This window comes from Myotis nattereri, assembly GCF_964212035.1.
Source record: "Myotis nattereri genome assembly, chromosome: 12".
NCBI lineage: Eukaryota > Metazoa > Chordata > Mammalia > Chiroptera > Vespertilionidae > Myotis > Myotis nattereri.
Genome location: NC_138087.1, coordinates 20,954,932 through 21,015,879, shown reverse-complemented (window position 1 = coordinate 21,015,879; position 60,948 = coordinate 20,954,932). Strand labels below are relative to the sequence as shown.

Here is a 60,948-nt window from a genome sequence, read left to right as displayed (position 1 = left end):
GCAGGGGTTGGGGACAGTGTGAAGGTGGGCGAATGGGGGAGGGGAAGAAATGGGTATAGCTGCAATTAAAATGATAATAAAATAATCTTTCCTTTTCCAATAAAAAATTAAAAATACAATCAAAATTATTAACAGAGGAAATGTTTAAATAGAAACTCCATATTAGACTTGAAAAGAAGTCATTAGAACTACTATGTTAGTTCAGCAAGTGTACCAGATACATGATTAATATTTTAAAAAATCTATTATCACCCTGACTGGTTTGGCTCAGTGGATAGAGCGTCGGCCTGCGGACCGAAGGGTCCCAGGATCGATTCCAGTCAAGGGCATGTACCTTGGTTGCAGGCACATCCCCAGTAGGGGGTGTGCAGGAGGCAGCTGATGGATGTTTCTCTCTTATCGATGTTTCTAACTCTCTATCCCTCTCCCTTTCTCTCTGTAAAAAAAAATCAATAAAATATATTTTTAAAAAATCGATTATCTTCCTATATGCAATCAATAAACATTTAGATATATAGTTTTGTTTTATTTTTCACTTTATTTTTTATTGTTGACACTATTATTAATGTCCCCATTTTTAAAAGATCCTATTTATGATAGCAACAAAACAAGATCTCTAGGGGAAAAGCTTAGAAAAAAATGTACAATAGATTCATGCGGGGTTGGGGAGAGATTATTGAAAGCATTAAAGAAAGCCTAAATAAATGGAGAAGTCTTCATGGAAAGAAAGACCCAATGCTATAAAATCATCAGTTTTCCGTGATGTAAACTAGCCAATTCAATTTTGATTTTTTTAAAAATTGAAAAGAGTTGAGCATTACATTTTTTGTATTATTTCACAATATTTTAAATTTAAGTGTACTAGAGTAGGAGGAAGTTCAATGAGTCTTGACAATTTAAAAGGAGACAGAGTCTTAACAGCACTTTGATTGACTACCTCAGAAATAATCATACATCAGGCACACAAAATTGACAGATTATAGAGACATGGCTACTTCCATTTTGCTGCAGCCTTTCCTATCATTATAAACTGGAAAATCCTTCAATGAGCTTTTATTAGGAGTCAGAGATGAGAGTGAGGGCCTGGAGAGACTATGTCACTTCCCTTTGCCTGGTGTGTGGAGGAAAATAAAGGGTAACCACAGCCACAAGGACAAGGGAAGAAGACCGAGACCTAGGGCCTGGCCACAAGGAAGGAACGAGAATTTGAGGAACCCATGTGGGCCCGAAAAGACCCATAGAGTTTCCTGATAGGCTGCTTAAAACCAATGGCATAACAATACAAATAAAATGAATTTAAAAAAAAAAAACAGGGGAAAAGGAACAAAGGTAAATTAGCGAATTATGCTAATTGTAAGAGCTATTCTCTGTACTATGATCCAATTCCATATTTGATTCTGAGATTTCTATCTGTAAGTGGGGAAAAAAGGAAAGTATGACAAATGTTGTAGTGCTCATTACTAGAAATTACTTAGGGATTACTATAAATCCCTAAGTAAAGTGTATAAGAAATCGCTGTCAGTCTGGATGCTCACATGCAAGAAACAGATGCCATCTGCAGTTGAGTTAGGCAAAAATGTAATTTACTAAACAGATATTGGATAGCTCACAGGATCCGCCATGATGGGTAGAGATACAGGCTCCAGGCTAAACTACTAGGAAAAATGCACTGAAGGGTGCTTTAGAATTGGCCTGGAGAGAAACTTTTCCCACTAGTGCTGCAGATACTGCCACTTCCACCTGCAGAGCTAGTGTCGTGTTGAATCCTATAGGTCCGCCTCTGATTGGTAGAGCCTAGATCACATGTCTATGCCTTAGCTGCAAAAGAGGAAACTAAGTATCTGTCATTTTTAGCTTCTGTCATACAAACCAAACATTTATATGTATAAGATTAGGGATTCAGCAAACATAAAAAATGGTTCTGCTGCCGGACAGTCAAAACAGATGACAGATGTCCTGACAGTAACCATACATCATCCACTTCTGAGTGTGTGTGTGATCAGTGACATCAATCCTGGGAAGGGCTTAAAATAAGGACACAAATTGTTACTTGTCACTAGCATATGACCGAGAAATTCCACTTCTGGGTATTTGAGAAAACACAAACACTAATTAGACAAGGTATATGTACCCCTATTTCATTGCAGCATTATTTACAATAGCTAAGATATGGAAGCAATTTTGATGTCCCATCAATAGATGAATGATAAAGATGTGATATAAAATGAAATACTATTCATTCAAAAAAAAAGAATGAAATATTGCCATTTGTGACATAGATGGACCTACACAGTATTATGCTAAATGAAATAAGCCAAGCAGAAAAACACAGATACTATTTCATTTATACGTGGAATCTAAAAAAAAAAAGAACAGATAAAACAAAACAGAAACAGAGTCATCAGAGAACAAACTGATGGTTACCAGAAGGGAGGGTGTTGGGGGAGGGGTAAGAGGGGGGAACATGAGGTACAAACCTCCAGTTATAAAAGTCATAGGATATAATGTACAGCATAAGGAAAATAGCCGATATTATAACAACTTTGTATGGATATAGATGGTTACCGACATTGTGGTGATTGCATTGTTAAAAAATATAAATGTCAAATCATTATGTACACCTGGAACTAATATATTATTGCATGCCAACTATAACTTTAATTAAAAAAAGAAATTACATTGAGTTCTAAAAATAATTGTTACTTGTGCCCATATTGACTTATTGATCAAACTATTATCAATTCAATCATCTATAATAACACTGCATTCATTTCATTTCCTGTTTTCAGTAGAAGCTCTTAATACATCCATATATGTAGCTTTCTTGTATTAATTTAACTTGATCAAAGGGTAGAATCCAGAATTCTACCCTTTGGAGTGGATAAAATAGCCAACCCTTTTTATTATCTCTAAGGGCTCTTAATAAAACAGAGTTTAAAAAGCAAATGATTATGCCAAGAACAGAAAGAGCAACACATAATTTCTAGTCGTATACCGGTAGTAGCTACCGGTGTATGACTAGAAACTGGAAATTTCACCAAAATATAAATCTCTAAAGTGACAGGTTTCTAGGAAGAAGTGAAAATTACAATAATTATTGAAAGCTACTGGGGAGAAGATCAATTCAACTACATGCATAACCATCTCAAAATGGGCTCTGTTGTCTTCTCTCTGAGTATTCTCTAAGTGCAAACGAGGAAGAAAGATTCCATGATCGCCTGGTTCTGCTGGTGGCACTGATGGAGCCTGCTCTGTTAAGTGACTGCAATTGCAGGCTATTTCAGAAAGGGGAGGCAAGGACAGTCTGATACGCACAGTATGGCTGCCGTGAGCATGCCTGGGGCACGCTTAGGCTTGCTGTGAAAAGATGATCCCTGGTTTATCTGAACAAGGTAGCTTGAAACGTATAATCTAAACCCAAAACACATCATATCCAGAGCCAACAGTATCTAAAATGTCATCTACTGATAACATAATGTGTGGAATTAGAAAGAAATTCTTCTGGAAGGAGAAGAGATTAAAAAAAAAAAATACAGAGCAGAGACGCTGGCAGAAGAAGAAAGCCCAGAGCAGCTTCTCACAGAGCTGCCATTTGTCCCAGGGCCATTCTGGGCTTCTCTGTTCTATGTTTTTGCCTCATTAACCCAGGGACGTATGAGTCACTGTTGCCAGTATGCAGACAGGTCTTCATAACTGGTAAACGGCAAGAACAAACAATCCTGACTCAAAAAAAAAATATATATATATGTTATAGATAATATATATTAAATATATATATATTAGACATCGAGCCAGCAGAGAAAAAAAGATTCAGGGCAGAAAGAAAGTTATCTAATAATACATGAGATTGTTTTGGTACTTTTTGCTGTTGATTAATAAGGGTTGATTTTTTATTTTTATTTTTGCTCTAAAGGATCATTTTATTTGAACCTATTACTTTCTTTTCACTCAACACTGCAAAGATAAAGCAACATAAAATATGAGGCAAAGGGAGACCGGTCTTTAAGAATTTGTGTCTTCAAACTTTTACTGGTATAACAATCCTTTCAAGCCTGGAGCCACTCAAAGATGAATCATGAAAATAAGAAGAAAAACTTTCTTTCCAACAGGTTTGGCGGTATGTGTGCTACAGCAAGGCTGGTGATAGCAAACAGTGTCATTCAAGCCTGCATTGATATGTAAATTAGACATTACTTGGAAATAATTCCTTTATGCTGAAATGTGAATTCAATCCAACATTATGCCAACTTTTGCAATTATGCTCCACCCTATTTTAGTACTAGAGATGAAATGTTCACCACCAAAAAATGAGAATAACAGCTACTGCTAAGGTAATAGCTGTGAAATTCATTCCCCGGTATTGCTTTGAAAATATATACCTAGGTTGTTAAGAGAAAATCTGACTTTATGAAATGTATTTTTTAACTGGAATTCTTCAGTCATCAAATTGAAATAATAAGAGGAATGATGGTTGGCCTGTCATTCTTCTTCTTATTTGACCCCAACCAATTAAACACCAGTGTTTTCTCAACTCTTCTGCGAAGGGCAAGTTTTTCTCCTACTTCTGTGCACACAGGATTAGACAAAACGATTTTGCCCAAGTCAGCCTCGACTGCACCTAGCTCTTCTTCCTGTTGACAGGAACATTATGTTCACCATGAGCACTTCACTCTTTTTCACAACTTCTGCACCTTAGCTGCTTTCTGGTCTCCTTCAGTGCATGCACCTAGGAGCCTTCTAAGCAGGAAATAGGAGGGTTCCAATTCTGTGAAAATCTCAGGTAAAGCATCAACTGCATCAAGTACCTGCTTCACCATTCTGTCAGCCCAGAACAAAGTGGGGCCAATTTTTAGTCCTACTTCAATAAGACTTCCTGGAGCACCATACTGAAGATCATCATATTACCCAAACAGTGATACAGTTTTGGAAAAGATCAAACTATACATGAATTTTCCTTCCCTATCTTTGGAAACAATACCAGGTCTGACTTCTAACTCCTGGCCCACCTTTAGCATTCCTTTTAGAATACCACCACCAGCTACACCCCCCTTAAGGTCATCGACTTCACAGCCAGGTTTGTTGATATCAAAAGACCTAATAACAATAAGTGGGGGTTCTGAAGTAAAGTCTCTTGGGGGCACTAGAATTTTCTTTACTATGTACTCACAGGCAACTTCAATGTTGTATTTCAGCTGAGCAGAAATTGGAATCATAGAATGCAAGGATCTGTTCATACTGTTCTTCGCTTGGCTTTTTTTTTTTTAACCAAAGAATTTTATTTACAAGAATTAAAATATGCTTCAGTTTCATGATGTCTATAGCAGTCAGGTGTGCAGAAGTCTGAGGCTGAGGATAAGACTCACTACCAGCTGTCAACAGAAGAGCTGCATCCATTGCTGCTACACTGTCCAGCAGAGTAGCCATCAAAACATTGTGGCCAGTGGACATATTCCTAGAAAAATACAACCTTCCAAAGCTGAATCAGGAAGAATCTGAAAATCTCAATAGCCTGATAACTATGGAAGAAATTGAAGCAGTCATCAAAAAGCTTCCAGCAAACAAAAGCCCGGGGCCAGATGGCTTCACAGGGGAGTTTTATCAAACATTCTAGGAAGAACTAAAAAAATTCAAGAGGAAAGAACACTTCCAAGCTCATTCTATGAAGCCAGCATCACCCTAATACTAAAACCAGATAAAGACAACACAATGTAAGAGAATTACAGGCCAATATCTCTCATGAACATAGATGCCAAAATCCTTAACAAAATTCTAGCAAATTGGATCCAGCAATACATCAGAAAGATCATACACCAAGACCAGGTAGGATTTATCCCGGGGATGCAAGGATGGTACAATATCTGCAAATCAATAAACGTGATACATCACATAACAAATTGAGAGAAAAAAACCACACAGTCATATCAATTGATGCAGAAAAAGCATTTGACAAAATCCAATACCCTTTCTTGATAAAAACTTTCAGCAAGGTGGGAATAGAAGGATCATACCTCAACATAATAAAAGCCATATATGACAAACCCACAGCCAACAACATACTCAATGGGCAAACAGTAAAACCATTTCCCCTAAGAACAGGAACAAGACAGGGATGCCCACTCTCACCATTCCTGTTCGACATAGTACTGGAAATACTAGACATTGTGATTAGACAAGAAGAAGAATTAAAAGGCATCCAAATTGGAAAAGAAGAAGTAAAACTGTCCTTATTCACAGATGACATGATACTGTACATAGAAAATCCTAAAGACTCCATCAAAAAATTATTAGACTTAATAAATGAATTCGGCAACGTAGCGGGATACAAAATTAACACCAAGAAATCTATGGTATTTCTATACACCAATAGTGAACTTACAGAAAGAGAGACTAAAAAAGCAATCCCATTTACTATCGCACCAAAAAAAAAAAAGATACCTGGGAATAAACTTAACTAAGGAGGTAAAAGACCTATACTCGGAAAACTACAGGACACTGAAAAAAGAGATAGAGGAAGACATAAACAATGGAAGAACATACCATGTTCACGAATTGGTAGAATCAACATCATTAAAATTTCCATATTACCCACAGCAATCTATACATTCAATGCACTCACCATTAAAATACCAATGGGGGAGAAAACCAAGATGGCGGCATAGGTAAACACCGGAGTTAGCTGCCTCGAACAACCACTTCACAAATACAACTAAAAGACGGAACGGACATCGCCCAGAACCACAGGAAGACTGGCTGAGGGGAAATTCTTCAACTAGAAGGAAAGAGAACAGCATACGAGACTCAGAGGAGGCGCAGTGCGGAAAATACAAAGGTGCGGAGGTGCGCGCAGAGCGGGCTGGCGGCGGAGGGCGCGGTTGTTGTTTCCAATTGGGAGGGAGGCTCAGATTCTGAGCTCCAGTTCTGGGCGAGTCTCTAGGGACCCAGACTCAAACGGGAGAAGCGGGACTGTCTGTCATTGGTCAGAACACAAGGGCAGCTTTCTCTCCGAGGTTTGCAGTGGTTGCTGGGCCTCTAAGAGGCAGAGCCTCTGGGGACGGGACTGAGAGCAGCCATAACTGCTCCCTCCACCTGCTCTGTTGATCCCGTGTGACCCACCCCACCCAAGCCCTGCACAGAGCCATTTGCCAGATAGCCTCAGGCAAAGGCTAGATTAGCACCTCCCTAGAGGACAGAAGTTTTCCCACTGCAGACACAGCTGATTCTCACAGCCAGTTGGCCTGGAGGTCAAATCCCCCTAGTATTAACTACAACAATCAAGGCTTAACTACAACAAGACTGCGCACAAAGACCACTAGGGGGTGCACCAAGAAAGCATAAAAAATGCGGAGTCAAAGAAACAGGACAAAACTGTCAATGGAGGATATTGAATTCAGAACCACACTTTTAAGGTCTCTCAAGAACTGTCTAGAAGCCGCTGATAAAGTTATTGAGATCCTCAAGAAATCTAATGAGACCCTCGATGTTATGATAAAGAACCAACTAGAAATTAAGCATACACGGACTGAAATAACGAATATTATACAGGCTCCCAACAGCAGACCAGAGGAGCTCAAGAATCAAGGCAAAGATTTGAAATGCAAAGAAGCAAAAAACACCCAACCAGAAAAGCAAAATGAAAAAAGAATCCGAAAATACAAAGATAGTGTAAGGAGCCTCTGGGACAGCTTCAAGCGTACCAACATCAGAATTATAGGGGTGCCAGAAGATGAGAGAGAGCAAGATATTGAAAACCTATTTGAAGAAATAATGACAGAAAAATTCCCCTACCTGGTGAAAGAAATAGACTTACAAGTCCAGGAAGCGCAGAGAACCCCAAACAAAAGGAATCCAAAGAGGATCACACCAAGACACATCATAATTAAAATGCCAAGAGCAAAAGACAAAGAGAGAATCTTAAAAGCAGCAAGAGAAAGAAACTCAGTTACCTACAAGGGAATACCCATATGACTGTCAGCTGATTTCTCAACAGAAACTTTGCAGGCCAGAAGGGAGTGGCAAGAAATATTCCAAGTGATGAATGCCAAGAACCTACAACCAAGATTACTTTATCCAGTAAAGCTATCATTCAGAATTGAAGGTCAGATAAAGAGCTTCACAGATAAGGAAAAGCTAAAGGAGTTCATCACCACCAACCCAGTATTATATGAAATGCTGAAAGGTATCCTTTAAGAAGAGGAAGAAGAAGAAAAAGGTAAAGATACTAATTATGAACAACAAATATGCATCTATCAACAAGTGAATCTAAGAATCAAGTGAATAAATAATCTGATGAACAGAATGAACTGGTGATGATAATAGAATCAGGGACATAGAAAGGGAATGGACTCACTATTCTTGGTGGGGAAAGGGGTGTGGGAGATGCAGGAAGAGACTGGACAAAAATTGTGCACCTAGGGATGAGGACAGTGGGGGGATAAGGGCAGAGGGTGGGGTGGGAACTGGGTGTAGGGGAGCTATGGGGGGAAAAAAAGAGGAACAAATGTAATAATCTGAACAATAAAGATTTACCAAAAAAATAAAAAATAAAAAAAAATAAAAATGAATTTCTTATGAGAAGAAAAAAAGAAGTTGAATCATCTCTTTTCCTGTCCATGAATACTTGGCAGTAATTCAGTAAACCTACGAATAGCCTGCGACTGAAGGCTGAACCCAGCAATTGAAACTAATGTTAAATGACAGGTATTTTCCAGTAGTTAAGGCTATGTAATTCTATGAAGGAATGTGGTTGGGTTAGGGGTCAAGTGGGGAGTTGGAAATGCTTATTAAGGAAATAGCATATGATAACTAAGTACAATGCCAGATGTCAGGCTCAGCTAATCTATATTTTGGCTATTTAGACACAATGGTAGTCAGCAGTGTTTAATTTACATTAAACTCCAATGCAATGATCTCTAAAGGCTGCCACATAATATCTTAATGCTTAATAATCCTATCTAATACAGAGGGAATATGCAAATTGACCATCATGCCATCACAAAGATGGTGGCGCCCATAGCCACAAGATGGCGGCGCCCAGTCCCCTCAGCCCCTCCGGAGTCCCACAGTCCTTTCAGCCCAGCCAGGGGGTGGGCGGCACGTGCACAGTGCGGCCAGACTTGCCCTCAGCCCCCCAGCCACCCAGGGTCGGTCCGAGGTGCAGGCAAGCCTCTAATGCAGTCTGCCCAGCCACCCAGGGCCACCTGAGGCTCAGGTAACCAGGGCCGGCCAAGGTTTGCACTGCTGATAGTGGCAGCAGCAGAGGTGTGATGGGGGCGTCACCTTCCCCTGATGGCCGGGCCACCTCCTGCCCCTGAGGGCTCCCAGACTGTGAGAGGGGGCATGCACTGGGCCTCTAGTCTATATATATATGTAAGGGTAATATGCAAAGTGTCCCCTTGGGAATTTGACCAGGAGACCGGGAGTTTGATCATTCACTATGATACGTGCTGATCACCAGGGGGTGGCACAGAACATGGCGGGTGATCAGCGGAGGTGGCAGCGAGGTTGCTGAGGGAGTGAGGAAAGGAGGAGGCGGGGAGGTGGGGAGGTAGGGAATCTGATTGTCCCTGATCACTGGTCAGGCCTAGAGACCCTGCCTGTGCACAAATTTCATACACTGGGCCTCTAGTTTGTATATAATAAAGCAGAGTTATCAATGTATTTCAAATGGTGTGATTGGATTTCAGGATTATTCTTTCTCATACATCATACTTTTTTTTTTTTTTACTACACAAGTAATTCCTGTGTAAAAATTTAAGATATATACAAATCACAAGAAAAAAACTTAACCATTGATAATCACCCAAAGAAAGCATTGATCAACTTTTTAGAATATTCAAAGTATATTTTGTTATATTATCTTTTCATTAAGCTTTTTATTTTGAGAGACTTAATAGATTCATATGTAATTCTAGGAAACAATACAGACAGACCCTGGGTACCCTTTATCCAATTTACTCCAATGGTAACATCTTGCAAAACTATAGAAAAATATCAGAGGCAAGATATTAACATTAATACAGTCAAAATATAAAACATGTCTTTCACTACAAGAATCCTACAGATTGCCCTTTTATGAAGATTGAATCTGAGAATTCCCAAGTTCCATATTGAATAGCAAAACTATAATAGAGTACCACACTATGACATGAATTTAATTCTATTGTAGATTATATTCACTCCCTTAACATCGAACATTTCCTTTATTCCTCAACTCTCTTTAATGGTCATCGTCTATGAGTTCCTGGACAGAACTAGCATCAAATACTGGCTCCACCATTCACTAGATGTGTGTGGTTGGGCTACTTACAGCACCTCCCAAAGCCTCAGCGCCCAGGTTTATAACACGAGTAGAATAATAGCAGTTATTGGGGAAACTTGTGTTGTCAATCTCTGTATCACTATTGAAGACCTGGAGGATTCTCATGCCTTCAGCAAATTGTGTGAAACCTCAGAGTCTCTATTTCTTGATTTTAAAGGTGGAATAGCAATGCCTTATGGGGGGGGGGCGGGGTTTGCAACAATTCATTGAGATATTGTTTATGAAGGTGATTGGAAAAATAAGAGGTAATGCTAATATTCTTTAATGACATTGAGCCACGATTGTGTTCTGTAACTGTGTCTAAATGCACCATAAAATGGTCCTTAAAGAAGACAGCCCCACTCTACTCTACTTTTTTCCTCTATCAGTCTGGGTTAATCTTGCACGCCAATTTACCTTCCTTAATCCACCTGGTCCCATTAAGAGATCATTCCTGTTAGTGTCCTCGCCCCAGTCTGTGGGAGAGAAATCTTGTCCAGATTTTTCCTGATGGCCACAAAAGTCAAACTCTTATTCTCTTTGGCTTGCTCTAAAAATTCATATCCAGTCATCGCTCCAATTTTATTCACTAGGGATTCTGGATGCCATAGACTGATCTTGCAAGAGTTTTTGGCTTTGGGGCTCATCTTTGAAAAATCTATCCCTGGTGTACTTTTTTCTTCTCTGGGGTCTTGGGGGGGGGGGGGGAAAGCAATGAATTAGGCAGTGTATTAAGTTGAATACTGCCTCCCAAAAAGATGTGTCCAAGTCCGAACCTCCAGCACCTATGAGTGTAAACTTATTTTAAAATAGGGTCTTTGCAGATGCAATTCAATTCAGGATCTCAGCATGGGATTATTCTGGATTTATAGTGGGATCTAAATCTAATAACCAATGTAGGTACTGGAGAAAGGAGGGAGGGATTTGACCACGGAGACCCAGAGGAGAATGCCATATGAAGATGGCGTCAGAGATTGCAGTGATGCCTCTACAAGCCAAGGAATGCCAAGGATTCTCGCCATCCCTGAGAGCTAGGAGAGAGGCCAAGCAACACATCCTTCCTCATGCTTATTACTTATTATCGCTTAACCAGATGTTTGAGACCCAGAGGAGCTGCTGCCCCCAGCCGGACCCAGGACCCTCAGCCAGTTTCCGTGCCCGGAGGTGGCAGGGCCCAGGCCGGCTCTGCTGGCCCACGGGCTCCCAGTTGACCCACTGAAGCGGATTTTTTTTTTTCTTTTTCACTTCAGGCTCAGTTTCTTCTTAGATAAGTTTATACCTTCTTGGTATAAATGCAATCCTATGGTAACGCCAAGAGGTGAATTTGCTACCGTCCTTCCCATTGTCTCTTCCCCAGCTGTTATGGATTGTGAGAAACAAAAGGTGTAATTAATTGTGAGAAACAAAAGATGGTCTGATGCTTACATCCAGAGCCGTTTACATCCTCCAGGTCTGGTTCGCCGTTAGCGTGGAAAAGCCCCGCGCCTCCCTCCCCTCCCCCTCCCCCTTATACCTTAAACTTACCGAAAACTCCTCCCTTTGTTTCCTTTCTGTTTCCCTTTTATTTTTCCCCACCTTCCGTGCGTCTTTTATTTTTAAACAGACACAGTCCGCCCAGTGCCTCAGCCAGCACTTTTGACACCCTGGCCCAGCCGCTCAGACTTCTGGGTCCCGCCCAGGAGAGGGCAGGGCGCTGCGTGCGCGCGCCTGGCGCGCTGGGCGGGCTCTGGGCGGGGCCCGCGAGCCACTCCGGGGAGGCGGGGAGGCGGGGCGGCGGGGCGGAGCGGGAGGCCTGCGGACCTGGAAATCGCACTTGCCCAGGCTCTAGCTGCCGCCTTCAGCAAGGGAGCCTGCAGGCGAGGGGTAGCGGAGAGACTGCTCCCGAGGAATCATCATCCGAAAGGGCGCGCGCGCTTGTGTGTGTGTGTGTGTGTGTGGGGGGGGGGGTTGTTGTTCTACTTAATTATGCATTCATTGGTTAATTCCTGGATGTGCCCTTTGGGTATGAAGACAACACTCTAGCTATCCGGCCAGCGCCTCAATTCAATTTTCAATAGCTTCAATAAGGCCGAAACCGGTTTGGCTCAGTGGATAGAGCGTCTGCCTGTGGACTGAAGGGTCCCGGGTTCGATTCCGGTCGGGGGCATGTGGGTCGGGGGCATGTGCCTGGGTTGCGGGCGCATCCCGAGTGGGAGATCTGCGGGAGGCAGCTGATTGATGTTTCTCTCGCGTCGATGTTTCTAACTCTCTATTCCTCTACCTTCCTCTCTGTAAAAAAATCAATAAAATATATTTTTAAAAAAATAGCTTCAATAAGAATAAAATATTTAGGAATTAATTCAACCAAGTAGTTGCAATACTTATACACTGAAAACTACAAAATATTACTGGAATTAATGTAGACCTAAATGAATGGAATGACATTCTGCGTTCATGATATTTTCAAGATGGCAATAGTACCCAAAGTGATCTGCATATCCAATGCAATCCCTATGGAAAGCTCAATGGCTTCTTTCTTTCTTTCTTTCTTTCTTTCTTTCTTTCTTTCTTTCTTTTTGGCAGAAATTTATATGGAATTGCAAGGGACAAATTTGAGACAGAGCAAAAGGAATTTTGAAAAAGAAAAACAAAGTTGGAATATTCACACCTCCCAATTTCAAAACATACTACAAAGCTACAGTAATCAAAACTGTGGAATTGACAGAAAGACAGACATATATTCTAAAAATGAAAAAGCTATAGCTAACATCATATTCAATGGTGAAAGATTGAAAGACCAGGAACAAGATAGTAAGGGAAGGCCACGCGGCTCCGAGAGCCTGGCAGTCTGAGGTCTTCCTTCACACTAAGGTTTCTACTTTTCGCCCCTTTTCATCCATCTTCAGACGTGACTTTTGACATTTTATTACCTGAGATCTGCACGTGTCTTACAATCCGCCGTGTGTACTCTTACTTTTATTTCTAAGCAATACACGAGTCTCGGAAACAATGCTGTCTTTGATTCCACGAAAGTGCGTTTACATTTCTAGTCATGTGTTTGTATCTGATATTTGATGACTGCCTTCCTCCCCCCACCTCCCCGCTCTACCCCTCGCAGGGTGCCCCATAGGTGCTTAGTGATTATTGACCAAATAAATGAGCGAATGGAAGAAACTACTTTTTTTTTTTTTAACTGAGCCCTGGCTCTGACACTTGCTGGCAGTTTGAAACAGGAAAGGCCACGCACCTCGTTCAAGCTCCGTGTTCCCGGTTCACACACCGGCTGTAATCACAGCGGGTAGCAGGCGCGAGGCTCCTCAGGGAAGCATCCGCCAAGGCCGTGCGCTCAGGGCCTGCGAACTCGCTCCTGAAAACTCCAACCCAATAAAAAGGCAGGAACAGGCATTGGGTTATTAAAACCCTTTATTACCAATGTATAAATTCAGATATAAAGGGGAGTTGAGGGGAAGGGAAAGATCTGCTAGCGAAGAAGCGGCTTACAATGTTAAAAAGCGCTATTTGATAAACTGCAGCTAACAAAGCGGGAAGAATTGGGGGTTGGGGGAGGTCAGTGGTCACGGCGTCCTGCTGTGCCTCTGGCTTTCAATGGTTCTTTCAGCCGCCGGTTTCTGCAGAGGGCAGAAAGAAAAAAAGACATTAGAAATCAGAAATCAAAAGTATGCGACCCATTCCTCTTTTTCTTGCAGGCCTGCGCCAGGTATTCAGACAGTTATGGACAAGGATAGCTTCGTCTGCATGTACACCTCCTCTCAGTATCAACCAACTCTGGGCACAGGGTCTGTCCGTGGAGTGGGGACCTTGCCAGCAGCCACCACCCCTCCCCTCCCAGCCTCCCAGATCTCGCAGCGCGTCCACCCGGCTGGCCTCTCTGGGCTCATCCCCCCCCCCCCCCCCCGCCGCGATCCGGAGCACCTGCGGGTCCGCCGCGCGAGGGGGGGTGGGGGGTGGGGAGGGTGCAAGAGGAAAGCCGGGTAAGTTACAGGCGCCCAGGGCTTGTCACACTGGACGCCAGGAGCAGAAATATCAAGACGCTGCCTCGCCCTTCGCACGTCCCCAAACAACTCTGGCGCCTGATGCTGGCGGAGAGACTCAGCAAACTCACCTAGAGGACCCCTGGGAGCCTTGGGCTCCAGTCCTATTGTCTTCCTCCACAGGTCCCCCTCCCAAACCACCTAATGGCTTCCTAAAGTTTCTAGAACAAAATCCGCCTTCTGACCAATCATCCTTTCTTTGACCTAGAGAGACCCTACGATTTATCTGGCTCCTGCCCTCCTCTCTGATCGAGTTGTGTACACGCCCCAAGCCCTCCGCCTTTCCATCCTCTTGACCCGCCATTCATTTTGCCGCATTCTTTGCACTTGAGAGTTCCTCTGTCTCTAGCGGCTATTTTTGTCCGCATCCGTCAGGTTCCCAGAGCACTCTCCGATAGCCACCCCCTCCTAGTCACACTTCATTCTGAGCCATCACATTGGTTTTACAAACTCATTCCTAGAATACATTGCTACAGGGTTTCAAGTCTGTTTCCTAGACTGTAAGCGCGATGAGGGCAGGGCTCCTGTTCTGTTTCCTTCAGTTCTGTGCCCTACCTAGAAGGGGTCCGATCACACAATAGGCTCTCAGTTAAAGGGGGAAGGAAGGGAGGGAGGGAAGTGGAGGGGAGGCGAGAAGAAAGGGCGTGTGTGCTCGGCTTACAAATCTTGGCTTTGGTTATAAAGGGTCACTCAATTTTCATTTGTCTGCGGCCCAGTTAAATCATTGAATTCTCTTCCGTTGCTCCCAACTCTTGCTCCTGGGACTGGGCCCTCGACCCCTGGACCTCTGCGGAGTCTGGGACTTAAACTTCAATTGGCGGAGCGAGAGGGTGGGCAGGTTAAAGGAGATCTCCCGCCCCCTGGTGCCCGAGGCGCTACACTCAGGCTCCCCTGAGACCCAGGGAGCCTAGTGCCCACCCAGTTCTGAGCCCATCGGGTAGATTTTAGTATTTCCAAAGCCAATGTTTCCTTTAAATATCCGTGCTCACTTTGAATATTGCTTCATATACGTGTTTTTTAAAAATATTTTTTTATTGATTTTTTTTTTTTTTTTTACAGAGAGGAAGGGGGAGGGATAGAGAGCTAGAAACATCGATCAGCTGCCTCCTGCACGCCCCCCACTGGGGATGTGCCTGTAACCAAGGTACATGCCCTTGACCGGAATCGAACCTGGGACCCTTGAGTCCGCAGGCCGAAGCTCTATCCACCAAGCCAAACTGGTTTTGGCCATATACGTGTTTTCATAAAATGGTTTCCCCTTCAGGAAAAAAGTTGGACCTGGCGCTTTAGGCGGGCAGGGGGGGAGGTCGGGGCTGGGGAAAGGCTTTGTGGGGGTAGAATGAGCGGGGAAGAACGACACATCCACCCTCCTCTCTGAGCGATCTCTCCAGTGCCAACGGAAAGCTTGAGAGAGGGAAAAGCTTCAGAAAGGGTCTCCTTCCGGGAGTGTGCGGCAAACCCCGAGGGCGGGCGACTGCGGCCCGCGGCGCGGGTTGGAGAGGTCTCTATCCCAGATGCTTCCAGAGCCCCTGGGGGAGCTCTGAAAAGCCCCATCAGCTTAGGCTTGGAGCGCAGGGGCGGACTGAGTATCATTTTGCAACCGGAGCCGGGAGCCGGGAGCCGGGAGCCAGGAAGGACAGATCTCTGCCAGAGGATGCGGATCGCAACTGCAACTGGTTTTGGAAATCCCAAGGTTGGTCCTGCGACTTGGGAAGGAAGGGAGGGCTTGGGAGCTTGACTTGCACACCTTAGGGCCCACGTAAATCATTTAATTCTCTTCCGAGGCTCCCAGTTCTGGCTCCTGTGATGGGCTCCGCGCCCTAAGCGGCGTTGTCTCCTCTGACGCAAGCTTCCCTGGGAGGAGCTCGAGGGTAACCTGCGGGGAGGAGGGCCGCTCCCTGGGTGCGCCAGAGACTCCGGTCTCCGGGAGCTGCTCCGGGTGTCGGCCTTGAGCTGCGGGGAGGCTGAGTGTTTTGGAGAGTGGGGGTTTTGACCTGCGGAAGTCCATCGATCCGGATACCGAGACCCAAGGCTCCGCTCTGCTTCGGCCAACGTTCTCTCTGATAAAGGAGAGCGCTGGGCTGCGGAAGCTCTCCCAGTTCACTTTCTTATATTTATTTTTTTAAAAATATATTTTATTGATTTCTTACAGAGAGGAAGGGAGAGGGACAGAGAGTTAGAAACATCGACCAGTTGCCTCTTGCACACTCCCCACTGGGGATGTGCCCGCAATCAAGGTACATGCCCTTGACGGGAACCGAACCTGGTACCCTTCGGTCCGCAGGTTGATGCTCTATCCACTGAGCCAAACCGGTTAGGGCTCCTAGTTCACTTTCTTACATCGGCCATCTCACCTGCAGAACCTTCTCTGCGCAGGTACCCGACGATGTGGCGGTGGCCCCGCTCCTCAGCCAGGTCCACGGGCAGGCGGCCCCAGGCATCGCGCACATCCAGCCGCGCCCCGGCTCGGTGCAGCGCCACCAGCGTGTCCAGGAAGCCCTCCCGGGCGGCGTCGTGCACGGGCCGCGTGAGGGTGGCGGGGTCCGCGCAGTTGGGGTCCGCGCCGTGGATCAGCAGCAGCTCCGCCACGCGGGTGCTGCCCATCATCATGACCTGGGGGCGAGAGAATGGTCAGGGCGAGGGCAGGCGGAGGCGGCAGAGGCAGGGTTAATTAATTTAAAAGAAAGTTGTGACAGACAACACTACAAGCCACGGATGCCTACTCTTTATTTGCCTTCAGTTATCAACTCTCTTAGCCAGTTCTCCTACCTGTTCCATTTTTCTGTACACATTGAATTCCCATTATAGTCTCCAACCTTTTACAGAATTCCAGCCACACACAGAACACTGCTGGATGCACAGACAACAGCAAAAGAGGGACAAACTTGCCTAATCTCCTGTAACTCTGCCCTCCCCCCTCCATTTTGATCTAAAATTATGTAAGACCCAGAGACTTGGTATGGTTCACTGCTGTATATACAAGCCCTTGTTAAAATGGAAAAATAGCCCTAGCTCGTTTGGTTCAGTGGATAGAACCGTTGACTTGAGGACTGAAATGTCCCGGGTTCGGGTTAGATTCTGGTCAAGGGCATGTACCTTGGTTGCGGGTGCATCCCCAGTGGGAGGTGTGCAGGAGGCAGCTGATCTATGATTCTCTCTCATCAATGTTTGAAATTCTCTATCCCTCTCCCTTCCTCTCTGTAAAAAGTCAATAAAATAGCCCTAACTGGTTTGGCTCAGTGGATAGAGGATCAGCCTGCGGATTCAAGGGTCCCAGGTTCAACTCAAGGGTCCCAGGTTCGATTCTGCTGATCGTTGTTTCTAACTCTCTATCCCTCTACCTTCCTCTATGTAAAAAATCAATAAAATATATTTTAAAAATCAATAAAATATATTTTTAAAAAAGATGTCCACTTTCTATCATTCTAAAGCTGTGAATATATTACCTCCCATGGCAAAAGGAACTTTGCGGGTGTGATAAAGATTTGGGGGGGAGATGAATCTGAATTGCCAGGATGGGCCAACTGTACACACATTTCCTGATAAGGGAATCACAGCTGAGAAAGAGTGTATAACAATGAAAGCAGAGAGAAGAGGCAGGGCTCATCCCAGAACACTGATGGTCACTGGAAGTTGGAAAACGCAAGGAAATGGATTCTCCCTTAGAGCTTTCAAACGGAATTACTTATTTTAGTTACATTCTGTATTTAACACAAATTACTTGTCCAAACCAAGATGCCATAAGTTACACTATGGTTTGTTTTTTGTCCTGGAAAAAGTGAAACTGATTTAATTTTCAAAAAGAGAGAAAATGTAAGTGAATCAAATTACAGCTCAAAAAAAAAAAAAAAGAAGAAGAAGAAGAAGAAAAACTATTGCAGTGCAATAGAACAATGCACTTTTATAAAATAAAAACTGGGAAAGCTTTCACACTATTACTATATTTACCCAATGAAGTCCTTCATCAGTTAACTGGTTTTAAATGTTTTTATTATATTAGCGTTAAAGGCTGAACAGTAGCCTAACATTTAAATCATAATAGCAATCCCATGGGGGGGGGGCAGGAAGAGAAAGAAATCCATTACAGAAACATTTCTAGGGTGCTTAAATACATTTGTAAAAACATTAAATTTAATTTAGTAGTTAAAATGTTTTTCTATCAACTAAGTATTTCTATATTCTACACACATTTGATTAGGGTCCTAAACCAAAATCATATTCCCTTTTCTCTATGTTCTCATCCTCCCCATTAAAAAAGTTAAAACTAATTATCCAATTTTCTTTCTTCTTTTTATATAATAGGTCTCTAAAATATTCCAGAGCTCCAAGGCTAAACTCCAAGTTTCCAAGCTGCTGGTGATATTTTAGAGATATTAAATTATGAATCAGGCAAGCATTATTTTGAAAGGACACATGCTTCTACAATTCTCAACCTCTTTCGATTAAAATTCTCTCCACGTGTCAAGTCCCAGATAACCCCAGGTTTCGGGCACTTTCATTTTATTTTTATATATGAATTTTAAGTATAAAATTTATCCTATTAGCAGTTTCAGCAAAGGATGATTTACTTGTGAAGTTCCAAGTAAAGTTACTTTCCTTTGTCTTGTTATGCTGGAGTTTTTGCAATATGTATTTGTTTCATATACATTTTATTTTCAGCATCAGAAATCATTGTCAACACTGGAAATTAAAACCACGATGGTGACTGTCAGGAAGAATTCGTTTTGTTTTTTGTTTTTTTGGTTTGTTTTTTTTTTTTAGCCTGAGATTTAGAAAGTTAATGAAGGCCAACAACAAAAACCTGACCCCTCCCCACCCCCACACAAACCAACAACAAGAAACTGGAGTGGGGAGAGGAGAAATGACACTTCTCAGCATTGAGGAATTGAAAACTCTACTTCCAATATTTTCATCTAAAGCAAGCAAGTTAACAATAGCAACAATAACAGGAGATACCACTAACATGATGACTAAATTGGTATTTCAGGGGCGGTTTCACTAATGTTCTTCATATATGTCTGCATTTTCTAAATTCTTATAATCATCTATTGTAAAGCAAGCCTATCCTTGTACATTAAGTCCTTGTACCTTAAGTGGTTACATCTGAGAATCTCAATTTGATATTTATTGCAACATACACAGCAGATTTCCACTGAAATCCCTGCGAGGGAGGAAAATGACCACCCGTCAGTTCCTGTTGGAGGCCTGTGAGTTCAGGGCTAAGCGATCCGAGCTAATCTTACATTTCTCTAAAACTGGACGTTTTACACACCAAACGTTTGAAAGTTTTGTACTTGATAAAGAATATATTTTTTTGAAGAATGTAGCTTGGTCTATATTAACATACACCGTTTCTCCCTCCGGATTCTGCACCCCTTCTGCTTCCTCATTCCTCCCTCGGCTCCCTGAGCGCCCGGGCACCGGGCATCACCCCGGGGAGACGCCGCACTCCAGCGGGAACGCCGGGGATGTCGCCCCTTTACCGGGATCGAAAGGCTCTACCTGGTGCCGACCCCCTTGCGAACCTAGTTTCCGAAGTCGTTCACCACCCCTCTGCCCGCGGCAGACGCGCCCACCCACCTGAATGGGGGTCCGGCCGTGACTGTTGGGGGCGTTGGGCGATGCCCCCGCTTGGAGCAGCGCCTGCACCTCCTCGGCGCGACCCCCGGCCGCCGCCGCGGACAACCTGTCGGCCGAGCGCTCCATGCGGCTCCGCGGCGCCCGCCCCTCGCTCTCCTCCTCCCGGCGCCCGCCCAGCCCCGCGGAAGCCGCCCTCCTCCCTCTCCTCCTGCGGGGGCGGAAGCGGCTTCTCCTCTCCTCTCCTCCCCTCCCCTCTCCGCTCCAAAACGTGTAGTCACTCCCACTCCCTGCAAACGTGCCACCCCCGACGGCACCCACGCGGGCAGCGCCGGAGCCCCAGCCCTAGGCAGTCCGCACCCGGCGCCCCACGAAGCCTGGGGGGGGGAGGGAGCCCGGACTGCTGCCACCTGCCCCACCCGGAGCCCCCACTCCCCTCGCCCTCCTACTCCCCACCCCCCGCCCCCGCTCCGGAAACCTCAAGGGCGCCAAACGTTGGAGCCAGTTCACTCTATTCAAGCGAAATGGCGAAATGTCCTTCTTCCGAGGGACAACCTCGCTTGTACAAAGTCATCAGGATTCCCACTGCCCGATGCGGGTGTTCAGTGTTATGAGCAAAGTACTGCCATCTCTTCTAATGAGAGGAAAAGGCTCCTTCCTCTTTGCTGGAGCCGGAGGATCTGCACCCCCCCCCCCCCCCCCCCGCCACTGCACAACAAGAGGCGACCCTCTTAGGGCACACTCTCCCTCCTCCCCTCCACCTGTGGGCTTCTCGAGATCAAACGCTCATTTTGGAGTCCGCCTGCCCGCCTGTCCCTCTTCCCCCAGCACACACGTGTAAAACAGGTGTGTGTGTGTGTGCGCGCGCGCGCGCGCGCGCGGACGGGGGGCGGGGGGTCCCCGCATTGGTGCTTGCCCCAATGAGGTCTATTTAACAGGGATGCTGGAGATTTCTGTCTAGCAGGCAGATGGGAAAGTGATCGCCTCCATTTTAAATAAATTCCTCCTAGACCAGAAAATGTCCTCAGGCCTCTATGGGAAGAGCTGCACAGTGATTCAGAGAGCAAGTCCACACGTTGTGGGGCTTATCCGGCTCCTCCCTGTCCCCCTACACCTCTCCTTCCGAACTGGAAAAACCTTACGGTTTTCTTAGCCATAAGATGGAGGGCTAAAAGTGGTCCCTGCTTCATAGGGCTGTGTTTTAAATGAATTAACGTACACATAAGCACTTAGAACAGCACCACACATTCTAAGCTAATACCTCTTAGCCTCCTCCCCCTCCTCCTCCTCCCCCTCCTCCTTCATCCTGTCTCTCTCTCTCTATCTATCTCACTCTCTCCACATCAGCAATGGGGCAGACTTTTATTTAAAAGGCTAGTGTTCAAATACTATTGCTCAAATAGCTCGGCAGATAGAAATGCAGTACTATTCAGGGTTGTATACATCAGCACAGGAGCTGAAGGCCAGCTCACACAGGGCTATTTAATCCTCTGCTGCTGGAGTAACCTCGTGGGCCTGTGTGGACCATACTCCCAACACACACACACACACACACACACACACACACACACACACACACACACTGCTCTTTGCCTGGCAACAGAACATGAAACATTCGCTTAAGTTACTGAACTTGAGCAAAATCGCTGCAGAGCACAACTGGAAGGGCTTCTTCACTATCTAGCTACCTGGCCCAGTTTAAAAGATGTTTGTAGCTCTAGTTTGTACACATTTCATAGGTATTTTGAACAATAAACCATCTATTGTCCCATTATTTTTAAAATGGCAGTTCTTGGAGTGCAAACAAGGCATTGAGATATCCTCAGATGAAGATACATTAAGGAGTACTCCTGAAAGTTAGGCAAACCTAGTTCTTTTTTACTGAAACAGTAGCATCAAGTGGAATGTCTATTGTGAAGAATAGTTTCATTTGCTTCCCCATGAGGCCAACTTTTTCTGAATTGATATAATTTTAAAACTAAGATGATAAAAAATAAAACATACACCTTAAGATACTATAAAACTTGAAATAATGTCAAGTTAAACTCCCCCCCACACACACACACACATAATTATAGAATGGAATAGTTCTGATCCGCCCCCCCCCCAAAAAAGGACACTGTAACAGGGTCTAAGGGAAAAATAAACCAGAACTCTGAATATTTATAGCACTACACAGACTTATTAGCACAGAATACCACACAAGAATGTGTCACACAGAAATATCGTGAGAGAAACTAGCTGGGGACTTACACTTTCAGCAACTGAACTCCTAGGTAAAAACAAAACAAAACATGTTAAACCTTGTAATATCAACAAGGCCCCCTTACCTCAAAAAGGAGTAAAGACTGCATGTATGGGTCTATTACAGACACGATATTCAGCAGATAAAAATAATACCCTCCACAGTCCCACAATTGGGGGCGAAACCCATTTTTCACTGCTAAACCTGTGAAAGATTAAGAGAGTGAAACAAACTCACCTGTAACTATGGCATCTCCTACATTTGAATGACAAGTATGTCCAACCTGATGCTATATGTTTGAACATTGAGAATGGAAACAAAAGGCAAAATTATGATCCTTAAAACGTGAAGAAAAAACCCCAACACATGATTTAAAGGCAAGTAGGTGTGATTCTGATTATTATTATTATTATATACGACATAATCCACAGAAAGAAAGGCCAAGAAAGTCATCTTCATTTTGTTCGGTACTAAGGCTTGATGTTGTTCTAGGTAAAAGTGATAATTCAATGAAGGTGTCACACATGCAACTGAAAGAGCTGGGTTGTCTAGGCCCTTCTGGTTTCAAATGAATTTATTTAACAACCATCGTCCTTGACTAGCTTTTCTCCTGTGTCAAACAAACCTATGTACAGGACCAGTTTAAATCCCTTCTCCCTTTCAAACACTGGATATGAGCATCCAGGAACTTCAACTACAGTGCAAAGTGCCTTAAGAAAGAGAAGGGTTCTGTAGTGTCACTGACATAACTAATCTGAGGAGGCTGAGATGCAATTGACGCTGATGGGAGCCAGGCAGTGGTAGTTTGTTTCTCCTCAAGTTTCTCCGACAACTGCATGGTCAGTTCATGGAGGGGTTTGCAGAAAATCAAACACGTGGTGGCAGGAGATGGCACCATCAGAGTGCACAAAGCCCCCATCTGTATCCAGGAGTGAACGTTGCCCAACTTTGGCAGGGAAACCTTGAGGAGTTGGTTAACCTTGGCATTTTTTTTTATTTTTATATTTTGCCTCAAAGAGTTGGGCTTCTCACCTGTAAGTAACAACCCCAATATAATGATTTTGGCCTGTGGCTGCCTAGTGTTGATAAGTTGTAGGATTCCACCTGGTACTTCTGCTATATTTTCATGGTTCCTACCCAGACAACAAAGACCAGGTTTAATATTCTCCAGTTCTCCATTCTTTAGCTCCCACAAAACATGTATCTCCTCCAATTCCAAAATTCAGTGCCTGGAGTGGGGAGGAGGGGGGAGCTCTCGCCCTGTGTCATATCGCTGCATTAACTGCAGCATGGAGTCCCCCACAAACAGCACATCAGGCTCTTTGTCTTCACAGTCCAGGACAAATCCGTTGTGCTGAGTCATCCATCTGTCATCTCCTGCCTGTGGAATGGCTGCTGGGTTTGAGTCTCCTTGACTCATCCCACACTCAGGCAGAGGGTCCGTACAGGCACAATCTGGGGGTGGCGCATCGGTCAAGCTCCCCCAGTCCAGGGATCCCCACTCCGGGGCTGGGTGCCATACCTTTTAACTCTTAACATCCATTTTGAGGATTCTCTTGCAATCTCGTGAAGCACAGAGAAGAAAGTGCTTTGAATAGAATTATCAATATTATATGAAAGGGAAGGTCAAGAAGACCTTAATCACTGAAAAGATGGTGGACACCTTCCACCTCCACCTTCACCCTCATGTTTAATGAAAAATTAACCAGAAGTAAGAGTATCACAAGCAAAAGAAAATCCAACAAAGTCTAATTTTTCCTGTGGTTATAACTTTTACGCTTTAAAAACATTTATTTTTTTTAATGGATTGCTCAGGCTTTGCTGATGCCTGAAGCAATGCTTAATCTGCCTACTAGATAACCCAGCTTTCAATCTCCTGTTGACTTCTCTTGAAGACCCAGGATACCTGACTATACTTTTCAATCAACTGCTGTTAGCTTAGGCAAATCATAAAGTGTTAAAATTATGCCAACTGACGGTGGTGGCTTGCGGGAGAGTTTATGATGACAAACGATGTCTTGGATAATTTCTTTACAAGTGCAGGAAGCCTTTGAAAGGTGAAGATGTGACACAAACTATGGGTCAGAGAAGGCAGTTCTACAGATGGTTTACACAGAAATGACTGAAGTAAGCAGCTTTCTGAAGATGGATTGTGATTTGAAAACACTTATTAATGGTAGTTCCCGAAGCTCAGATCACAGAGCGCGCAGAATCACCAAGGAGTGCTTGTTAAACCCACACATTCTCCAAGTCTACAGAGTAAGGCTCTCTGGGGGGTGCACCTGGACACTGCAGCTTTTACAAGTTTCCCAGGAAAATTTTAAACACATTGGAGCCCTAGAGCAGTGGTTTTTAGACCATTTTTTTTAAGGTCACAGGCTCTTAATCTTGGGCAGGGGTACATTGTCTTTAAGAAACTGTTGAAAGTTGTAGATCCTCTCCTCAAAAAATAAAGCATGCAATAAGTTAAAAAATTTTAATTGAATTTATTGGGGGTAACAGTGGTTCATAAAACTATATAGGTTTCAGGGGTACAATTCTATAAAACATCATCTAAGTATGCAATCATTTTTTAAGGTGTGTCTTTGTGCACATGTATTTCTAAACGTAATTTTCAGGGAATTCAGCAACTCCTCTAACATTCAAGTATGGATTCCTAAGTCAAGAACTCTTTAAGCTGTTGTGCAATATATTGGACTGTATGTAGCTCAATGAAATGTGATGCAACCATATAAAAACATCTCTTAGCTGCAGTATATACAGACATGGAGGATCCCACTGCTGGTTATGCCAGCCTCAGGCTTCTCATGTGTGAAATGGAATCATAATCTATGTCATGGATTGATAAAAAAAGATTATATATGTCAAAGAGCTTTTTAAATTCCAAAAGTGTGTTGGTTATTACTATCCCTGAGCTTTTCTTCGTCCCATGACTGAAGAAGGTCACGGCCTTATTTAAGTTTGCATTGCCTTGGCAGTTTTGAAAATGTATACTATGAAATTTCAACCTATCTCTGTTCTGATCAGTCTTTTAAGAAAAAAAGACTAACACTTGTTCATTCATTCAAAAAGCTCAAAGGCTAAGTGTAGAGCATGGGGGGAGGGATCGTTTGGGGGAAGTGTTAAATGTATGGGCTATGGAGTTGGACTACCTAGGTTCAAAACAGGACTTTTTAAAAAAGTAAGTATAGTGGGGTGACCTTGGTTAATGAAATTATATAGGTTTCAAGTGTACAATTCTATGGTACATTATCTGTATATTGCATTGTGTGTTTAGCAACCAAAGTCAAATCTTCCATCACCATATATTTGACCCACTTTACCCTTAACTACCTCCTACCCCCTTTTCCCTGTGATAACCACAATACTGTTGTCTGTGTCTATGAATTTTTCAAACCTAAACTTTTTACTTAGTCGCTTTATAACTTTGAACAAAGTTACTTAATGTATCTGGGCTTCAGTTTTCTCATCTGTATTTCAATATTATTGGGATACTAATAGTACTTGCCTCAAATGTCAAGGTAGGAATTACATGAAGCATTACCTGCATAGAAGAGCGGAGGGAAACAGAGATTGATACAAGAAAATGAAAACTCATTCTGGTGGCTTAAGTAAAGGCTATGTGGATGCTGAAAGCTGGCCCCACTCTTGAAGAAAGGTGTAGGAGTATAAAGATGTAAAAGAAGATGTTCCAGGCAGAGGTGAGAGCATGAGCAAAGGTATGGAAGTCTGGGAATGCTGAAAGGAATCCAGTAGGATGGATGCATGGTGAGAAGCTGGAAAAATAAACTTCAAGAAGGAGCCTGCAAAGAATCCTCAAAGGACTGCTCAGATTGTCAGAAGGAAAACCCAGAGTGAGTTAGATGGCAAGGACACTGTGCAGACAACTCTTTCAGAGCTTAACTGTGATAGTTCAAGGTGATGTATAGTGAAGGGGAGCATAGACCTGAACACACACAATACCCTGAAGAGAAAATGCCAGGTGAAGAGAACAGCTAGAAGAGAAAAAAAGAAATTCAGGTCACAAGCAAGATAGGGTATTTCCGAGGACCTGAGGTCCCTACAATTTCAGGAAGAAATGGATTACAAGGCACAGGGAATGGTCATAAACTTGGATTGAGGAAGTTGAAGCACTTCCTTCCATGAACGGAAGAGGCTGGTTTGCTTGAAGTGAGACAGGATGGTAGGTTAGGAAGTGAGAGTGAGTGGTGACGGTCAGAGTGGTTCTCAACTTGTGGGTCGAGACCCCTGAAAATACATCCTGCACAACGGATATTTATATGACAATTCATAACAGTAGCAAAATTACAGTTATGAAGTAGCAAAGAAAATAATTTTATGGTTGGGGGTCAACACAACATGAGGAACTGTATTAAAGGGTCGCAGCATTAGGAAGGTTGAGAACCACTGGTAATTGTTTTTAAGGAAAGAGGGACTGGTGAGCAGGACTTAGGGTAGCTTTTCCATCAGCCTGCAGAACCCAGCTGAGTGTGGAGATCATGACACTACTGGAGCACCTGAACATTTTATTTAAATGAAAGGAAACCTTGCAATGGCGCTACTCCTGAAAGCCTACAAATCAAAGAACAGAAATTCTAGATGTGACTATCAATTCAAAACATCACCAGAAAGATATTTGAGAAGGCAGTATTCTGGAATTACAATCTGGTTCTGACAAAGCATGGAAAAATTGGCAAGGAATGATATGCAGGGTATGCAAACATATTATATGATAAGCAACATTTTATTGAGGAAATAAAAGGTGTTGGAGAAATAGCTCTGTACTGGGACCAAATGACAGTCCTGAGGTACCTAATTAACTGCTTTTAGACTTTTCAGACTATTTTAAGCTTCTCTTTAAAATGAGATCTCTGCCTTGCTCTATCCTTTATACCTCAAGAAGTTAGTATAAGTGAGACACACACAAAAACTATTTTAAAAGCAGACATCTTTTTACCCTATCCAATATTAATATTGTTATATTAGACAAGTCAGAGTTGCTTTTCTGAAAACCATCCTTCATAATTTTATTTGACAAACAGTAACTGAGCACATACTCTATGTCAGGCACTTGGCTTTAAGTTGTCGATTAAAAAAAAAAAAAAAAAGAATGGTCCTTAGTCAAGAGGATGTATTGCTAACAACTATCAACATATTTGCTTCTCAGGAGGAGGGTGGCCTTGAATTGGGAAGAGCTCTTGAGGGGAGTCTGCATTAATAGTCTAGGACGAAGGAAGATGCATTCTGACACTGCAGAACTGTGTTACCAGAAAAAAACAAACATGTTGTATTTCAGGGTTTGGAGAGGATCATATAATTAAGGAAGGCTCCTTAGGAAATAGCTTATCAGAGCCCTGTAATGGATTTTCTAGACGTAGCAGGGCTAAGCCTGAATAGATGGACTCTGGGATGGAATGCTGGGTGCAGGAGAGGATTATTTGAAGACTAAGGCAAAGGAGACTGTTCTAATGACAAATGAATTTGAAGACTAATTTCATGCTCCCTTTTAATTTAGAAAGAGTTAATAAAGGAAAAGAGGACCCCAAGCCAAGCTCCGCCACCTACTTTAGCTCCTTGAGCAACAGATACTTTATTCTGGCTTCAATATCCCCATCTACAAGGTGGGCATAATAATAATTATGCCTCAGAGATTGCTGTTCAGCCAAGAGAAGTACACCTTGAAGTGTTCTGGGTAAGAATTCTAAGGGTCCTCAGGGTCCAATCTGAGTATTTTTAAAGGGAAAGAATGCCAGGTATCCCTTTAATTACTTTTCCACCCGGAGAAAGGTAGCTTTAGCATGAAAGGGAGACCTCTGAGAAAACAGAACAGACCTCCCCACAGGTTTGTGAGAAAAGGGAGTGTGTCCCTAGGGTGAGATCTATGAACAATTCAAGGTGGGGATGCTTCTTCTCCCCTTTACAATTCTCTAGTTAAATTTAACATTGCACAACTATTGAGGGTCTGCTATGAATAAGGCACTCTTGTGGGGACTCTCTGCCATCTCTGTTCACTCAGAATTATTGCAAATTTCTCTTCCTGCTCAAATAGGACTTTGGCAAGGAGTAAAAAACTCAAAATGTCTCCACTTGCTTATAAACCTGAATCATAATTATAGGTAAGTCCAACTTTTTCCATTTTAGTCTCCAAAGTATTAACTGGGTATAGACTCTGCAGTACCTATCATCATCTTCCAACATCAATTTAAGGATGACAGAAGTCATTTCTAAATTGTGTGCAAAGCATGCATAATTTTAAATCTATGTAAGGCGTTTACTATTAAAAGCAAATCTTGGGTAGACTCTTGTGAAATGAGTAATCTGTGCAGCTCACAAAAACAATCACTTCCTAACGATTATTTTTGTAGCTATCTGCTTTTGTAATTGAGAAATTTCTTATGGTGAATTACATCTATTTGTAGCTATTTGGCCAGTAGAGAAAACCAAAAGATTAGCACAGTATGTGTGCATGTATACATATAACTCTATATACATCTGTGTCTATAGTATGCATTTGTATATATAATTTGTTTACATGCACAAATATTGAGAATCAGCCTCATCCTGAGGAACAAAATAAGCAATCAGGTATATAATTAGAAGAGAGACAGACAAACAGAAATAGAGACCATAGGAAATTTATTCTAAGTTGCCAAGAAAATTGTAATGGCTATCATCTACTGAAACCCAACTTTGTGAGAAGCATGACGCAGTTTTATAAATCATTTCTCACCCCACAGCTGTCCTGTGGGATAGAGATATCGTCCTTCCTTCATAGATCAGAAAAAAGAAGCCCAGAGTACTTAAGTGACAATGCACAAGGAGGCAGAATTTAACCTCAGCGTTCCCAGCTCTTCCCACTGTTTTCCTGTGGATTGATTTGTACAGTACACGATGGCAACTCAGCAATCCTTATCTTTCTTTCAACATTGTGCCTTCAAGCAGGTTGCAAATCCTAGACCAAGGTGAAAATTCTTCACTTTTGGGAATGTGATAGAAAGTTGGATCTTGAAGGCCCCTCTAAGTCACTTAACCCAGTCCCATAATTTTAAAATGATTTTTCCTGATTATAGTTTACATATGTAAAAAGTTTAAGAAATTATCTGCAGCCCTAACTGGTTTGGTCAGGTTCAATTCCGGTCAAGAGAATGTACCGTGGTTGTGGGCACATCCCCAGTAGGGAGTGTGCAGGAGGCAGCTGAGCGATGTTTCTCTCTAACTCTCTATTCTTCTCCCTTCCTGTCTGTAAAAAAATCAATAAAATATATTTTTTTTTAAAAAGAAAGAAATTATCTGCATAGGAAAATAAAAAAAACTGCACTACACAGAAGCAATAACGGTTAAGATTTTGAAATACTTCCTGTTTTATTTCTTGTTCAGTTCTTGTGGAAATAATACATTTCGAAAGCTTTTCCTTTCGTTTATCATTAAAACATTTCCCCAACTTCTCCATACACTACTTTTAACAGCTACAACACATTCCACTAAAAATATGTTATGGTTTACTTAAAGATGTCCTTGTTGTCAGATATTTAAGTTGTTTCTAATTGCTACAATAAACAGTATTGCAATTTTTCAAAGAGTCTAAGGCTCTTGACATATATTGCAAAATTGCTTTTCAAAAACCTCCCCCCTTGATTTACAGATAAGAACATGAAGGGTGGTACACTGCCACAGTTACACTGCCATAGTTACCCAGTAAATACATAGCTACCTGCCATAGTTACCCAGTAAATACATGTTTGCTGCAGATCTTGAACTCAGCCCTTTCTCCATATTTTTCCTATGGTCACAGCTGCTTACTCTAGCTGGCACAGATGTGGCTGGTGAGAGATGTTACCTATCCTTAATAATAATCTTGGAGGAGACACCATGCAGCATGGGCAATGGGACAATCCCAGGCTTTATACTCAGATAGACCTGATCCCCATTTACCATCTCTGCAGCCTTGAATAAATAATGAAAACTTTCTGAGCCTCCATTTCCTCACCTCTCAAAGTAGAGAAAATAAAACTTACCTCGTTAGGGTTCTTATAAGGAACAAATAATGCCAGATATATTTTTAAAAAATCTAGGCATTTAGGCACACAGTAGCTCTCAATAAATAGAACTTACTTTTTGAGAATAGATAGTATGTTTACTATCATGTTATTCAATTAGGCCATCAAAGTCAATTTCCTCTTGGATATTTTTTTGTTCAGTACTGCACATTCTGGCAGGTATCTGTGGCTTGAACAAGCAAACTCCCTTCGAAAAGATGTGATTAGTTCTGTCTTCTTTGAATTCTAACCCCCTGAAAACAGAGCTTCTTTGTAATAAAATTGGCTGTTATAATGAAAGAACCAAAACCTTCATTAAATCATGGTTCGTGACAATGGAGTGGTTCAGTGTTTCCCCTGCATTTCCTGCCACCCACTACCACTCCTTGGTGTGCAGTTCAAGTAGGAGGTACAATAGGGGAAACCATAGCCAAACTGAGGAATTGTAAAGTTTCCCTTCTCTAAACCTCTATTCCCATATTCCTCTTTTCTTCCCTAATGGGGTTGATTTTCTCCTTTCAAACACGTGTTGCCCTCTTAACTGCCAAGCATGAGCACATGTAGTATTCCATTTTGCTTATGCTGCTGATATGTGTGTGCTATTAGAATGCAAATATACTGTTGGCACATACAAATAACATTGTACTCACTTTCCACTCTTGGTGGTAGGAGTTCAGTGCTCATGGTTGACTGGGTTTAATAGTGGCTTAGGGCACTCTAATTCAGCAAAATCTATATTGAAGTTTGCTCTTCAAATGGAGACCTTATCAGCTCCTCCCCACAACTCCCCTTCAAAGTAGCCTGCCTTCTTGGGCTTCCATAGTCTTACTGTTATGTTCCTTTTTCCTTTCTATCTTTTTGCCTTTCCTGGACTTCTGAGACCTCTAAAGTCCAACTCTCCTCTGATATTGTAAAAGATCATACAAAATTTCCTTGTGTTGGAACACTCTCCTTCAAGTCTAATTCTTCACCTAATATGGGATTAAACTCCTCTGGAAGAAATCAACTTCTTGATGATATATAACAACCCTGAATGAATTTTAAAAATGCTTCCTATTCATGTTTTAGCATCTTCCATTTACAGATTTAACATTTCCACTCATGCTTTCCTTTGAATCTCTGGGTTGAGGGTACAGTTTTATATTGTTCCTTCTTACAGTTAAGATATAAATTACAGCCTTCATTTTTTAAAAGGCAATATTAACAGAATATACTTTGTGTTTGCTCTCTAAGTCAATTTTGCCTTAAGGATGCATATTTAATATATGTTGTCTCCTTGATATCCCACTAAATGTGAATATTAATAGCTGAAGGTCACCTTAAATTTTTTTTATTTCATATCTCTTTTTTGTAAAAGTGCTTAAAACAAATGTATCATGAATTATTGTAAGATGTAACCACTCCCCAGTTAAAGAAAATGCCACTTTGTCAACCAATCCAGAAGCTATCATTCCAATGAAAACTCCATTTTCTCCCCAAATGTAATCACTATACTAACATTTATGGAAATGGTGTTTTTGCTTTTCTTATAGTTTTATCACCTCTGTCCAATTCTACACATTACTTTTAAAATTTTCCTCTTTTTCTCCTTTGTCTTTTCATTCTATTAATCTACAGATTCTTCCTCAATCTCCCTTTTTCCTTGCCACTAATTTGTTAAAGAAACCAGCTTTTGACCTTTTGAATTCCCAAGTCTGGATTTTTCTGATTGAATCCTTATGGTGAGGCTCTCATGCTCATTTGTCCCCTCTATTTCTTTTCTTTTCTTTTTTTAAAAAATATATTTTACTGCTATCCTACAGAGAGGAAAAGAGAGGGATAGAGTGTCAGAAGCATCGATGAGAGAGAAACATCCCAATCAGCTGCCTCCTGCACACTCCCCACTCACTGGGGATGCGCCTGAAACCAAGGTACATGCCCTTAACCAGAATCGAACCTGGGACCCTTCAGTCCGCAGGCCAACGCTCTATCCACTGAGCCAAACCGGTTAGGGCCCCTCTATTTCTTTTCAATTGGTACTTGGCTCCGTGAAGTCCACTATGGTACCTGCTGGCCACATGTATCTATTGAGCACTGTAATATGCCTCGTCCAAACTGAGTTTTGCTGTAAGTGTGAAATGCCCACTTATTTCAAAGACTTATTGCAGAGAATAATATGAAATATTTCATTAATGGTTTTTATATGATTGTGTATAGGAATGATGATATCTTTGATATATTGGGTTAAATTAAATTTATTTTAAAATAATTTCCACCTACTTCTTTTTAGTTTTTGTAATGTAGTTACTAGAAAACTTAAATACATCTGTGGCTTGCCTTGGAAGGTCACCTTGTAGGACAGACTTTTTTATTAAAAAATTATTTAATCAAAACAGGTTTACATGTTGACACTTATGGCTTAACTAGGATAATCTGTCAAAATTTTAATTGTGCTAAGGATCAAGCAGATATAATAGCAAAAGTTCCCTCAAGACACTGGGTCCTAGGTTCCATGGTGAGACCTCTCAAAATTAAAATTCCATGAAGACAGACATTTTGAAGGTTTTGAGGATCACCTTAATGTTTCTTCCCCTCTTTCCTTCAAACACACCCCCCCCACACACACACACTTTTTATACTAAATTCTTTTTAGAAAATTCTACACTAAAAGTATTGATGCAGATACTCAGCCTGCAGCAGCCATTACAAAGGAATGAAGAGTCTATTGCCTGTGTTCCCTCCAGAAATTATTATTAACAGTATGAATGCTAGGAGCGTCTAGAGTCACACTGTAAAGGCCATCCTTTAAAGAGCAAGCAAATTTACTGACACCTTAGAATGTGCCAGAGATGGAATAAATAAATAAATATATTTTTATTATGATATGTATATTCTTTAAAATGGAATTCAGGATTTCTAGCTACTCTAGATAATTAAATCCACTGAAGTAGGCATTTACTGTAAAAGTAAACTAATGTTCTTTTAATGGCATAGTTTATTTAGGTACTTTGATAATAACTGGCAAATGTATGACAACTGAACATTTAAAATGTATTTTTATATGTAGTATTTGACCTAGTTCTTCTTAGGTGAGTACTATAGGGCACATCTCAGGCTTACGGATGAGAAAATGAAAGCACTAAGAGTCTGAAGTACTTAGTCCGAAGACCACCCAGCTAGTGAGTAAAGGAAATGGACTCTAATCATACGTCATATATGCTAAGAAAGTAACTTTCTGCTTCATCCTTCGAGTGATTCCTGTGCTGGTACATAGGTTTCCCATTAATTGCTCTTAAGTCAAAGTGATGTATACTGTAAGTATTTTATATTAAATTTACAAGAAAGTTTTGAATTAGTTTCATTCTGGGCAAGAAATAAATTTCTGAAAAAAAATCAATCCCCTTGTTTTATTATGAGTTTCAGTGACTTTTAGAATTCACAGGGGTTTCAGTTACTATTTATTATATTGCCTTATTTTTCAGAACTTTTTGATTTCACTCAATCAATATATGTTTACTGGGACATACGTGGCTAATGCTGAGACAAACAGAAATCCCAAAGAGTTCAGCAACCTACAAAGAAATGTAGTCACTTGGAGAGGTAGTTGAGAGGTAGGTACTTTCCTTATAAAGTAGGAAGTGGAGGCATTTGGGGTAAGAAGCCCAAAGACGGTGCAACAAGTTATTGGAGCCTCAGTCTCCAGTCTATGACGTGATGAACAAAATCCCTAAAACATAATAAGAATGTGACCATTAAATGAGATAATGTAAGTTGATGTGCTCTATTACTGTTAAGCTCCTTGTAATAATCATTTTGAAGGGTAAAGAGAAAGGAATCTTGACCATATGCTTTTGAAAGTTTTAATAAGCTTCTTTTAAAAATCATATACAACATAAAATATATAAAACTTCAACTATTCAGCATGTAAATTGACTGGAGTAAAATTCAAAGTGTTCCATGGTGTATACACATTTAACAATTATTTTATAATTTAAAAGATACTACTTTTTCTATGGGGTGGGAAAGATTTGCAATCGGGGGAGTCATTGTTCTTTCGGTAGCTACTGTTTCTTTAAATTGGGTGAAAGAATTGTACAGTTGCTGAGTCAGATGCTCTGGCAGCCTGAGCCAAGTAGAGCGAAAAAATGGCACTCAAAAAAAGAAACCAAAACATAGGCTTTTAACCTCAGTACATCAGCAAAGTAATGGATGCAATGTTAAACAAATTGTATTTAAAAGCAAAGTAACTATGATTATAATTTTAAAGGCATACTATTTTAGTTTTTGCAAATTACTTTTTAGCTTACATTAGTCATATATATATTTCCCCTCTTGTCATACTATTTTAGTTTTTGCAAATTACTTTTTAGCTTACGTTAGTCATATATATATTTCCCCTCTCCTCAATGTGTTTTTACAGAGACACAAGGACCCATCATTTTGTCCATAAATGCTTTATTCTGTTATGGCTATACTGTACTGCAATTTTGCCATGATCTTAAGTATAATTTAAACCTGTGAAATACTTCTATGTTTTGTTTTTCCTCACTTACATAATTTTGGGTTGCCAAGTTTAACCAGCATGATTTCAGGTTTGGATAATAAAATTAAATGAAGGAAACCACTATTACTCTACCTTTCTACCTAGAAAGCACCATTCATTCTCTGTAAACAGGGGTAAATGTATATATATATAGTGTTTCAAGAAGATTAGATACGCCCTAACCGGTTTGGCTCAGTGGATAGAGCATCAGCCTGCGGACTCAAGGGTCCTGGGTTTGATTCTGGTCAGGGGGCATGTACCTTGGTTGCGGGCACATCCCCAGTGGGGAGTGTGCAGGAGGCAGCTCATTGATGTTTCTCTCTCATCGATGTTTCTAACTCTCTATCCCTCTCCCTTCCTCTATGTAAAAAATCAATAAAATATATTTTAAAAACAAGATTAGATACCATGAATGTCTTATGTGGAAATTTTCTGTCTGATGCTACAAACTTTACCACACAAGTATATCCTGCTATACCCTTCCCCCAAAATATGTTCTGATTGTAAAAACCTGTGCCCTTCCACCCCAGGTGGCAACTGGAGTGTTGAAAGGCCTTTTTGTTTCTCTGTCAGGGTTGCAAGATGGTATAGAGAATGGTCCTTATTATTAAAAGAGATAGTCTTCCAATTCAGATGAAAGATCCCATAATAATAAAGGCTCTCCTTCATCTGATAAAATAGCTCCTCCTTATGACTCAGATTCAGTGTCCTGGGATTCCAAGTGTGATCAACTGCCCTAACCGGTTTGGCTCACTGGAGGGTCCCAGGTTCAATTCGATTCCCGTCAAGGGCATGTACCTTGGTTGTTGGCACATGCCCAATAAGGGATGTGCAGGAGGGAGCTGATCGATGTTTCTCTCTCATGGATGTTTCTAACTCTCTATCCTTCTCCCTTCCTCTCTGTAAAAAATCAATAAAATATATTAAAACACACACACACACACACACACACACAAAAACACCAAAGTGTGATCGACTGATTCTGAAATTTTAAATCTTACTTAAAAGCCCGGACCTTGATTAAAACATACATAAGCAAAAATAAAGTTATTTATTTGTCAATGGTGTACCAGTAAGCCACCTGTCACAGAATCTCCTTCAAGTGCACCAAAAGCAAATATGGTGAATCCAATTTCCTGGGAGCAAACCCAGAAATATGGATCTTAAACAGCAGCCCAGGTAATGCTGCTGCTGATATTCTTTGCTACCTTTGATGTCTCACTCCTTTCCTGCTTAAATTAACAAAGTAAAGTCGTATTTATTCACACCACTCTACACGATTTTATTAGCTTCAGTTTGCTTAAGAGGTTATATATATCTTTGCTCACATATTCTGAACCTCTACAAAGTTTTCTTCTCTTAAAAAATTCCTATTGGCTTTGCATCCATTTAAATTAATTCTGAGATTTTTTTAAGGTAAAGGGGAAAACTGAAAGCTAGTATCGAAGGATTAAAAGGCCATTTGTGATAAAATGTTTATATTTTTATGAACAAAGCCATTATGTTATTTGTAATATAAAAAATAAAGATCAACTTACTCTTTTTCAAAGGACATCTGAGGTACTGGAATTTTAAATTTTGTAGCTGATGGTTTTAATTTTCTTTCCCTTTTACTACTTCTTCCTAATTATGTAGTTTCGCCCAAATGCAACAATCATTCTAGGGCTCATGAAACAAACAACTTCAACACTCCCTTCTTTAAAAAAAAAAATGCTATTAACAGCAAATTCAACAATTTGCAATACATGTCGGATTGGTGAATAATAATAATAATAATAACAACAACAACACAGAAATACCATGAATTAGGATATGGGGAATCAGTGGGGGTTCCAAATTGGTAGGCATTTTCTAAAATGAAACAGAGCCTTAAAAGGACCTCCATTTCCCTACTGAACAGTCTTTACTCCCAAGATTTTCTTATAGAAGTTGATCTTGTTATTAGACTTAGACTTTTAAATATTCTAATAAATGATCTAATTTAAATGATTAAACTGAGGGAGGGGGAATTTCTAACAAAAGAAGAAAACAGTTGAGAGACATCTCTGGAAAAGTACGAGGGGTCACACTCCGAAGACCATCTTGCAACCCTGACAAAGCAACAGAGGGTGTGGCCATCCAACCCTCCAGTGGCCACCGCAGTGTAAGGGCCCGAAATGGCCCTAAGTCTTGGAACTGCACTTCCCCCGCACTTCCCCCGGGATTTCTGGGTCTCTAGAATGTACCTACCTCTACTTCAACCCCTCCCTTCCAGAAAGAAAATAAAGCTCCGCCAGTTTCAAGCTCGGGAAGTGACCTAAAGGCGTGTCTCTGGTCATACCTGGCACTTCTGTGTCCACAAGGCCCACTCAGACTCTGCCTGCCCCCACACCCTTCTCCACCCAGTGAGCCCACCCCCCCCCCCCCCCAGTCTGGCTCTACATATAACCCCTGTTCTGCGGTTAGTTATTCTGATCAAATTTTATCTGTGGAAATAGTTGGGGTGAGGGGCGAGGCCCAGGGGAGACTAAAAGTAGAAGAAATGCATTTGTGGAGTGGGGTCATAATTATGCCAGCGGCTAAACTGCTGGAGGGCCTTACCCCAGTTGCCAATTAAAATATCGAGGACTCGGGCCTTCTCTAGGAATTGAGTCCAGGAAGTGCCTTGAGGTGTGAGAGATGGGGAGAGGAGGGGGAGAGAAAAGTCCCCGGGAGCAGCTCGAATCTCACTTCCTAGTGTGTGTTCTCTTTGGGGTCCAGGGATCCCACGTTTGGACCCTGATCCAGCTCTGAGAAGCGGGGAGCCCCAACCTGAAGTCAATGGAGAAGGGGGCAAGTGCGGAGACCAGAGGCCTAACCCAGGCCCCTTGGAAATAGGTATAGCAACGCATTTGTCCTATATTTACCCGACGTAGTGAATAGGCGCAGTCAGCGCTGGAGGGGCTGAGATTGTTACACTTCTCAAAAAGGACTAACGGTTTTAAAAGAGTAAAATCACTGGGCCAGATGTTCAGCCTTCTGTTAGGGGGGAAAAAAAGGAAGTATTTTTGAGAAGATGTGGATCAATTCACATGTTGGGAAAATGGTTAGCTTAATTTTACCATGATAGTAGTGATGAACTAATATGTAATTAGCAGACCTGTAAAATATTGTGGACATAGACAGTAATAGGCTACATCATTGTTATCTTAGAGATAATGGAAGTTTTAAAATTCAAGGATCCTCAAAGAAGTAAATTAATATTAAGTCTTGATTCCTGAAAGGGTTATTGTTCTTAGAACTAATGCGGGGGGGGGGGGGGTTATCACGTACACATTGGAAATGATGGATTATGCTAACTATATAGTGATTACCTTGAGAAAACACTAACTCTTGTCAACAAATAGATATTTAGTCTCATAAAAATATTATTTTGTAAACACACCAAGCAGAAGTAACAAATCAATTAATGTAATTCACCACACATGTGTGATAACAAACTAGTAATGTGGGATTTTATTTTATACATTTCCAATCATAAAAATAAAAAGTCATAGTAAACAGATTTGCAGAAACTAAAGATATGTTAAAATAACACCTTACATATTTGCATTAATATTAAATAATTCATACAAGTTATTTTTTGGCAATGTGGCTCTCAAAGATTGCATAAATTTCAACATAATTATCCAATATATAATTACTTATCATTTATAATTAATAATTCCAGATGTTTATTTGTGTATAATTTCACATATGAAGTTGGAGAATTGCACATATTTTCAAGACATTCTATTCTACCAAAGTCATGTGTTCTGTTTTCATATATTTGCTAAAAATTGGGCTTTTCATATGGTCAATGCATTTTAAAAAAACTTTGCACATTATTCCTGAAAATTTATTTATACCTAAATAAAAAGAAATACACTGCTTCTTTGAATGAATGTGTCATTTGTACGTTTTTAACATTTTATACAACATACTATAAAATATTTTCTATAACTTAAAGTCATCACAATATTATATTGTGTATTCCTGAACTAGAAAACACATAATTACAGTATTTACATAGATTAAAAATTTTTTGTTACTATATATTTCTAGTACAAAATAATTTAAATAAAATAGTTTTATATAGAGAGTAATATTAGCAACTCTGATACTAAAAAACATATAGTGGCTAAACGTTTGCTGCTAAGAATAAAGCACCATTAAAAAAACCAACAGGATCGCCCTAAGAAATTCTTTCTAAGCTCCTGCTACGATTCTTTAAAAATTGAACTTTCATGATAATGTGAAAAAAGAAAATGTGATTTCCCTTATAAATTGTTTGTAAACTTTTGCCAATAGAAATGGAAACATCTAATTAAACATTGATAGTTTTAACAATTTATATTTGCATGTCAAAAAGCCAATTAACATTACAATAAAACTAATTACCCCTCTGGTGGCCTTTGCATTTTTCAAAAACAGATATTCCAGAGGAAATGATGCAACAAAGATGGTCACAAAAATGAAACCTCATTAAATTGTTCGTTGATTTATTACCCAAGTATTAATAGGTTTCTGCATAGTGTAACTAGATATATATTTTCCATTATTCTGGCCATAGGAGATTACACCGACTGTATCACGATTTATCTGATATGAAGATACACTACCTAGGAGTGAGACTGTTTTTCAAGAAGTAGGCCTCACTTTTTTAAAAAGTGCTCATTGTGGCTTGAGATGGTTAAAGTAAGATTGGTTGTGACTCCCTGGATTGGTTGTGTCTTCTAAACATGCGGCCATGGTCCCGAGACATTTTAATAAACCTGCCACTCACTCGAAAGCCCATCTCGGCTGCAAAATCTCCACTTAGTAGTGACTGATCCATCCACCACTGTTACTGCTCCGGGAAGTCAGACTGCCGGCGATTACCGCCAGGAGGGAAGGTTGACCCAGCAGGAAGGCTGGGGAGAAAAAGGCGGCCTCCAGAAAACTGAGCCCCTTAGTAATACTTCCCTCCAGGACCCCATAAAGTCACCAAGTGGCCTGGAAATACACCTGGTGCCATTCCCGGTGGCGTGTGTGTGTGTGTGTGTGTGTGTGTGTGTGTGTGTGTGTGTGTTTGCACTGACGGTCCCACCCAGGGAACCCAGGGCTACTTCTGAGATGGGTGTAGGAACCCCCCCACCCCCTCCACCCCCCACCCCCAGAGTTTCACGGGACTCAGGAGGCCGAAAGGGTTCCGGGCTCAATAGCTCAAAATATTGAAAGAAGCTCACCTCAAAGTGCGTGTAACCCGCGTGGAGAGCGAGCTCGCACTGAGCCTCCACCCCCGGGAGGGGACTGCTCCGCGCGTGCAATCACACCCAGCGGGGTCACCCACCGGCCGGTTTTGCGGGGACCGAGAGGCCTTTCCTACCTGGTCTTCCAGGATGCGGCTGCCGGGCTCGGCGCTGGTTCCTCACCAGCGTCAGCACGAGGGCCACGGCGGCCCGCCAGCCCGGCGCTGCCCACTCGCCCGCGGGCCGCAGGAATTCGATCACGAACGCTCTCTCCCGCGGGGGGCCGCACGCGCGCCGAAACCGCACGGTGACCAGATAGGTGCGCACCATCTTCTGGTCGCTGCCGAGCTGCGCCGGCGCTGCGCCGCGCCGCCTTTTGGGATCGGAGCGAAGTCGCGCTGCGCCCGTCCCCCTGGGTTAAAACAGAGACCCACGCGCCGCCGAGGGGCCCATCGCCGCCCCTAAGGCGCGCGCCCGCGTCCCCGGCGCGCTTCGGCTCGGCCCCGACCTTCCCACGAGCCTGGGGCCGCTCGCACCCAGCGGGCGCGTGGAAGGCAGGCCGAGGGCGGCGCGCGCCCACGACAAGAGCCCGACGTCCCTCTCCCTCCCCCCACCGCCTCTTTCCCGCCCATCGGCGCCCCCTGCCACTCCCCCCCCCCCCGCACCCCCCCTACCCCCCGGCCTCGTCGCCCCACGCGGTGACAGCTCCAGGTCCTGAAGACTGACGCTCCTCCGGGCAGCCCCCCCGCCCTCTACGTCCGTCACCTGACAGCGACCAGGAACGGGCTGGGCGCGTCCGCGGCGCTCGTGCCGGCTCCCGGTTTCTCTTGCTGTGCTCCTGGCGCCCCTCGCCGAGGGTCTTCCACTTCTCCAAACCGGATGATTTAACAAGAGAAAAAGAAAGAAGGAAAAACAAAGCCAGATCACGTCATTGCGCTCCCCGCCATTCAGGAGGCCAGATGTCAGTTTTGAAAGAAATGGCGCTAGAATCTGAGATGCGGGGAAAGGAAACCGCTGCTTGCAGCCATCGCGACACCGCCACCCTGCGTGGTGCTGGCGGTGCCAGAAGACAGGCCGGGCGCCGGACCAGGTAGGCAGAGCGGGGTCCCTGCTAGGGGGGGGGGGCGCCCTTTCCCTCCGCTCCCCGCTTTGGCGGTCATTTCAACCCGGCAGTTTTTTTTTTTTTATTTTCGGTTTTAACCTTTAAGCATCTTCCTCTTTCCGCGGCCTCGGCGCTCCCCTCCCCCGCCAGCTGCTCCCGCGCCTCTCCCGCGGCCCCCACTCTCTACCCGGTTCCGTGTCTCGGGCCCCCGGCCCCGCGCAGCCTCCTCCGGCCCGCGCTCAGCACCTCCCGCCGCCAGACGCCGCCGCACGCTCCCGCCTCCCGGCTCCGCCGCTCGCTCCCGCCGCTTCTGCTCCCCTCCCGCGTCTTTCCTCTCTGCAGCCCCAACGCACGGGTCCCGCGGACACCCGCTCCCCCGGCCCCGGCCGGGTCCCACCGCTCCGAGCAGGGAAAGCGGGGGAAGGAAGGGAAGAAGCAGCGTAGAGGAGGGTGAGTGCAGGACCCGGAGGAGGCCCGAGGACTCCAATGAGCCCGGCTCCAGAGCGCCCATCCGGGCTCTCGGGGTGAATGCAGCTCGATTGCGAGCTCGCCGGCTCCGGGGGATGCGAGGTCCAGCCCCGACTCGCTTTCAGGGTGGCGATGCTGACCTGCGTCCCCACCTCCGGGACTAAAGTTGGTCTTCATCCGCCCGGAACCTCGCGGGCCGGAGCTAGGCCTGGTCGGTCTCCCGGGAGAGTCTAGAGAAGATGTGGGACTCGCCCCGCGCCTCGCAGTGGCTGCTGCTACTTGTGCTGGAGGTGGCCAACCTGTAGGAGCGGATCCAGGGCTTCCGAGTGGACAGATCCAGCAGCAGGCTTCCTCCACCCTATCCCTCACCCCATCGCAAGACCTAGTCGCCTAACCCCTGCTTGCATGAAGTTAGTTAGGGACCAGTTTTAAACAGCCACTCTAAACCACTTTCTAGACCAGTGGTTCTCAACCTTCCTAATGCCGCGACCCTTTAATACAGTTCCTCGTGTTGTGGTGACCCCCAACCATAAAATTATTTTCGTTGCTACTTCATAACTGTAATTTTGCTACTGTTATGAATCATAACGTAAATATCTGATATGCAGGATGTATTTTCATTGTTACAAATTGAACATAATTAAAGCATAGTGATTAATCACAAAAACAATATGTAGGGGGGTGGGGGGAGGGGAGGAAAAAACCAATATGTAATTACATATGTGTTTTCCGATGGTCTTAGGCGACCCCTGTGAAAGGGTGGTTCCACCCCCAAAGGGGTCGCGACCTACAGATTGAGAACCGCTATTCTAGACTTTGACTAACGCACCGCTCTGCTCCGCTCCCCCATAGGATTCGACTTAGGGTCCCAGAACACCGTGCTTGGTGCTGAGGCTACTTGCCGCTCCCACCCTTTCAGACACTTTTCCTCTTCCAGGTGCCATCCCATCACCGTGTTTTGCTTGTCTTTTGTATTGTACTTAGCACACAGAAATTATCTTAGGTGTTATCTTAATTGCTTATCTCGAACCGTAGTATGCAAACTCCATGGGAGCCAGAACCTGTTTTGTCTTGCACCGCATCGTTGCGCCCACCCCCCACCAAAGGAAACCTCGTACAAGAGATGGACTATGAAAGACAGTTATAAGGAGGGTATTTCGTTTTTGTGGCCAACAGATGAGGGGCCATCTAGGGAGTGCGTAGTTCAGAAAAAAGCGGCCAGCTGCAGTTTTGAATCAGCCTGGTGACGGACTTCCTTCTTCCTTGGAGAACCTCAGTCTTTTCATGTAAGGCCTTCACCTGATTGGATGAGGCCCATGCACATTATGGAGGATAATTTGCTTTATTCAGAGCCTATGGATTTAAATGCTAATTATATCTAAAAAAACAAAACAAAAACCAAACAACCCATAAAACAACTTCACAGCGACATCTAGAATGATCGTGTTTAACCAAACAATTGGATACCATAGCCCACCCAAGTTCGCAGATAAAATTAGAACATCACATCACCCAATTATGCCTGAGAGGTCTGTTGAGCTTCAGTTTCCCAGTTAAGTTTAAATTCAGGGGTGTCTCTATTGATTGGGCTTTATAGCTGTATCTATAGCCATTTCCTCTTTACTTGAATTTGCTCTGGGGAAAAGGTGAGTTGCCCGCTTGAGAGGAATGCCATTTGAGTGAGAGGGTTGAGCGAGATTGTTGTACAGGAAGCTCTGTGTTCAATGAATATAAATTTTAAAATTTAAACTTAAATTCCATCTTGGTTTTCCCCTGCTGCCCAACACCTGTGTTTTGTTAGTTGTGGTATGCAGGGGAATTCTATCTAATTTTAATATTAGACTCAGCAAAATGCAATTATGAAGATGAATCTTAGCAAAACAATGAATTTGTGGCATTCCAAAGATTTTTGGCTATGTGCTATGCAAAGATTGTATGATCAAGGACTGAGCAGTATTATGCATATGCACGTTCACATGTATTTTATCCTCACAGTGGTCTTTGGGATTTAGGAGTACTACCCCTGTTTTACAGGTGAGAACCCTGAAGCCCAGAGGGGGCTCAAATCTTGAACACTTTACGGCCAGCAGGTGCCAGGACTGGAATCATCAGCCTTTAACTATAAAACACTTGCCGTCTTTCTGTTGTACTGAAGGCCAGAGGGAGTGGGTCATTTTTCCAGACAGAGAATCACTGATGTTGGGGCTTTTCTTTGCTCTCTTCCTCTGGCCCAAAATAAACATGACTAGATTTCTCTGAGTTTTTGAGTTGAGAAAAATGATTATTTATTTTGGATCAGCAAATGCATCTCATAGGCAAAGACAGGAGGGCATTTTACTTAACTTAGTTTACCTTGTTTCCTCACCTACCCCTGAACAAGAGTGTTCTCTTAGGTGTCTCTCTCTTTTCCTTTTTTTTTTTGGGTTTTACATATATTATTCTTTCCTTTGTATGCTTTTTTCTTTCTTAATTTTTAATTTATTATTACTTTTTAATTTAAAACATTTTAAACTTTATTGTTGAAAGTATATATGTCCCCTCTTCTTCCCCATTAACTCCTTCTAGCCCACCCCACCTTCCATCCTAGGTCTTCACCATCCTATTTTTTGTGTCCATGGGTTATGCTTATATGCACACGAGTTCTTTGGTTGATCACTTCTTTCCCTCCCCTAACCCCCAACATCCCCTCCCCTTTGCCCTCTTCTACCCATCCTGGCCTCCCCCTCTTTTGACCTTCATCAAACTATTATTCGTGCCTATAGGGTATGCATATGTTCTATAGCTAATCCCTTCACATTCTTTTTTCAGTCACCCTCCCACCCCCTTCCCTTGGGCACCAGCCAGTCAGTTCCATATATCAGTGTTTCTGGTTCCACTGTTCGTCAGTTTATTTTGTCGATTAGAATCCACATATTACTGAGATCACATAGTATTTGCCTTTCTCTGACTGGCTTATTTCGCTTAGCATAATACTCTCCAGGCCTATCCATGCTGTTGAAAAGGGTAAACGTTTCTTCTTTTATACAGCCTAGCAATATTCCATTATACCATTACTTTTTTTATCTACTCATCTGCAGATGGGCACTTGGGCTATTTACAGATTATATATATATAAGCCTAAGCGACCAGTACGATCGAACTACCGGAAAGACCAGTTGACTAGTTGCTATGACACCACTGACCACCACGGGGCAGACGCTCAACCCAGGAGCTGCCTGCTGGTGGCAGGTGCACTCCCACAGCCAACCACCCTCAGCCAGCCAACCTCCCACGGTTCCTCCCCGCCCCCCACTCCTCCCCTCCCGGCCAGCCTGCCAACCTCCCGCAGTCCCTCCTTCTCTTCCTTCTCCTGGCCGGCAGGCCCCAATTGGCCTAGCCCCAATCAGGACTGAGCGAGATGGCCCTGATGGCCCTGTTCACCAGCCAGGCCTAGGGACCCCACCCGTCCACCCATGCATGAATTTTGTGCACCAGACCTCTAGTTTATTATAAATAAGTAGAGGCCCGGTTCACAAAAATTTGTGCACTCATGTGTGTGTAGGGGTGTCCCTCAGCCCAGCCTGTGCCCTCTCGCAGTCTGGGACCCCTTGGGGGATGACCACCTGCTGGCTTAGGCCCGCTCCCTGGGGGATTGGGCCTAAGCTCAGAAGACATCCCTCTGGCAGCCCAGGAACCCTCGGGGGATGTCCACTTGCCAGTGGGGAGCAGGCCTAAGCTGCAGTCAGACATCCTTAGCGCTGCTGAGGAGGTGGGAGAGGCTCCCACCACCACTGCTGTACTGGCAGCCATCAGCCTGGCTTGTGGCTGAGCAGAGCTCCCCCTGTGGGAGCACACTGACCACCAGGGGGCAGCTCCTGCATTGAGCGTCTGCCCCCTGGTGGTTAGTGTGTGTCATAGTGACTAGTCATTCCCAGTCATTCTGCTGTTAGGGTCAATTTACATATTACCCTTTTATGATATAGGATAGAGGCCTGGTGCATGGGCGGGAGCCAGCTGGTTTGCCCTTAAGGGTGTCCTGGATCAGGGTGGGGGTCCCGCTTGGGTGCCTGGCCAGCCTGGGTGAGGGGCTGATGGCTGTTTGCAGGCTGGCCCTAGCCCCTTCAGTGGAGGGTCCCCACTGGGGTGCCTGGTCACCTGGGTGAGGGGGCTGATGGCTGTTTGCAGGCTGGCCCCTTCTTCTCTCTAAAATCAATTTATAATTTTTTTTAAATGAAGTATATTTATATGTCCTAATAATGGAAGTTGTCAGACATCTATTACCAATCAAAAAAGCAAGTTGCAGAATAGTATGATCCTACTTACATTTTCTAAGTGTTGGGAGAGGAGTGTTTACAATTATATGTATCTATATTTCTGGAAGGTTAATGAAAACTTGAAAATTGTGGTTACCCTGGGAAGTGAGACTGGGGAGTAGAGAGGTTTTAGGAGATTGATTTTTATCTATTTCTGTTTATTTTCTGTACTAATTGAAAGTTTTCCATGAACAAGAATGTTAAAGTAACAATCACAGAAATTTGGGGCCCCAAACATAGGTATTCTAATTCTTAAGGCCTGAAGTTGGTCTCAAATACGTATTTAGAATACCTCCAGGGATGATTCTGATATGGAGTCAGGGTTAATAACCATTCCCCTGTATATTGGCCTGAAATGACTGGTGGGGATAGCACCATCATTGCACAAATATACATACCTGGGGACGAATGTACGATTAAATGTTATTTAATTTTTTTCCTAGAAAGGGGATACCATTAAATTATTTTGTTCATGGTAGTATTTAAAAGCTCCTGAAATCCTGGAATAGATACATCTACACTAATAAAAGACAAACATGCAAATTGACCGTGCCTTTGCTATACCTTAAGCCACGCCCACCAGCCAATCAGAGTGACTGTATGCAAATTAACACAATCAAGATGGCGGCCGGCAGCCACAGAGCTGGAGCACGCAGGAGGCTTGGTTGCCCCAATGATGGAGGAAGCCAAGCTTCCCGCCTGCCGTGCCAGCTCTGAGCTCCACTCAAAGCAACAAAGTTTCAATTATAGAAGGTAAATAAATCCCAGAATAAAAAGAAAAAAAGGAGAGGCTGGGAGCTTCCGTTGCCGGGGGGCTGGGCCAGCCTGAAAATGGCCCTCAGCTCCTCACCCAGACTGGCCAAGCACCCCAGTGGGGATCCCCACCCTGAAGGGGGTGTGACCAGCCTACAAACACCCATCAGCCCCTCACCCAGGCTGGCCAGGCACCCAAGCGGGACCCTCACCCTGATCCGGGGCACCCTTTAGGGCAAACCAGCTGGCCCCCACCCTTGCACAAGGCCTCTATCCTATATAATAAAAGGGTAATATGCAAATTGACCCTAACAGCAGAATGACTGGGAATGACTGGTCACTATGACACACACTGACCACCAGGGGGCAGACGCTCAATGCAGGAGCTGCCCCCTGGTGGTCAGTGTGCTCCCACAGGGGGAGCTCTGCTCAGCCACAAGCCAGGCTGATGGCTGCCAGTACAGCAGTGGTGGTGGGAGCCTCTCCCGCCTCCTCAGCAGCATTAAGGATGTAAGACTGCAGCTTAGGTCTGCTCCCCGCTGGCAAGTGGACATCCCCCGAGGGTTCCTGGGCTGCCAGAGGGATGTCTGACTGCCAGCTTAGGCCCAATCCCCCCAGGGAGCGGGCCTAAGCCAGCAGGTGGTCATCCCCCGAGGGGTTTCAGACTGCGAGAGGGCACAGGCCGGGCTGAGGGACCTCCCCCCCGCCCCCCAGTGCACAAATTTTTGTGCACCGGGCCTCTAGTATGTAATAATTCTAAATATTAAAGGCAGTTTAGAGATTAGAGAGTAGTAGAGGATTGAAAAATATTTTAGGCAAGGTTATAGTTTATAACTCTGGGTGGCATGTTGGGAGGAGATACAGGACACTGTACAGGGTGCTGCTGTGCCCTTGGACAGGTGGTGGAGCTCAACACTGCATAATTCACAGGTGGAATGAGGAGCCATTAGGCATTTCCAACACTTAGCCTTCGGAAGACAGCTCCATGTGTTGTCAGTATCTGTTGAGCTATCTGTGGGTTTGTCAACAGAATACTGTACCGTATTTTTCTGGGTATAAGATGCCCCATGTATAAGACACCCCCCCTCCCCCCCCACTTTTCCAACCCAAAATTAAGAAATCAATATTTTAAACATTTTTCTGGTTTTCCTCTTAAGGCCTTCTTTTTTGACATCTTAAGGAGTTGTTCTTCCTGTTTTCTCCATTGTCTGATCATACACTCAGTGGGAGGAGGTCCAAATTCTCTCTCTGCAGCTCTATTTCCATGCTCTTTTGCATAGCTGATTACATTCAGTTTGAATTTTGCAGAGTAAGACAATCACTTACCAGTAATTATCCTTTTATTTTTTGACATCTTTATGGGCTCAGAACACTCTGGTCCCTGTTGCATCTAAGCACTCTCTACCTCAGGGGTCCTCAAACTTTTTAAACAGGGGGCCAGCTCACTGTCCTTCAGACTGTTGGTGGGCTGGACTATAGTTTAAAAAAAAAACTATGAACAAATTCCTATGCACACTGCACATATCTTATTTTGAAGTAAAAAAACAAAACGGGAACAAATACAATATTTGTATTTGCATGTGGCCCGCGGGCCATAGTTTGAGGACCCCTGCTCTACCTCCACCTCCAATTACAGCATCAGCTGATGTCAGTAACAATAAGGTTCATGATTAGGGGAAGCCTGTTCGACAAGGTATAGGCAGCTATGCACCCACACCCACCTGGCTCCATCCTCAGCTGACTTCTGTGTATAAGACACCCCATGATTTTCAATCTAACGATTTTAGAAAAAATTAGTGTCTTATACGTGGAAAAATACAGTACATTGCTTACTGTTTAATGTTTAGACTAGAGGCCCAGTGCATGAATTTGTGCACCAGTGGGGTCCCTCGGCCTGGCCTGCAGGATTGGGCCAAAACCGGCTCTCTGACATCCCTTGAGGGGTCCTGGATTGCAAGAGGGCATAGGCCAGGCCAAGGGACCTCACCAGTGCACAATCGGGGCCAGGGAGAGACGTGGGAGGTTGGCCAGCTGGGGAGGAACTGCGGAGGGCTCCAGGGCATGTCCAGCCCATCTCACTCAGTCCCAATCTGCCAGACCCCAGCAGCAAGCTCATCTACTGGTCAGAGTGTTTGCCCCTTGGTGGTCTGTGTACATCATAGCGACTGGTCAACCAGTCAACTGTCTGCCCCCTGGTGGTCATTGCACGTCATAGCGAGCGGTTGAGGAGCCTTAGCATATCATTAGCATATTATGCTTTGATTGGTTGAACAGCAGACTGGTCGACTGGACACTTAGCATATTAGGCTTTTATTATATAGGATGTTATGTCTTATAGACATTATAAAATATGTAATAACATACTGAAATTATAGCTTCATCTGATAAACAAAATGCAAATATTTCACTAAGAGATTAATGAAACCTGAAGCATAATGGCTAACCCTTACATATTTGGTTTGGGACTATTGAAAGCCATCCAAACAGCCTACACTCATTACTAGTCCTGAGTCCCACTCTGTTGCTCACAGTCTAGCACTAGTATCTGGTGCAGAAGAAAGTGGAATTCTCAGGAAGACCCATTTTTAGCTATGGCAAGGCGATGGAGGAATCTGTGAAGGGTAAGAATATAGAGGGAAGTTTGTTTAAAATTAAAAGGAAATCCAGAAGTCAAATATGAAAGGGTTCAAAGGAAGTAGCACCAACCCTATCATAATGTAGAGTATTCAAATAAGAGGACAGTGAAATAAAACATTATGCATTTTGGGAGGAGGCCAAATATGAAAGGGAAATGAAGTGTAGTTTCGTTACTGTAGTTGGTCTTAAAGTTTTGTTTAACTCTGATGTAAAATATTTTCTGTGCCACCACTGACTATATCTATGGGGGGTGGAAGGGAGAGGGAGGTGTCTAAACTCGGGGAATGGGATTAGTAAGTGTTTGAGGTTTCTTTGTAAACTTTCAGCATAATATAGATGGCTGTGAGATAGCATATCATCTTCGTACATCTCTCATAGTTATTTTTTTGTACCAGCAAAATCTTTGGTTTATATTTATTTCAAACTTCAAATTACTAAATCAGAGTTGGGTCCTCAGTTTTGATGTACATGTTGATTTATATCCCTGTGCTTAATATGTAATCCATGCCAATGATAATTAGCACTGGCTTCAAAGCAAATTTTCCTTAGTACATAATTAATAAAGGGATGATGTATAAAAATTACCATTTCTATAAAGTATTTTTTCGTTATGCAAGGAATAATATTAAAGTCTTCTGAATGGGGGATTCAAGAGGCAAGAAAGGAGTCACCCCATTTCTAATAGCTGAATTTGAGAAAAGTTTTATAGACAATCAAGAGAGTAGGGAATGAGATTTCCATTATTTTAGGACTAGAAATATTTCACAAATTTCATCAGTATGTGGACCATATATAGTTTGTTTGGTTTGGTTTGATTCATTCTGTTGAACTATTGACCCATCTTTCATAAAATACTACCATGCTCTTCTTCCTTCTATTCCTTTTGTTGCTGTCTTTTCACCTCATTTTCTCCCTCCTGAAATGGCTGATGTGTACAAATTAGGTGATACAGAGCTCTTCCCCAATCAGCTCTTCCTACTATCACCCAGGCAAAATTTAAGGACCTAAAGTTTCAAGGAACCCAATGGAAACAAACCAGAAACTACATACATTTTTAAATAGGTAACAAGAGAGTTACTCATCTTCTGCAGCCTTTCTCAACCTGTGGGTCGCCACCCCTTTGGGGGTCAAACGACCCTTTAACAGGGGTTGCCTAAATACATCCTGCATATCAGATATTTACTTTATGATTCATAACAGTAGCAACATTACAGTTATGAAGTAGCAATGAAAATAATTTTATGGTTGGGCAACAAAAATAATTTTATGGTTGGGGGTCACCACAACATGAGGAACTGTATTAAAGGGTCGCGGCATTAGGAAGGTTGAGAACCACTGTTTAATGACTTCATCTAATATTTTAGCATTTTCTTGTCTTTGTACTTTCTGTTCTTTCTAATATCCCAACTTTTTCTTTTGGTTCTCACTCCCACACCAACCCAACTTAGATCAGAATCCCTTGTTATAATACACTCACTTAAAGACCCCCTTTTTTAGAGCATTTATATTAGCTTGTAAATACCTACCTCAGCTTTATTTTACAAGTCTATTTGGTCTACTTGCTTATCTCACTTTAAGAAACTAATTCTTCCCTGGCCAGTGTGACTCAGTGGTTGAGCATCAACCCATGAACCAGGAGGTCATGGTTTGATTCCCAGTCAGGGCACATGCCCAGGTTGTATGCTGGATCCCTGGTGGGGGTTCGGAGGGGTACTGGAGGCAGCTAATCTAGGATTATCTCTCATCATTGATGTTTCTATCTCTCCCTCTCTCCCTCTTTTAAATCAAAAACATATTTTAAAAAAGAAACTAATTCTTTTAGTGGCTGTGAGTGGCATGAGAGAAATGTAAAAGGCATCAAGAAAAATCAGAGGTAAGAGGAGAAGAGAAAGACCTTAAAATTAAACCAAGTACTTACTTTGCAAAGTATCTTTTCTGTCTCATTTTATATAAACGTGTCTGTTATTTTCCAACTAACTGGTGGAGGTGGTGCTTATAAAGATTTTTCCCTCCTGGAACTCCAGAATTTTAAAGTATGCCTTTCCTTTCCATTCTTCTATATATTTTTCCTTGCTTCTCATACCATGGCAAAATTATTACTAATAAATATCAGCCCTCACAGTCACATGTGCAACAAACTCATAAGTGATAAAACTTTAGTGATGGTAGGGAACTTAGAAGCAATATAGTCCAACTCCCACCTTTTATAGATGAAAAAATTGAGGTTAATCCAAATTACATTGTTTAGTAAGTCATATGTTTAATTAAAGAACAAGTAATGGAACCCAAGTCTTCCATCTTCCAATCAAGTCTTAATTTCTCTTTCCTTGATCTGCTCTTTCTTGCCGGGGGTTTATATATATTCATAAAACAAAAAACAATAGAATATGTTACTGTGATCCACAACCACATTTTCTTATTTTAGTTTCCCTTAATATCATGTTATCTTCAGATCCCACAGTTTCTTTACGTTAGGAGTAAAATCACATTTCACATTAATTTCCAGGGATTACTTTTCATTACTCAGCCTCATGCAACTAGCCAATTTGAATGTCTTGGAACTTAAGAAATAGAGGACAAAATAAGGATTTCATAAATCAAATGGATAGTTTTTAAATTATCAATTGACCTCTTTCATAAAGAATGCTTCTTAGTAGTTGTAAAACAATAAAAACTTTAAAAATACCATTCTGGTAGTCAGTTATGACTGGGTGCTTACGTGATAACTACAATTGTATTTTCTGTCCTGTGGCTTAACTTGTAAATGGGGGATTTCATTATTTTTCTTCCCAAAGTGATTTTTAGGTCGCTCTTTTGGGGGCTATTCATGCTGTTGACATTTTCAGATAGATTTAAAAACAATATGTTCAGATTTATTAGATACTATAGAAAGAAAAAGTATCCTAGGGACTTATCAGGGAGATCCCATACAAGGCAGAAAAAGTGTTTCTGTTTCAAAAAATATTTAGTTGATTTTATATTTATCATTAATCATTTTGGAGAACAGGATGGTGCAGTGGGAAAACCCCACAAATCAAACCATAGCTTTGGAGCTAGACAGACTTACTTTGCACAACCGTGGAGTGAATATATTGGGATCCTTGAAAAACTACTTGTTAATCTCTCACTTCCCTCATATGGGAAATAATACCTATCTCCCAAGTTTATTTTAAGTGTTAAATGAACAAATGTATGTTAGAGCATGCCTGGCACAAGTTATATGTCAATAAATGTTTATAAATGTTTTTCCCCAAAAGATATACTCTGATTCTCAATCAAGCTTCCCCAGTAATATATTTGGGGAAATAAAGAATTGATGGAGAGGTAAAATTTTTAAAATTTAGCTCAAAAGCCCCTCTTCTTATAAATCTGAAATTAATTTTTCTGTTCCCTCTTCTCTTATACAACACACACACTCTACATGTATAAATCTTTCAATGTATGTGGAACGAGTTTATATAAATTTTTGTTGGTATCACTTAACAATTATTACAAACAGTGAGAGATATGAACGCTTTTGAGTCTTTAACATTTCTCAGCAGTTAGTGATAGGTAAATCCATGAACATACATTTTAAAGCCAATTTACCCACATCTTGGAGTCCAATCTCTGTTGTTTTTCCTTTTATTAATGCAGTGAAGTATCAGTTGTTTCAATACTGCAATGAATCAAGCAACACTGGAAATTAAGTCCCAAAGCAGTGCACCTTTAGCAGGTATTAAGACATCCCCCGAGTCATAATTGTATATTTTCAACAATTTTATATTCAGTCTACTTCTTCAGCAACCACTTGGGAAGTATCTGGAGATAATTTACTGGCTAAGTGCATCGATCTTGTAAAAGACATTTGGAGCATTTCACAGTTTGACCCCCTGAGACGGTCTAGTAAAGTCAGAGAAAATGTAACAAATAAATCGGTTAAGCTCGAAAGTGATCTAGGCGTGGTGCTGCGCTAGCCTCACCAGAGCTGTAGTCCTTCCTATCTCTTTACCGAGCGCCCTTGCCGAATTACTTTGTTGTTTAAAGTCTCCTCATTAAGATTTTTTAAAAAATATATTTTATTGATTTTTTTACAGAGAGGAAGGGAGAGGGATAGAGAGTTAGAAACATCGACCAGCTGCCTCCTGCACACCTCCCACTGGGGTTGTGTCCGCAACCAAGGTACATGCCCTTGACCGGAATCGAACCCGGGACCCTTCAGTCCGCAGGCCGACGCTCTATCCACTGAGCCAAACCGGTTTGGCCTCATTAAGATTTTTACCGAAGAACAACGCAGGAGTACAAACTATCACGATATCTTTCCAAGTGGCGCGGTCTGTATCCTATCCCTATTGTATATAGATGAAGCAAACCATTAGTTCACAGTTTTGTCTCCCGCTTCTCCACTAACCCCCCTCCCTCCTGCAGCATTTTGCTCGCTGATGGTCGATGTCGGGAACGCGCAGGAAGCTCTCCTGGACTGAATTACAAACAGCAAGTGCCGGCCCCGTCCTGAGAGCTGTCTTGTGCCAAAGGGACCCACGGATTTTAGGATATAAAGGCGAATTCAAGGTGGTTCCCATTTTCTCCTCCAGTCGCTTTCCGGTGGCGCTGTCTCCAGGACTTGCAGTGAATACGGTTTTGCAGGTGACTTGCTGTGTCTCGCAAGATAAGTAAAGCTCTACGCCTCCTGACACCCACAGCAGCCCTCACCGTCCTCCTCTGGTCCTCGGGTCTTCGGGTTTGCCCCGTGAGCCCCAAGTGAGGACTGACGAGGGGCTCCATCAAGGTCAGTGCGGTGACCATCTCTCCGACCTCCCATCAGAGGCCAATCCCGCTGCCTCCGACCCCCCATCTCCAGGGCCCTTCATGGCCTTCGTGGCACACGGCTTTTCCGCCAGGAAACGGCAGCGGGGAACGAAACATTCCGCCCCCAAATCTCGCTGAACACCTCTGGCCCCACCTCTCTGCCTCTGGCTACAGGTGAGGGTCCAAGGGTGGGACCCAGAAAAGAAAAAAGAAAAAGGATTTATTTCTGGCCTGCCCCTCCTTCCCTTGAGGAATCCAGTCGCCCAGGAAGGCTTTCCGAAAGCCGCTCTGCGTCGCAGCCTTGGTTGAACTAAGTTGGGGATGGGGAGCTGGGGAGAAAAGAAAAGTCGTTGTGGGCAGCTGGGTGCGCCCGCCATCAGTCTCCATCGGTGGCGCACAGGTACCGGACGATGTAGCGGTGGCCCCGCTCCTCAGCCAGGTCCACGGGCAGGCGGCCCCAGGCATCGCGCACATCCAGCCGCGCCCCGGCTCGGTGCAGCGCCACCAGCGTGTCCAGGAAGCCCTCCCGGGCGGCGTCGTGCACGGGCCGCGTGAGGGTGGCGGGGTCCGCGCAGTTGGGGTCCGCGCCGTGGATCAGCAGCAGCTCCGCCACGCGGGTGCTGCCCATCATCATGACCTGGGGGCGAGAGAATGGTCAGGGCGAGGGGAAAGCGAGATGCAGGCCTGGGCAGGGACAGGTAGACCATTTCAAACACATGAAGTATCTACTTTATGCAGAGGTGCTCACAAGCCCCAGGAATCTGGTTAAGCTCATTTGCTGACGCAGTATTTCCCGCCTCCCAGTCCCCCCCCGCCTGCTCCAGGTACACTCTTTACTGAGGTTCAGTTATATTTTCCAAATATGCAAGAAAGAGCTGATGATAATGTGCTTGTCTTCATTGTGAGAAAAAAAGAAAAAGCTGACTTCCATTTGAACATGGGAATCCATTTTGTTAAATGACTAATAGGTGGACTTAAGTTTAAAGGCTTTTAAAATCTGAAATTATTTCTCTTGCTCTGCCCTCTCTCCCCAGACATAATCCGTGTCTAAAAATCTTTATTAGGCAGTCAGCTGATGCTATATCTTGGAAGTTAGAGTAATGCTTTAGGGGAGAAAATGAGAAACAACTAAATTAAAAATAAGGCTTACTTTGTCTAGTTCTCACAGTAAATCCCCTGTGGAAGGCCTTTGCTTTTCAGTCACGTATGTCTGTGCTTATAAATGTAATATAGTCCTACAATTTGAACCAAAATTGGAGCTGTAGGGGAAAATGTAAAGAGACACACACATTGCTTTATAAACTAATGAAAACCAATTATTTGTTGTTAATAAATGGGTCACCATTTTAAATATTTAACTTAATGTTATAGAGAAGGCCCAAAGTTTAGAGGGTGGTAGACTTAATGTAACATGTAATATTAATACTATATTTACATTGTACAGGATTTTATAATATTAAATAGTAAATGTTTTGCTATATGAAAAGAACTTGGATGCCAGTAGTTGAATCAGAACAATGCATAACTTAGAAAAAGGATGTTTGGAGCAGTAATCCTATAGCACCCACTTGTATAAATACACATTATGCAAACATTTACTTTTTTACTTTAACAATAAAACAACTTTTGACAACTAAATATCCAAAACGGAATTATTTGTTCTTGTGACTTTGTGTTTTAAAATGTACTATGTAACTGAAAGGTAGTATACTAATTTTTTTGTTCTGTTTCATGAATATTAGAAGCATCCAATTCCTTGCTTAAAAACCAAGATAGGTTATCAGGTTATCATTCTTACTAGTGACATAAAGGCTGTTTCACATATAGAGAGGGGGGAGGAAAAGTGGTTCTTCATATCCCAGAAAATGGTGAATTAAAACTATAAAACCTATTTATACAATTATTAGTATAATTTGAAGTCTTTAACAACTACTGTACCATATTTTTGCTGCTTTGAACCATCCCTCATTTCTTGTAACACTTTTCTATGAATTCTAAAGGAATGAACATATATCTTCTTTAAAATCTAAGACTCTTTTCTATTTAAAAACTACCTAACAGTTGCTGCAGGGAATGCTTTTGTAATCCAAGCATTCAGTATGGTAATTAAGCAGTAAAAATCCATAGAATCATTTTTTTCTTACGTAATGCTCAAGAGATAATGCTAACATAAAATAAGAGGAGTAAGTATTGTGTTTTAGGAACCCTGTCTTGTTCCTTTGTTTAGAACAAACTGCAAGGAATTTCATATTGCAGCTTGAAACTTAACAGTGAGTTTTTTTTCCCTCCATGTACTATGATTTTGTGTGATTCTTTAAATCCAATACAGAATGCGTAAGTTGTAATTTATCTCTGATCCCGAGACGGGAGAGGATATACTGATATTTTTTCCATCATTAAAAAGAACAAACTGATGCAGTGGGTTTTTCATTCTTTTTTTTTTTAAGGATTTTTGGTGGGTGAACACCTGCTTTACCCCTGGGCTCCACACCCCTAGCAAGAGAGAAACAGTGGAGACCCAGGTCCCAGAGGCGCCCCAGGGAGGCCGCGCCCCCCGCGTTCGCGCGCCCCCTGCCGACGAGGCCCCTGGGCCCCAGGTACCTGGATCGGGCGCCTCCCGAAGCCGTTGACTCCGTTGGGATCCGCGCCCGCCTGCAGGAGCTGCCGCACGGTCTCCACTTGCCCCCGCGCCGCGGCGCTGGCCAGACCGGCATCGCTGCCATTGCCTCCGAGCTTGACCTTTTCTTCTTCCCACATTTCGCAGACGCCAGACAAAATCGGGATGATCCGCCGCTAGCCCCGAGCTTCACGACACTCCTCGCTCCGGCCCCGCGTCGCCCCGGAGCGCTCTCTGCTCCTCGGGAGAGCCCCGCTGGCTCCAGTCCCCTGTCGCCGCCCTTTGGTGACTTGGCGGCTCGTGCAAAGGCCAAACGGCCTGTCGTTAAGTCGGCCTTTTCCGGGCGATCGCGAACGAGCGGACGCGCCCAGCTCGCTCCCAGGAAAGGCGCCTGGTGCGAGGGCTCCGGCTGGAAGGGTAGGAGCGAGCGTCCTGATCCCAGGCGCACTGCAGTTTCTCGCTGGGAGTGGAGGGGTTTGGTCCAGCTGGGCGGTGCGTCGGCTCTCCCCACCCCCTTCGGCTCCGCCCGCAGCCCGCAGGCCAGCTTGGCTATGCAGCTCGCAGGCCGCGAGGCGGGGCCAGCGGAGCTGCAGGGGACGAGGTAGGGGCGGGGATGGGAGAGTTGACGAGGTAGGGGCGGGGCTAGGGGAGTGGAGCTAGCCCAGAGGGAGCTAGGACGCATGCGCCAGACGCCGGGCGCTCGGAGGCCCAGGCCTTGCTCGCCCAGAGTCCGGGAGTGTTGGTCAAGGTTTTGGAAACATCGAATCAATGTACTCAGCCCCTCCCTCCAGCAGGCGGAGCAGCGTCTTTCTATTTCTTCAGCTGGCTTCACGCTGGAGACGTTAGTCGCTCCCCTTAGAATCAATGACAGAAAGACATTTAAAATAACTCTGTCTTAAGATGTCTGAAAGTGACAGCTCTGCACCGGTCATGCAGGTTATATTCATCCCCAGGCAGTACTTGAACTTCACTAGCTTCACATCTTGCACCAACCTTAGCAATTTTCTTTTGGGTGTGTCTTCCTATTTGAATGAGTCAAAAAAAAAAAAAATCAGTATACCTGGTAAGAGAAAAATCCCGAGAATCCTGTTTTGAATGTGCTACTTATTATTTTCATCTTTGAGTTATGGTTACACTCCTTGTAAAAAATGACCTTTAGATTGAGAGTGACAACATGTCAGGCACATAAAAATATCAATATATATATTTTAAGAATCTGAGATCACACTTTCATGATATTTGAACAGTTTATTTTTGATTTTACTCTTACTTATTAAAACCCACCTCAGCAAGTATTTCATTTTCACTTGTCGTGAGTTATAAAGGGAATTTATGCAATGATAATGAAACACAATAAAACAGGGGTGTGGTGCTGGCTCTGCCATTAAACAGGTTGAACCTGTCATTAAACCCTCTTCTGAAGATTTAAAGGCCAAGTGCTTTTCTTCTTAATCTTCCTAGGTGAGTTGGCATTAATGCAGCGGTTCTCAACCTGTGGGTCGCGACCCCTTTGGCAGTCGAACGATCCTTTCACAGGGGTCGCCTAAAACCATCCTGCATATCAGATATTTACATTACAATTCATGACAGTAGCAACATTACAGTTATGAAGTAGCAACGAAAATAATTTTATGGTTGGGTCACAACATGAGGAACTGTATTTAAAGGGCCAGAAGGTTGAGAACCACTGCATTAATGCATTGCTTTAAAGATTTAAAAAATTATAGCTGATGCTTGATTGAAATTGGAAGAGAACCACAAGTTGTGTGTTTGTTGCCTAAAAACTTTGGTGAAGAACTACATCAAAGTAGGTCTCTCCTAACACTGAATTGTTTTTATTTACTACATCATTTTTGGTTCAGAGTGCCAAGGAGGAAGGCTCTTAAAGGGAGGGCAATTGTTTGCTTGCTTACAAATGAGACTCCGTATGTTTCTTCTGGCATGCCTTAGCTTGGACTCCCCTCCCCTCAAACCACTGTAGAATGAGGAAGAGCTCTTTAAAGAAAGGAAGGCCTATGGAAGTGGTAGTGAGGGCTGAAGAGATACTGACTGATTTTCAAGAGAGTGGAAGTTCACCCGGATGGGGAAGAGAAAGAGGCAGTATTAATAACAATTATTTCTCTCTCACCCTACCCACATTTTTTACGTTTCATTTTTTTTTTAGTGTTTCTGCCTTTTAATCTTATTTGAGCCTCTACTCTCATCTGGAAAAAGAAATTGTCCTTGCGTTTGTTGATGATGGCTCTGTTCCTTCATCTGGCCAGAGCAATAGAAGTCTGCCTTTGGGTGAAACAACCCAGTGAGTTGTTTTTGTTTAGACTTTGGGGCCAGTATCTATGCAGTGTATTGGGAATTACAGGTATGTTGGTAGAACTGGAGGAAAAGGAGGAAAAATGGACAGTAGGAAGCCAGAATCTTTGAAAGGAATGACATTAGTTCTTTGCTAGTCACTATCAGGGGCTGAGTCATAGGTGGATGTGGTGGCAAATGAATTCAGTCCAGAATATTTTTATCAGAACAGCCTGGTTACTGTAAAATTTAGTGCACAGCCAAATGTTGCAAGGCAGGTTGTTTATTTATTTATTTATTTATTTTATTTTTAAAATACATTTTTTTTATTGATTTCAGGGAGGAAGGGAGATAGAAACATCAATGATGAGAATCATTGATTGGCTGTCTCCTGCACACCCCCTTACTGGAAATCGAGCCTGCAACCCCAGCATTTGCCCTGCTTGGGAATCAAACCTGTGATCTCCTGGTTCATAGGTCAATGCTCAACCACTGAACCACACTGGCCAGGTGTGTTGTTAGGGGAGGCAGAGGAGGGTGGAAGTGGGCAAAGCAGTTGCGGGGGCAATGGGGACTCCTGCAATAATGTCAACATTAAGACCTCTTAAATGAAATAAAAATAAAGATGTGTTGTTGGGACCTTCCCTTTAATGGACCCAGTGATTAAATTTAGATCAACAAAACTTAGTTCAGCATGTCCAGGAATTCACAGTTGAATAAGATCTAGGTCCTAGGTTTTAATTAACTTCCCCAATGGCACTCAGAACTAATAAATAGCGAGTTTCAATTTAATATGATTACTTTACTGAGACTTGTGTTTACAGGGAATTTGGGGAATAAGGAAGAAGGGAACTTCACTCAAGGTCGAGGTGCAGCTGAAGAGCCTTTTTAAAGAATGCATTGGAAATTAACTGTTTCCTGTCTTCTCACCTTGGATTTCTTTGAAACTTAACAAAAAGGTTAGGAAAAGATAGCCTGAGCCAATTTTTTCTTGTTTTTTAATCCTCATCCGATGATATTTTTTCCACTGTTTTTTCCCTCATCATTTTTTAATACATATTTTTATTGTTGATAGTATTACAGGTATCTTCCATCTCCTCTCCTTCCCCCTGCCCCAACTCCTCCTATCACCTCCTTCCTCCACCCTATTGCCTGTATCCATGGACTATGAATATAAATATATAAGTTCTTTGGTTTATCTTTTCTTGTCCCCCCAACCCCACATTGAGATATGGAACCAACTGGCATACCTCAATTGATTTTTAGAGAGAGTGGGAGGTAGGGAGGAAGGTGGGGGAGGGGAGAAACATTGATATGAGGGAGACACACCAATTGGTTGCCTCCTGCATGGGCCCTGACCAGAGCTGGGGATTGAACCTACAACCCAGTTACATGCCCTTGACCAGGAATGGAGTCTGTGACCCTTCAGTGCATGGGCCGACACTCTAACCACTGAAAAACACCAGCCAGGGCACTTGAGCCAATTTTTAAACTATATTTTATTGTTTGTTGTTTTACAGAGAGGAAGGGACAGGGATAGAGAGTTAGAAACATCGATGAGAGAGAAACATCGATCAGCTGCCTCCTGCACACCCCACACTGGAGACGTGCCTGCAACCAAGGAACATGCCCTTGACTGGAATCAAACCTGGGACCCTTGAGTCCACAGGCCAACGCTCTATCCACTGAGCCAAACTGGTTAGGGCACTTGAGCCAATTTTTTTTTTTTTTTGTACTAAACAAGTGTATTTTACTTCATTCAACATGAGGAATATTTTCAAACTCAGAAAAGAACTTTATTATGTATTACAAAGTTTTCAAGGTCTCACATTTTGCTTTTAATCAAATAGTGGGGAAATGTATTTACTCTTTTTCATGCAAATTTAAATGCTGTTGGTGGTAATTTACAACAATTTGATAAGAATTTGAAATGAAGGCAATATTAAAAGTACAGCGTGCACCATGATAAAAGTGCAGTGGTGATTTTGACATTATCATTTCTGGCTGATGTTAGGAATGGTGCCAAAGAGATTATTTTTAACACTTGAAATGTTGCAAGAATGATG

General features: G+C 43.0%; 2 protein-coding genes and 2 pseudogenes across 4 annotated transcripts; all 4 read right to left on the bottom strand.

Moving 5' to 3' along the window:
- Positions 1-4,435: 4,435 nt before the first annotated feature.
- Positions 4,436-5,394, bottom strand: LOC308528446 (eukaryotic translation initiation factor 2 subunit 3-like; annotated as a pseudogene). The gene has a single exon. The product of its transcript is annotated as a eukaryotic translation initiation factor 2 subunit 3-like (transcript).
- Positions 5,395-13,628: 8,234 nt separating this feature from the next.
- On the bottom strand, positions 13,629-40,388 carry LOC308528028 (tumor suppressor ARF-like). Its single transcript, XM_081103492.1, has 3 exons — positions 40,074-40,388; positions 16,683-16,941; positions 13,629-13,905 (listed from the first exon to the last, which is right to left on the bottom strand). The coding sequence occupies exons 1-2, from the start codon at positions 40,264-40,266 to the stop codon at positions 16,736-16,738; spliced, it is 399 nt and encodes a 132-aa protein (XP_080959618.1). The 5' UTR covers positions 40,267-40,388; the 3' UTR covers positions 13,629-13,905; positions 16,683-16,735.
- On the bottom strand, positions 22,845-23,570 carry LOC308528393 (platelet-activating factor acetylhydrolase IB subunit alpha2-like; annotated as a pseudogene). The gene is made up of 2 exons: positions 23,410-23,570; positions 22,845-23,283 (listed from the first exon to the last, which is right to left on the bottom strand). The product of its transcript is annotated as a platelet-activating factor acetylhydrolase IB subunit alpha2-like (transcript).
- A 10,185-nt stretch (positions 40,389-50,573) lies between the features above and the next one.
- Positions 50,574-57,111, bottom strand: CDKN2B (cyclin dependent kinase inhibitor 2B). The gene is made up of 2 exons (XM_081103491.1): positions 56,578-57,111; positions 50,574-54,613 (listed from the first exon to the last, which is right to left on the bottom strand). The coding sequence occupies exons 1-2, from the start codon at positions 56,731-56,733 to the stop codon at positions 54,353-54,355; spliced, it is 417 nt and encodes a 138-aa protein (XP_080959617.1). The 5' UTR covers positions 56,734-57,111; the 3' UTR covers positions 50,574-54,352.
- Between the last annotated feature and the right edge of the window lie 3,837 nt (positions 57,112-60,948).

Bases quoted from the DNA above. Each gene is read 5' to 3' on its own strand.
- LOC308528028 (XM_081103492.1), bottom strand. From the start codon at position 40,266: ATGGTGCGCACCTATCTGGTCACCGTGCGGTTTCGGCGCGCGTGCGGC. The intron at 16,942-40,073 runs GTAGGAAAGGCC...TCTCGCCCCCAG, and splicing joins GCCGCATCCTGGAAGACCAG to GTCATGATGATGGGCAGCAC.
- CDKN2B (XM_081103491.1), bottom strand. From the start codon at position 56,733: ATGTGGGAAGAAGAAAAGGTCAAGCTCGGAGGCAATGGCAGCGATGCC. The intron at 54,614-56,577 runs GTACCTGGGGCC...TCTCGCCCCCAG, and splicing joins TCGGGAGGCGCCCGATCCAG to GTCATGATGATGGGCAGCAC.